The 72089-nt window shown below is 38.3% G+C and overlaps 2 long non-coding RNA genes across 3 annotated transcripts; both read left to right on the top strand.

Annotated features, from left to right (window-relative positions):
• The first annotated feature begins 21791 nt into the window (after positions 1-21791).
• Positions 21792-57590, top strand: LOC147497285 (uncharacterized). The gene is made up of 3 exons (XR_015196901.1): positions 21792-21902; positions 56894-57000; positions 57494-57590. It is a non-coding gene; the product is annotated as an uncharacterized LOC147497285 (long non-coding RNA).
• Positions 52596-53052, top strand: LOC147497286 (uncharacterized). Of its 2 annotated transcripts, none has more exons than XR_015194788.1 (3): positions 52596-52637; positions 52751-52807; positions 52897-53052. It is a non-coding gene; the product is annotated as an uncharacterized LOC147497286 (long non-coding RNA). The 2 variants fall into 2 exon arrangements; XR_015194789.1 differs by having other exon boundaries at positions 52605-52637; positions 52757-52807.
• Positions 57591-72089: the final 14499 nt, after the last annotated feature.

The following is a 72089-nucleotide window of genomic DNA, read 5'->3' as shown; positions in this document are numbered from 1 at the left end:
TGGATCTGTTGGGATCCAAGTATTTTGGCGATTCAAAAGGAGGTGGAAGGGGGACAATTTGTGCACTGTAAGGCTTCCAGCTTGCAGTTTGGTTTCAGTTTTTTGTTAACTATCGTGTATGCGAGCAATAAATACCAAGATAGGCAGATTTTGTGGGAGGAGCTTAAGGCCTTAAGTGCAAGTATCCATGGGCCTTGGTGTGTAATGGGGGACTTCAACAATGTGCTATTCTCTCATGAAAGAATAGGTGACAGAGCTATACATCCGAGAGAAACGCAACCGTTTGCCAGTTGCTTGAATGTAGTAGGTTTATTTGATCACAAAGCGTCAGGTTGTTTCTATACTTGGAATAGCGGAGGAGCAAACATAAGAAAATGGTCAAAGCTAGATAGATGCTTAGTCAATGCTGCCTGGTCAGCTCAAAACTTGGCTACAAATGTGGAAATTTTAAGCCAAGGACTATCCGACCACTGCCCCCTGGTTATGTCGTTCCTGAGTTCTGAAAGAAGTCATCCCCCGTTTAGGTTTTGTAATGTTTGGTTGCTTCATAAAGACTTCCAGGCTTCGCTAAAGGAGAGTTGGGATATACCAGAACATGGTAGCCCACCATACATGTTGACAAGGAAACTGAAAAGTTTAAAGGCAGTATTGAAAGGTTGGGCAAGATCTTTGAGCAATGATATTCAGAGGATGGTCGAAGAAGCAAGAACGCAACTCCAGTAAGTGCAAGAATTGTTACATCGGAACCCTTTGGACTGTACCCTTAGTGTTCAAAAGTTTGAGCTGCGTGCTAAGCTATGTAGATTGATTAAAATGGAGGAAGTAGACATTTATCATAAAACGGATATTGACTGGTTATGCTTCGGCGATAAGTGTAGCGCTTATTTTTTCAATGATCTAAAGGAGAAAAAATCTCGAAACTTAGTAGGGGTTATAGAAGATGCCCAAGGCACAAAAAGAGAGGGGAAGGACCAAGTAGCAACTGCCTTTCTCCAGTTTTATTCGGAGCTATTGGGAGTGCCCTCTGAAGCTTATTGTGACGCTGGGTTTCTAAACAATCTCAAAGTAAAGGAGATCGACCAGAATACAGGCACCTCTCTATGCTCCCCTATTTCAGCAGTAGAGATCAAGGAGGCTTTGTTCGATATAGAGGACCATAAATCACCAGGCCCAGACGGCTATAATGCCTGTTTTTTCAAAGAAAGCTGGGATGTTATTGAGCAGAGTTTACGAGCTATCCAAGATATATTCATGTACAGGAAAATACTCGGAGGTATAAATGCCACCTTTCTTTGCCTCATTCCAAAGATGAAAAATGCATCTTCAGTTGGCTCATTTCGACCCATAGCTTGCTGCAACAACATATATAAATGTGTGGCGAAAGTTATTACCAACAGGATGAAGACATGCATTTCTGGGCTGATCTCTAGCTCCCAATCAGCCTTCATACCGGGGAGGTATATACAAGATAATCTTCTCTTAGCTCATGAGCTCTTAAGAGGGTATTCGAGAAAGCATGGCCAGAAGCGATGTGCAATCAAGCTAGATATAAAAAAGGCGTACGACTTTGTTTCTTGGCAAGCTCTTGAAGCCATCTTGTGCCGATTCAAGTTTCCAAATTTGTTCATAGAGTGGGTAAAAATGTGTTATGAAACTCCTACATATTCAGTTATGGTGAATGGGAAGCCGGAAGGTTACTTTGAAGGAAAAAGAGGATTGCGGCAGGGTGATCCAGTTTCTCCGTATTTGTTTGTTCTTGTCATGGAAATCTTGAGTGCACTCCTCCATCAAGATTTACAGATGAACAGAATTAGTGCTCATTCGAAGTGCAGGAAGTTAGAGATATCACACCTCTGTTTTGCGGATGATGTGCTACTCTTCCGTAAAGGCAATATTGAATCTATGAAGGCCATACGGGATACTTTGAACATTTTCTCTGATGCAACAGGGCTTCATTTCAGCAATGATAAGACAACTCTTCTCACAGGCGATGAACGGGCGTAAGGGTTAGAGTTGGCGCAGCTTCAATATCTCGATGGTCGCCCACCTATCACTTACTTAGGTCTCCCTCTCACTGCAACGAGACTTGGCATAAGAGAATGTTTTCCACTAATAGAGAAGATTTAGGCTAGAATATCTAACTGGAAGAATAAGGACCTCAACAGAGCCGGGAGAGTGCAATTGGTGAAATCAGTCTTATCTTCTTTTCAAACCTACTGGGCTCAAATTTTCGTCCTTCCTAAGAATGTGATAGACAAGGTGGCAAAATTATGTAACAGGTTTATATGGGCTGGGCCAAGCATGGAAAAGAAGATGCACCATGCAAGTAGTGCGACTCTCAGACTAGATAAAGAACACGGAGGGATAGGCCTTGTCGACCCTAGAGTTTGGAATAAAGCAGCATATTGTGGACTAGTTTTTAAACTTGCACAGAGATCAGAGAGTCTATGGGTCAAATGGGCATGGCAACATCACATCAAGCAAAAACATTTTTGGACCATGAAAACTCCGAGGGATTGTTCATGGGTGTGGAGGGGCATAATGAAACATAGAGAGATATCATGGAAGTTCATCAGATACTATATTGCGAATGGAAATGGTACCAGCTTCTGGCATGACCCATGGTGTTCAGGCCTTCTTATTCTCAACAGTCAAGCCAGAGCTCTTCTAGCAAATGTAGTCCCGAGGAAGATGCCAAGGTGTCGGTGATAGTTGATGGGGGCTGGTCAAGGGTAATCACTGATCTTCAGGAGTGTGAGGTAAAGGAAAGGATTATGAACACGGAGATTAACGCCTACATCACAGAAGACCAGGTTACATGGACACCTAACAGCTCAGGAGATTTCTCTACATCATCAGCATACTCTGTCCTAAAGAATGTGAGGAGTAAAGTCAAATGGTTCAAGATAGTATGGGGGAAGTACTCAGTCCTAAAGCACTCATTCACAGTTTGGCAATTGTTCTCCAGAGCTCTTCCAACACAGAATCGACTGGTGGCGAAGAAGATTATCAGTTCTACAAAGTGTTGTTTGTGTGGAAACCATGAGGAAAGTTCGGCCCATCTGTTTTTCGATTGTTCCTACTCTAAGTTAGTCTGGGAAGAGTTCAAGAAGGCGATGGGACTACCAGCCACTGTGAGAGCATCCTATGATGAATGGTACTACTTAATGCGATTAAGCAGAGCGAATAACATGGTGTCAGAAGTGATTAGAGCCTTTACATGTGCAGCAGTGCAAGCTATATGGACTGAGCGAAACTGGAGGTTGAAGAAAAATCGTTTTAAAGCAGCTGATGAGGTAAGCCAAAAGGTCCTTAATAGTATGAAGATCTATATGGGAAAAATGCTGGAATCTGTCTAGGAAGAAGTGGGAACTAAAGTGTTATTGGCAAAGTTGGGAATCGGGGTAAAAGTTATACACAAGGAGGAAAAGTGGGGGAAATGGGAAAAGCCGGAGGTGGATATAGTGGTCCTGAACACTGATGGGTCGGTACAAGAGGGGGTGGCAGGCTATGGAGGAGTCTTGCAGGACAGCTATGGGGAAGTGATAATGGCGTACAGTGGGAGTTCTAAGAGATTATCGGTTATCTTTCAGGAGCTTCTCGCGGTCCTTAAAGGGCTGGAAGGTGCGATACAGCTGAGAATCAAACGGCTTCAAGTGCAATCGGATTCCATGCAGGGGGTCCAGATCTTAACTAAAAAAGGAAAACCACCGTGGTACTGTAGGAAATTGGTAGCACATATCCAAGCTGTGAGTATGGAGTTTGATCACTTATCATTTTTCCATATCTTCCGGGAGAGTAACCAAGTAGCTGATTACCTAGCGAAATTGAAGAGAGAAGTGTGTAATGATTTTTTGCTCTTTATTCCCCCTATGGATCGGAAAATGCATGTATTGACCATGAGGGATAAAGAAGGTATTATGTACTTGAGATCCTGATATATAAAAAGTTTGGGGACTGAGCCCCTAGTTTTTTCAAAAAAAAATAAAAATAAAATATAATCTAAATAATTATGGATCTTTCCATAAATAGTTAACACGTAATGTACCACCAAACAGAATCAAGCACCAAGACTTTCTACGACGCAACTTAGTGGAATAAGAGCGAGATCTGATGGACCTAGAACCTAATCGAGTGTGTACTATCTTCTTTTTTGAATGAAAGGGTGTCCAAGTGAATGATCGTGAAAAAAAATGGTTGTGGAAAATACTTGGAATGTGGATAAGTGTTAGAAGAAAAGGGTGGAAAGAATGATTGGAGTCTTTGAGGGATTAACTCAGGTGGATGGTGGTCGGGTGGTGCTCTAGGTATTTTTTGAGAGGGTGGATCATCACGGGCTCTTAGAAACTCATAGAATTCCTCATCTAGCTTGGTCGCATCTACATAATTATGGTATTCATCTGCATCTTTGAAAAAATCATCAATCTCGTCCAAGGAATTGAAATTATGATCTTTGTCTTCTTCTATAAGAGGGGTATCTACTAGTGTGGGGACGAGATAGTCGGAAGCACTAATGTGATATACAAAACTCTCAATAGACTTAACTTCACCATCTACAGGGAAACCTAGTTGTCCCTGCTTGAGTCTAAAAATGTTAACCTCCACAAAAAGATTTCCATAAGAAAGAGTCATTGAGCCATCCCGACAATTTATTTGGGCATTGGCGGTTGCTAAGAAAGGACGCCCTAAGATGATGGGAATATAATCATGAGCAGTTTCTGTGTCGAGAATAATGAAGTCAACTGGGTAGTAAAAATCTTGAACTTTAACGAGAATATTTTCAACTGCGCCTTTGGCATACTTAATAGAACAATCGGCTAATTGTAAAGTCATTTTGGTTAGTTGAAGTTTTGTTAGACCTAGTTGTTTATATAAATAAAAAGGGAGTAAGTTAACACTCGCCCCTAGGTCTAATAAAGCAGTTGTTATAAAGGTATCACCTAAGGTGCATTGTACAGTAGGACGACTAAGGTCCTTGTACTTAACAATTCTGTTATGTTCAGATAAAGAGGGATATTGTTCAGTTAAGAAGGCTTCGTGGGTATGTTGGTTTTCTTCTTCTTGGTACACAACTTTTTTAGAAACTTAGCGTGTCCAGGTAGACTTTTTATAGCATCTAGAAAAGGTAGGTTTATAGTCAGATTTTTAAACACTTCTCTAATCTCATCAAAATTCTCATCTTTTTTAAACACAATTAGTCTCTCGGGATATGGTGGTGTATCTCTATATTTAGCATAAGGGTCAACAATATTATTAGTCTTTGCTTTATCTTTAGCCATTTTCCATCTAGGTGTCCATATTGGAACCTCTACAGGTGTAGGGTCTTCAATTTCTATTATTGGGTCTTGTAAGGTTTTCCCTTTTGGTTGTGGTTTAACTGGTACTTCTACAGTTGTAGGGTCTTCAGTTTCTATCACTATACCATAATAGGATATTTGCAACACACACCTTTTTTGATTTGCAACGGTTATTTAGTGTAGTAAGTTTCCAACGTTAAATAAGCGTTGGTAATGTTGTAACGCGTTGCTTTATTTGGGTGAATTTCCAGAATTAATTGCTAACGCTTCAAAAGCGTTGGAGAAGTGTTACAAACTTAAAAATTTCGCGAACAGAGGGAAACCAAAAATATCGAAATATAAAACATAATTTTTTTTCTCTCTCCTCTCTCTCTCTCTCACCGCCGCATTATTTCAAAATCCCTAATTTTTGCACTCCTCAAAATCAAATTCCATATTGACCGAGTAAACAGTCAATCAAAGAAAAGAAGAAGAAGAAGAAGAAGAAGAAGAAAACAAGGAGTTTGGAAGTCCGTTTTGACACAGTCGTATTTTCTTGCAGTTTGAGATAATAATCTTTCATTTTCTTTCTAGTTACTAACTTAATTAACTAGTCCTGATTATCGACATTGCAAGAAATGGATGAATTCCGTTTTTTTCATTCCTTTCTTAGCGATATTTTGCAAGAAATGGGTTGTTTAGTTAGTTTAGTTAGTGTCTTAGAAATGGATGTTTAGCTAGTAGTTGTTTTAGTTAGTGTCCACAACCCATATTTTGTCTCAAGTTGCAGCGTCACTTGGTATCTAATTCCTCTTCTTTGATCTGGTGGTTGGTGCTTTTGTTGGCTGCCTAATTTTTCTTCTTCTCTTTCAAGTGGGACTGTGTTGTAGGAGAACGTTAGTAACAATCAGTAGATTTGTATCCACTAAAATATGCATGGCCAATTAGATTCGAATTTTCTTAAAGCATTGGTGACTAGTGAGGGATGATCGCTTGTGGATTGTGATGCAGCATAATGTGATAATTTTATGCGAGAAGTTAGATGCAATTGTAAACGAAGTCCTGTTTAGCCAACAAATAACTCTATTCGAAGTCCTGTTTAGCCAACGAAGTCCTGTTTTATGCGAGAAGTGATAATTTTATGCGAGAAGTTAGATGCAATTGGTAGTGTTTGTATCGGGCGATTACAATACCTAACTTCAGTGTAACCCAACGAACACTAATGCCTCTATTTGCATAGCAAGCAGTATTTTCAAGAGTGTTAGGTGCTTGGCCCAAATGTCCCTAAAGCGGTTTAACCTAAATAGCTAAACTCGAAATAGTTAAGTGAGAGTGACTAGGCATACCTATTCTCACCAGACACCAGTCACCAGTCATCAACTAACTTAACTTAAGAATTAGGACAAGCTTAATTTCATAGTTCAGTAATGATTCTGCTCATCTCAGCACTATCATTCTTGTATAACGTCGTTTCCTAATCACAAATTTTCTATTTGATGCAACTTCAGAGTCATTTCTTCATCTCTTGTTTTCTTGCTTTCATGTTGTTGTTGGTATCTACTGGTGGTGGTGTTTGGATTGGGATCAAATCTTCTTTTAGTTGTTGTTGGTAGTGCATTATTGTTAATGGGCCATTGTTCATACCAGTAGTGGTTATGTGTGTTTCTTCTAAGTTGTAGGAGCTGTTTTGTTTGACAAATAGAGAACTAGTCTTCAATGTGGTTTCAGATTTATCTAAACTTAGTATAGCATATATATGCCTTTAGGGTTTAAGTGGTTTTACATAAATGGACGGATTTCACCTCTACATGCATGGTGTGAAGAGAAGAAACATACTGTTCATCAAGGTCTCATGATCTTATTTATTTTTGAGAGTTTTCACACCCCCTCTTGTTTTTCAGTTTATATCATCTTGGAGTGTTGAAAGTTGTATAAAACGATTTCCAATGAGATCTAAACGTTTATGCAAAGCTGCATTTTCTTTTTCAAACAAATCTGTCCTATTCTTCCTATTTCTCTGAGTTCTCTTTCAAACTTCCTACCTACTTAGCTTTCTTTTATTGAGCACTAGAAACCTGAAACTGGGTAACTCAGACAGACGTGGGTGTGGCTAGAATGGTGTTTGATCAAATGTCTGAGAGGACTATTGTTGCATGGAATGCGATGGTTTCGGGGTATGAACAAAATGGGTTTGGGAATGAAGCACTTGAGATTTTTATCTAATGCGGAGCCTGGGTGTGGAGCCTGATTTGGCCACGATAGTTAGCTTGTTATCGGCTTCTTCTCAATTGGGAGCGTTGAGTTTAGGTAGGTGGGCTCATGATTATGTTGTCGAGAGAGGGCTGGATGTGAATGTGATTTTAGGTACTTCTTTAGTTAATATGTATGCTAGATGTGGAAATGTGGGGAAGGCGCGTGATGTTTTTAATGGAATGCCGGTAAGGAATGTGATGACTTAGGCGTCTATGATTTCTGGTTATGGGATGCATGGTTATGGTAAGGAAGCCATTGAACTTTTCATCGGATGAGAACTTGTGGGCCTCGGCCAAATGATGTTACCTTTATTGCGGTATTGTCGGCGATGTGCATCATGCGGGGTTGGTTGAAAAAGGGAGAGAAGTTCTTACGTGCATGAAGCAAATGTATGGGCTGGTGCCTTGGGGGAGCACCATGCATGGTTGATATGTTTGGTCGTCTTTGGATTTCTGAATGAAGCATTTCAAGATACATTGAGGAGTCATTTCATGGGAAGCCACCAAAGCGGCGAGTATGCACAAAGAATGCTTGGAGCATGCAAGATGCAAGAAATATGAATTAGGAGTACAAGTGGCTGAACATCTACTTACCATAGAACCTGATATTCCTGGGCATTACGTGTTGCTTTCAAATATGTATGCATTGGCTGGCAGAATGGATCGAGTTGAGGTAATTAGAAAGCTGATGAGAAGAAAAGGTTTAAAGAAGCAAGTAGGATATACCGTAATAGAGGTCGACAATGTGTCTCACATGTTTTGCCTGGGGGATACGTCCCACCCATATATGGCAGAGATCTACAAATATTTAGAAAATTTGATGTGGAAGTGTAAGCAAGAAGGTTAAATACCTGAAACAGATTCAATGATACATGACTTGGAGGAAGAAGAGAGGGAATTTGCACTTAGATTTCACAGTCTGAAGCTAGCCATAGCATTTGGTCTCATGAAGACCCGGTCGGGGACTCTACCATCGGGATCATAAAGAATCTTGAATGTGCAATGACCGTCATTCTACAATAAAATTCATCTCAACTGTTACTTGCAGGGAAATAATAGTTCGAGATAAGCATTGATTCCACCATTTCATAGAAGGATCATGTTCTGCCTGGATTCTTGGTAAATCCACTTCATCTCTAGCTAGAGAAAAGTTTGGTGTTTCAACACAAAGATGGCAGTCCTTAATGTTTTTGCATTTGTATGGGGACACCATATTAAGCTCTTGGTGGTATTGAGAAAGTAACGAAGTCTCCAACCAACAATAAGGTGCAATCTTAATCGCCAGTTTATCATCCAAATTTTGTTTGCTTGCTGCACTCGCGATGATTTGGAAAGTTCTCTTGAGCATGGGTTCCTCAACGCCTATGCAGGTCTGTTTTTTACACATTCTCAACAAGAACTTCGTACACATTTCTTTGGATGAACCATTCTTCAATCTTCTTGGAGAGACCAAGTATCGTGCAACTGGGTGTGCTTTTGTTGTGCTGCATAAGAGCTATTCTATGAAAGATCATATATATGCTAGTAGCCAGTTTGTGATGGAAATTGAGCGAGGGGACACTATTAGTGATTTACCCGATTACCACGGTGAGAAGTCCATAGCGGTGGGATACATTTGTTTAGATAGCTATGACAGTCTCTAGTTTGTTTCTTGCAAGAGCTTGCTTCATGGTTTTGAGTGTTAAAGACCTTTATGACTTAGATGATTTCTAAACTGGATATAGTATTTTGCACTGGGGTATTCACAAAAGCTGATCAATGTTGGGAGATGATAACTCGTAAAAACTCAATTAGATTACTCTAACCTTATTCTTACGGTATCAATAATTTATTTCCTACTCTCACATATATATTCATGCAATATATAGAGTACGGAATCGTTCCACTCTTAACTCTCAAGACTTAAACAAATTCAATTGAACAAACACAAAGAACAATGGTGAGAGTAATGTGTTATATGAAATATCTATTCTATGATTATACTACGGATTCAATTTATACTAACAAGATACGATAATTCAACTACAGAAATACTAACTGGACTCTATGATAAGGAATTAGGGGGATTGATTCCGCCTTAACTCTACTTAATCTACTAACCAAGAACTGTCACACTCCAAATTGAAATGCTATCGCATAACAATTGGTAAATCTAATCCCTAACTATTCATGTCAATCTCTACCAAGTAATAACTAGCATGTGAAGCATTAAACCTATTCTCATGGTGAACTAATTACTTCTAGAATTGAATAGATTATCAGGACAAATTCTAAGCTAACAAAATCAAGTTTTCTTCAAGGCTTCCTCAACCCCTCTAATGGAGGGTTAGCCTAGAGTCATTAAACTATCATTTCTCATGGAATCTAAACAAGACATAATATAAAGATTTGAACTTTACTTGTTTAAACTCAATTCGAAACTACTCATGCAATAATTGAATTAAACTAATAATGACAAATAAGTAAATCTAAGGATTTAAGCTAATAAATAAATGAAAATGAAACAAGATTATGGAGAACTAATTAACTTTATTTATCTAATGAATAGCAATAATAATAATTTAATACTAAATTTAAGGCAAGAATAAAAACTAATTAATTAATGTAAAACTAGATCTAGAACTAAGGTTTAATGGCTACTTTTCTTATCCTAACCTAATTTATTTTCTAACCTAACTATCTACCATTAACAAAGAGCTAAGCTTTGGTTTTTATATGTTCAGATCCAAAAATCGTGCATGGGCTTGGATCCATGTTTTGGGCCAGAGAATCCCAATTCTTTCAGTCCAAAAAGGCCTCTTCAGCTGCAGTTGGATTCCACAGACTTTGCGTCCTTTTATGCTCCTCTGATTGGGTCAAGGCTTAAACCATTGGAAACCTCTTTCCGAGCCGGTCGTTTTGACATAAGGTAGGCCCAATTCCGAGGTCTGAGTCCAAAGATACGGCTTTCGGAAGTTCTGCTGACTTGTGTGTTGTTTCAGCCCGTGTCGACTTTTCAGCTTTTGATCGGGCTTTAGGAAGCCTTTATCTTCTTGAATCTTGGCCTTTAATCACAGAACTCCTTAGTAACCGACCTTTTCTCCTTTATCTCACTAAAGTGGCACATTTCTGCACATAATGGACTTTGAAGCCTGAAATGCATAAAAACACGTGTCAAGATTAACTCTTTACTTATTATTCACATAATTGGTCTAAAAGTACGATTGTTAAGGGGTTAAAACTACAGTTTTGGGCTCTTATCAAACCACCCCCAAAACAGCATTTTGCTTGTCCTCAAGCAAATATGAGAAATTAGAATAAGTGACCAAAAATGGAGTTCTAACTACTACTCATTTCTCACTGAGTCGCGATTGCATTGACCATATGCAACAAGGCTTTAAACCACTAGGAATTCCCTAGTGGACGAAGTTATAGCCTCGTGAGAGTTTTTCAAAGTGAAGGTACTCACAAACTTCATCTATACTACAACAACTAAGAAATAAAACTATTGTTTCCTCATTCATGTCTCAACTATCTATACATCTCACTAGCAATTGAATAAGAATAACCAAGTCAAAACCTAAACTAATATATGCATAATAATCAATCATCTATGATACAAATATATATACTATGAGTAATACTATGAAATGCCTAGCAGGTTAGTTTTATGAAAACTTCGAATAAGCGCCCTTAAGTAGGTCCTCACAAAAATGTCAAGACAAAACCACTCTGATTTTTCCGCTCAAGTTTCGCAACTCCAGTGTGCAGTGGGCACACTTTACCTTACAAACTAAATGACAACAAGGAAGCCGGAGTCGATCAAACACATCTGCCACTTACTATCAAACTAACATATTCCTAATTGAGCTAGAGGTCTTTATTAGGTGTTATGGGGATTAGGAGATGGTTTAAGAAGGAAAGAAATAGATATTCAAAAAGGACAAGTCTGAGATAATAGAGTCTTCATATTATGTAACTAGAGAAAACCTTGTTATTTACTTTTGCTTCTACACTTTGTTTCCATCCTTAGCCATATTTTTTTTCTTTTTCTTTGGCTTTTGACTCCTTTTATTTTTTTTTTTTTTTGAGTTTTTATTTATTTCTATTTTTATTTATTTATTTTTTTTCTTTTCTTTGGATGGAAACTTCTTTTCTTTATTTTCTGAAGCAACTAACTAATTTTTGTTTACACAGGTTTTTCTCTTCTTCTTTCTTCCTCATTCTATTCTCAGACTTATTCTAAATTGGGTAGGTTGATTTATATATATTTTTTTTATTTTGTTTTGTTTTTGTAACAGGGTAAAGGAATTGTGGTTCATGGAAGGCTAAGGAAAGGCTCAGAGGGGCGACTAGCGGAAAATAATTCATAGGTTTGAATTTCTGGCTATATCGATCCAAAGAGGGCCTAAATTCTCGCTTAGGATATGGCATAGTGATCAAGCAAGTGGACGTGTGATATATCTATCCGTTTACTTCTCCCTTGTGTCATTTCTCGAATGTTTACTCATATAAGGCTTTTAGGCTATATTCTCACAGATTTGTAGAATAAGTACTCTAGCCTAGATTTCAAAAACTTACCGCTAACAATCATAGATACTCATGTAATATATTTATTGATAGATGAAAAAATTATTACCTACATATTAACCTAAGTTTCTAACAATTATTCTGATGCAAAAGCTACGTGAGACTTCTAGATTGTTAAGAGCATAGAGAAAGAAAACAATACCAATATTCCTAAGTGTATAACATAACTTATTTATTTATATTTTTGAATTTTTTAAAATTCTAACTAGAAAACAAGTGCATATTATACCTATCTATATCCTAACAGATGCCTCAATTACACGTGTTTCTATGCCCCCCCCCCCAACAAGAATCATGCTTTGTCCTCAAAGTATTGTAAATAAAGAGGGTAGGAAAAATACCATTGAAACGTGTGAAATTCAGGAACATCTGCAAAACAAAGTTAGAACGCATACTAATATAGGAAATAAAACCGACTCAACTCTATAAGAGTTCTACCCTTTATGGGGTTAACAAGAATGAAATTGCTTGGGACATAAGCGCACACTAACTGAAACTAAAAACTTACCTCCACTCCAGCGCTTTCGTCATCCTCCTCTTTTTATAAAGAAGTGAGGTTCCTTCACATCCCCGCCATGCCATTATAATTTGCCAAGCTTGCCGCCATTTATCATCTACGGATGCTAACCTGTTAAGCGCCACTTGGTCGGATGGGGTGTAAGGTGCAACCTGATGAGGTTGCATCCTCCACCCTTGCCAAGTCATTGCACGGAAAACCGGATAATACAATTGGTGGGTCTCACAATTTCGACCCCAACCCAATCCGTGAAACGGGCACAAAAAATAGGGAAGAAACATAGCATAATATGACAAACTAAAATAGGCATAAAAAGATACTTATGCCTCATGCTATGGGCTCTTGCTAAACTAGACATCAAGGTTCTGGGAAGGTCATGGCACATACGTCCCGTGGCTAAAGCAAGGAAGACGCTGCAAGTGGCATCATTCACAGAAGAAAAAACGCCATTCCCCTAAAATGTTTAGCATGATCCAAAACATAACAGTTCCTATGTTCATGGACAGGCTACCAAGGGCGATGTTATATTCGCCTTGGTCCTCGATACGGAAAATGCCTGCCCCATAAGCCTCATGCAAAAAGTCATAAGTGTAGACATGCATATTATCTACCCAATAGCATCATGGGTCTTGTATTTCAGCGGGCATGGCAAGTCCAAGAACAAATGCTAGCAAGAACCATAAACGGTTCCCAGCCTACATGTGTGATCACCTCGCGAAACCAAGCACCATAAGTAGTGCTTTGAAACAAATCTTCGAAAGACTATTCCGGTATTATTGTAGGAGATGTCATCTCAAAACTACGCTCTAGAACAGCTGCAAATCAACCGGGAACAACCCGCAAAAAACTGGAATTTTCCGTGTTCACAGAAGGCAGGGTGCGGGTGCGCTCCACTTGGGCGAAGGTCGCGCTCTGAGGTTTTTGGAGTTACAGTGTTTGGGTGCGAGTGCGCTCTGTTGATTTTCGAATTCCAGTGTTTGAGGGCGAGTCGCGCTCCTTGGCCTTGAAGTCGCGCTCTGCATAAAATATTCGACAAATGTGTAAAGCGCGAGAAGTCTCTCCCTCAGAAGCGAGGCCCGAGGTGCTGATTTGTGAAAATGGTGAAGAACAACGGGAAACGTGGGAGTGAAAGGTGAGAGATGGAAGTTAGGTGTAGTGTGGGTTGTGAGTTTAGAATGAATGAAGTTTTTATAGGTTTTGAATTGTTAAAACGAATCGGTAGGTTGCCAAAAGCTTTAAGGCAATTTCCTCGAAACAATAAAATTTCCGAACCCGAAAATGGAAACAACTCATATTCTTGATTCTATAACAACCCTAATATCTTTTATACTGGATTTAGACTAGTAACTTCTAAACTCTCTTAGATTTCATCCTACCACCACATCTAATCATAGGTATGCCAATTACGACAATATTCTCAACCTTCACTCCAAAACAAACTCTAAAATGGATGATCTTCTACAAATCATGATAGAATACATAATACCACCCCCAAACAATTCGGGAAGGTGGGATTAGCAATAAAATTCATGCATAATTTGAAAAGAACAACATTATATTAAAATTGAAATTCAAACAACATTTAACTACCAAATTCAAAGTTAACTATGGAATTTAACAACGTAACATCCTATCTACTAAAAAATAAAAAAACAACATCAAAACAACAAACAAGAAGAAACCTAGCTACCCTTCAAGGGAGGGGGGTTGGGGGTAAGAATAGGAATTTGAGTGATCAAGAATGGAAAAACCAAACACCCCACCCACCCCCAAACAAATTTTTGAAAACAGGTTTGTAAAAATTTGTTTTAAAACGTGGGTCTTTTAAAGTCGATTCCCGACTTAATGTGGGGTCATTTTACGCCGATTCCCCTAGACTGTGCACACCCCCAAACAAGCATGAAACTGGGGTGGCACAAAGTGGATGATGCGTGGTCAACTATAAACAAATAGTCGGAAGAGTTGGGGGTCTAGCCATAAAAACATGATACTAAATGCACCCTCAAATAGAATAATGTTGTATAATTGGAAGCAAACATGTAAGCAAAGGAATGAAAACTTATGCATCCTATCAAAGAACACATGCAAACCATCATATTGTAATTGTTTTAAATAGTTTGAATGACCAAAAAGATGAATTAGCGATACTTTAGGTGAAAAGGGAATGAGGTGTGGATCCTGATGTCTTTCATGAAGCTCAGATGAGGAAAAATAAGACAAACTAGGTTTCTCACTACACTCGGTCAGAGCTTGTCTCTCAATTACCGGAATGGTGTACTCATGGGATTGTGTGCTAAGCAAACACTCTTCATTGTGAGGGTTGAAAAAATTATAGATGGTCTCTGAGGCAATTGGCTCAAGGGCAAAATCGAGGTTCCTTTTAAATGGTGGGTGAATGGATGGCTTAGTTGTGGTAGATGGTTGGATTATAGGAGGTGGTAACTCAGGTGGATGGTGGTTGGTTGGTGGTTCATCGGGTGGTGGATCCTCACATGCTCTTAAGAACTCTACATCTGGCTTAGCTGAATCCACAAAGTTGTGGTTTGTGGCTTTGTCTTTAAGATTTTTCTCTATTTCTTTCCTTGTTATTTCCTCAGCTACCAAATTGAATTGAGATTCACATTGCTCTAAAGATGTAACTTCCTCGTTTTCTTGCACATTAACTTGTTCATGCCTTAGATTTGAATTGTTAATCTCCATGTCCTCACCCTCTTCCTCTAAAACACTACAAGTATCATCAATGGCCTCATTCAAATGTGTCGAGACATCATCCAGCCGAGTGCAGTTAGCAAACTCAAAGGCCTAGACATGCTTAACAGGAGGGTCCATATTACGAGAATGCCAATAGTTATCAAATTCTTCCTTCGTCACACCTTTATAAATATCTTCTAAAGTGTAATCATTATATTCATCGTCAGTGGATCGATTGGAAGTTCCTCGAGCCATCGCCAAGTTTGAGTGGTCATCCCAAACTAGTCCTAAAGAGTTGTCTACAAGAATTTCCTCATCCAGGTGGGGTGTGGAGTTAATATCATGGTTAATGGGAGGGTCTTCTAAGGTAATGGTTCATGAAATGTAGGGTAGGTGTGAACTAGGTTGACTGGGTTAGTTATGGGAATAGTGTCGATCTCTGGCATGGTAGAAATGTCTGGCGTAGGTGAACCTAGTATCTTTAGGTTCCGGTTTATTTTCTAAAGTATTATTTTGTTTTGGGCCACTATTTCATCGAATGTTGTTAGCTGAGGGGAAGCTTGGTGGTGTGGGTCTGGTTGGTATGGTGTTTGATAGTCATAGTTATTGGCATTTGAGTGACTCTGGTTGATGTCGTACTGTGATGGGTTAGGTTGAGGCTGAATGGCTGGTTGATTGTTATTGGTGGAATTACATGAATAGTTTGGATGACTAGAAAACTCTTGATTGTATGAGTCACTATAAAAATTTGAAAATTGAGAAGCCCAATGGTCAGGACTACCACAACATGAACATGGTGAAGGGTTTGCATAATTATCATATGATTGTTGGTCTACATATTGATATGCCATATAGGTTTTTCAAATATATTATAGGGCAACTAATATGCAACCACAACTCTAAGCATACATTTCTAGATAGGCGTGTGGTATTTATTTTTATGAAAAACAAGCCTGATTATATTAGAATTAAAACTCCTCTGACAGAAGAGGCGGGGAGTGGAAGAAGGAGTACCTGAATGCCTCCTTGCTACGCGTTTGAATAGTGTCTTGTATACGCGATCTCAGTGTATTTAACAAGTTAGAAACACTGAGTAACTTGAAGACATAAAAATTTGCATTTACCTATGAAAATTGGGCTGTTCACACTGAATTTTCCCTTGAGGGTGCGAGTGCCCTCTGTTTTGTCGAATGTCCAGTGTTTTGGGCGCGGTCGCGCTCGGTTTGGGCGCGGGTCGCGCTCCAGGGTTTTCAAGGTTTAGGCCTTTTATCATACTTCAAAAAATCTGAAATTTTTACAGTAATTTTCTAAGACGTCTATCAAGTAGCCTGTAAAATTTCAGATCAATCGGAGTTGTGAAAGTCCCTCTACTGCTCCCCAAAGTTTGCGAAACGGTTTTCGGACACAATACAAACAACCGAATGGTTAACCCTTCAAAGCAAATCCAAAAATTTCCAAATTTTTACTAAAGACTCCTGACAGATCCTAATTGTTCCTGTAAAAAATTTAGAGCAATTGGAGTTGTACAACCTCTCCTTATTGGCTGGTGTTCCAGATATTAAGTGTTTGCAACACTGCAGAAACACACTGGAAACACTCTACTATTTAGGAGGTCAAAACAAATAAAAACTCATCAAATTTTTACTACAAACTCCTTAGTTAGGATAAATACTCCTGTAAAAATTATAGAAGTTTTAGAACTCCCTAAGTAATCTTACTCGTCTGTTTTTCAAGAACATACGGTGTGAAAACTGAAATGCAGCACTGTAAAGATCGTATTTTTTTCACAAGGTAAAACAACTTTGAAAAATCTGAAAATATTCCAATAAATCAACAACACATTAAATAATATGTATGAAAATTTTCAGAATTTTCGAAAATTTAGAAATACCTTCACAGCAGTGTTTTTCTCTGTGAATCCAAGAGCCCCTATGCCTGAAACAAAGAACGGTTCCGAAAAATTCAAGAAACAAGAATGAAAAATTAAAAGGGTGGGTGGGTAGAGAATGGGGGATTGCCCCTTGGATTCAAGCAATTGAATTCTTGTCTTGAACGAGATTAAGATGGCAGCGGCGCCATTTGATAACAGTTATTTTACGTATTCTAACTATCTATGCGTAAACACAAATAATTAAAATACGTAAATACGTGTTTATATCAATATTCCTACTCTCAATAATGAAGTAATATCAGAGAGTCAGGATTCGTTCCACTTTTAAACCTTCAAGACTTAAATAAAATTCAACTACTCGACACAAGGAACAATGGTGAGAGTAATGTGTTATATGAAATATCTATTCTATGATTATACTACGGATTCAATTTATACTAACAAGATACGATAATTCAACTACAGAAATACTAACTGGACTCTATGATAAGGAATTAGGGGGATTGATTCCGCCTTAACTCTACTTAATCTACTAACCAAGAACTGTCGCACTCCAAATTGAAATGTTATCGCATAACAATTGGTAAATCTAATCCCTAACTATTCATGGCAATCTCTACCAAGTAATAACTAGCATGTGAAGCATTAAACCCATTCTCATGGTAAACTAATTACTTCTAGAATTGAATAGATTATCAGGACAAATTCTAAGCTAACAAAATCAAGTTTTCTTCAAGGCTTCCTCAACCCCTCTAATGGAGGGTTAGCCTAGAGTCATTAAACTATCATTTCTCATGGAATCTAAACAAGACATAATATAAAGATTTGAACTTTACTTGTTTAAACTCAATTCGAAACTACTCATGCAATAATTGAATTAAACTAATAATGACAAATAAGTAAATCTAAGGATTTAAGCTAATAAATAAATGAAAATGAAACTAGATTATGGAGAACTAATTAACTTTATTTATCTAATGAATAGCAATAATAATAATTTAATACTAAATTTAAGGCAAGAATAAAAACTAATTAATTAATGTAAAACTAGATCTAGAACTAAAGTTTAATGGCTACTTTTCTTATCCTAACCTAATTTATTTTCTAACCTAACTATCTACCATTAACAAAGAGCTAAGCTTTGGTTTTTATATGTTCAGATCCAAAAATCGTGCATGGGCTTGGATCCATGTTTTGGGCCAGAGAATCCCAATTCTTTCAGTCCAAAAAGGCCTCTTCAGCTGCAGTTGGCTTCCACAGACTTTTCGTCCACTTATACTCTCTAATTGGGTCAAGGCTTAGACCATTGGAAAGCTCTTTCCGAGCCGGTCATTTTGACATAAGGTAGGCCCAATTCCGAGGTCTGAGTCCAAAGATACGGCTTTCGGAAGTTCTCACGACTTGTGTGTCGCTTTCTTTTCCGTGTCGACTTTTCAGCTTTTGACCGGGCTTTAAGAAGGCTTTATCTTCTTGAATCTTGGCCTTTAATCATGGAACTCCTTAGTAACCGACCTTTTCTCCTTTATCTCACTAAAGTGGCACATTTCTGCACATAATGGACTTTGAAGCCTGAAATGCATCAAAACACGTAATCAGTATTAACTCTTACTTATTATTCACATAATTGGTCTAAAAGTACGATTGTTAAGGGGTTAAAACTACAGTTTTGGGCTCTTATCAGGAGACGTGGTGGTATGAGGAACAGAACCACCTGTGAACAACCAGTTTCTAGAGGAATCTTTCAGCGATCATGCTAGATCTCCGCTTCTTCCTTAGTATGGGAGAGTCTACCACCTTGGGATTGCTCATGGAAGCACCAAAGATTGTTGTTTACCCGCTACACGGGATTTATGTGGTTGTGGTTGTCGGATTTATAAAGTGGTATATTCGATCGGAAAATTTTGATTCAAAGTAGCACAACTACTACCAAATTGTTCAATTACTTGTCATTGTGTTCAACATAGTGGTGATTGTTATCGCTGTTGACTTTACTAAGTTAAAATCTATCGATCTTTTCTCGGTCGTCTTGCATTCGCTAGCTATCAGATGGTGGGAGACTCAAGGCCCTTGCTAGATTTTATGATATAGTGTTTGGAGTGATGGTTATGGCCTCGGTGGCATTTCTATCTCCGATGCCTGGGTTAGAGTTGATGCAGACTAGGACCTCTTTAATGAAAGCATTTAGCTAGGGACTCCACATATCTCGTATACTGTTAAGCAAAAGAACTAACACTATTCGAGGTAATTCCTCATTCACTGACTTTGAACCCTTGATATTTGAGGTTCTTGACTACTTTTTTTTTCTTATGCTGACCTGTGACTCGGTACGTAATGGTACGAGCCTTTTGCAAGATGTAAGAATGACACAACGAACTTGTGCACTATAGCTTGTTATGATGGTATGATGGCTAGATGGTTTATAAGAATGTTATATTATGAAAGTTTTTTTGTTTTTTCCAGGTTGAAGAGATAACAACCCCGTTTTTAACTCTGCCAGTGCAAAGTAATGAAAGTCTTTGCACTGCCGGTCCTAAGCCCTGATAAAGGAGGAGGGAGAGTGGTGGACAGCTTCTCTGCAGGTTTATGCTACGCTTGTTGATGTCCATCGGTAGGATAGCAACAATTGTTCTTCAGAAGTGGAGCCGATAAGGTATCCGAACACCTGTAATTGTGTGATCTAAATAAATCTCGTGTGTTAACAATTACTCATTGATGAACATCCTCTGCTTTCATTTCAGTTTATTGAGGAGGCCGAGCCGAAGTTTGCATGATGCGATTATGATAGTCGGAAGGGCTCTTAAGAACTCCATCAGAAATAAACAAAGAGCCCCCAACAGCTAGAGTTATCAACTCTAAGGATCTCGAGTATGTACTTCCTTTATTGCAACTACATGAATTCCACTTGATATACTTTTCATATCTTTCTTTCTGCTTCATATCTCAGTGAGTTTGCCCATTATATACAGTTAAAGCGTGGACCACAAACCGGGCAGATTTGTCAGACTATTGATGGTTTAAAGTGCAAAGATGGCTATATGTATAAGAAAGTATCTATTGAGTCACTAGGTTATGTGGATGTAGTGCCATCAACTGATGAGTGGTTGATGGTTAGTGTTCCTTTTCATGAAAACTTAATATATTTGCGCAAAATTATGTAGATCGTTTTTTTACTACGTGATTCACTACCGTGGCTCCAATTCATGTCGGTAGCCAAATCGATCAAAGGGGAAATGTGAGTTTTCTCAGAAATGTGGTTTTGTATGATTTCAAATTTCATGAAGCAAGTCAAATTTTAATAAACGGCTATGCACTCAATGATAAATATGTTATTGCACTCATCAAAAGTATGGTTCAAGTTTTAACTTTCCTCGTGTATTCTATTTTTTCAGGATTATAGTGAAATGGCCCTAGCCTATAGGCCATCTCATGCAGATGCAACCTATAACTTCAAGTACGGTGTGAGAGTAGTGTAGGTGACCTCTTTTTCTAGTAGCCAGATTCGTTGTAAATCTAATTTTGTGCACACTCTTTAACATTGCTAAAAATTGGAAATGTAGGGTGGTGGTAGATCTTCTGCGAGGGAAACCATTGGTAGAGTTGCAGCTGGTGCTATTGCAAAGATTATTCTTAGAGCATATCTTTGGAACAGGTAGGTTTCTTATGTTTTAATTGCACGCTAATGTTCATACACCAATATTTTTCCTTTTTGGATGATTTCTAATTAAAATTTAGCTTGAATTAAGTCAGTAGGCTATGGAAGCTTGTCATTCAGTTTATACTAGTAGTAGTTGTGGGAAAGTTGATAAGGAGGATTCATGCTTTTAGAGAGTTATCGTAAAACATCCCGGACAGGCTACTACTTTTTGAGGCATATTAAGGAAGGGGGTTGATATTGGCGTCGAAAAGACGAGGAGGCTTTACTTTTGTTTAGTGGTGGGAGACTAGGAAAGATGTTGGTCCTAGAAGTGAGGCTCGAGTTAGTGGGTCATTCTTTGAAAAGAAGACTGGTTTGGTGAGTTTGTTATTGTTTTTTGAGTTGTTTGATTATTACTTGTTAGAACGATATAAGTGCTCTCCACAATTTTCATTGCACCATCCGAGATGCAATGCAATGAAAATTACTTTTTGTACTTGAAATCTTGAATATGACACGCAAGACACCACAGATATGATCATCTGTAATTACCTTTATTTACATGTATTTAACATACTTGTGAGACCATCTCACATAGTGCTTGGGCTAACAACTCCCAAAGATGACAACATTCCTTGCTAGACGGATCTGAGCTTCTTCTACCTATAATTGTTATGACCATACGTCCTCCAGGAATTACTTCTTCAGAACGTGAGTTCAAGAATAGCGTGAAAAACTTTTTAGCTGTATCTCTAGATGTAGGAAACTTATACCCATGAATATGGATTTTCAAAGTCCTCTAAACTATTTTCAGGTTGATTGGAATGTTTGAACTCATGTGGCCTTATCTGGACAAGGTGTGTGCTAAAGCTTATAAAATTATTAATCATGCAAGTGTCTTCTAATACTCTTTTTGATGGGTTAATTGTTGACGCTTGTTGTTTAGGCCATCCAAGCAAGACTGCAAAGAATATTGCAAAGCCCATTATAGCTGAGCAAATTCCAAAATATAAAATTGATTCAGTGGAGTTTGAAGAACTTACTTTGGGCTGCCTGCCTCCAACTTTTCAAGGTTAGTGATGCTACTCTTTAATTGGTAGTTTTTGCTGATAAATCATCTTATTTGTATTGGGTTTACAGTAGGTCATCGTGAATGCTAGTTTGGGCTCTCAAATTAGAGTGTCGATTGAATTAGAATATGGGTTGAATTAGGAGTAAATACCATAAGAGCGTGCACTACCTTAAGATATTGTAAAACCACCAAAACCACAGCCCCAAGAAGAGCTTTTGGAAATATCCGGCTTGGATTTTGTACCTCCCCTGCCAATGTACTTGCTTTATCCTAGTAATTTAAGTTCCAAAACAAACTATTAAAGTATCCCCTCCAATCCACCTTACTGAAATCAACAACTAGCCATTTTTTAGGCTTTATTCAAGGAATTGAAAGAAGTCCCATTACTAAAAATGGCAAAAGCGAGAAGGCGGCAAGGGAAACAGCTATAAACCTAACAATATTGAGTCCTCTGTAATTCAAATATGTCAAAGACACAATAAGTCCCAACAAAGCTGGAATTTGAGCAATCAACCGGTTGAAAATTGGGAAAAAACGTTTCAAGTAATCCAGAAACAAAATGGGGTAAAGTGCATTATCCAGAACTCAACTAAACCACTTCCAGAATCCTTCCTGAAAACCCCAAAAGGGCCCAAACGCTGCTGAAATTCAGAGAACATACCCGCCATTTTCGGATAGCTTGTAAAGAGTTCAGCTGTAACTAAGGGCTTCGGAACACTCCAAAGTAGAGGAAAAATTAAAAACCAAGCAAGGATAAAAGGGGACCCCTCTTGCCTTGATCAATCTTCAACCCCAAAAGGTCCTCCGGAGACTTCATAGAAGATAAGAGCAATAAGGGGTAAAAGTGTTAGTTTTGGATTTGCTTTCATAATGGCTTCCCCGGGCGTCGGTTCCATTCAGTTCTTCTTCACCCACGAAACAAAACCTCCAAATCAACTAGTATAGCGCAACACGGTGAGGATGGACCGTGGGTTCTGCGATATCGTAGAGGAAAAGTGTAACGCCAACATCGCCTTCCGTGATTTGTTACAAACGAAAAGCTAATGAAAGCCTACAAATGGTAGTATTAAGGTCTTATCAAGTCCACCGCGATGTAGGGGGTACATCAATTGGTGATGCCCACAACAAAACCACATTACAAATGCACCAAGATTTTAAAAAGTGGAGTATCTTATCTTGTTGTTAGACTTCATCATCCAATTTAGTCATTACTAATCTTAAACTCCATTTATATGCCTGTTGATGAAATACTAGTTACTTACTTTTCTTTATCCTAATGCTTTATGATAAGAGCCCAAAACTATAGTTTTAACCCTGTAACAGTCATACTTTTAGACCAATTATGTGAGTAATAATTAAGAGTTAACACTGATTACGTGTTTTTATGCATTTCAGGTTTCAAAGTCCATTATATGCAGAACTGTGCCACTTTAGCGAGATAAAGGAGCTAAGGTCGGTTACTAAGGAGTTCCGTGATTAAAGGCCAAGATTCAAGAAGACAAAGCCTTTCTAAAGCCCGGTCAAAAGCTGAAAAGTCGACGCGGGCAGAAACAGCACATAAGTCAGCAGAACTTCCAAAGGTCGTATCTTTGGACTCAGACCTCGGAATGAGGCCTACCTTATGTCAAAACGACCGTCTCGGAAAGAGCTTTCCAATGGTCCAAGCCTTGACCCAATCAGATGAGCAGAAGTGGACGACCTAATTATTGTTGGTTACCATTTCTTCGTTGTTAATTAGAATTTAATCAATGTTTAATTAGATTAGTAAATTTCGAATCTTGATAATATGTTTAGTTTAGATTCATATGGAAATGATTGCGGAATGATTCAAGGCTAAAACCTCCATTAGAGGGGTTGATGAAGTCTTGATGAAAACTTAGTGGTATAGTGTAGAAGCATTGTAGAGTCTATTCCAATCTAGAAGGTCGTGATTCGCCATGAGAATGGGTGGACGACCTCACATGCTAGTTAGTACTCGGTAGAAATCACATGAACACTAGGGATTAGAACTCGAATTTCTTGCCGTAAGAATGTAAGAATCGAGATACAAGAATCTATGCTAGGCTATTAAGTTGGATTCGAGGTGGATTCAATTCCCCTCTAATCCTTTATCTAGATTCAAAACAATCATATTTCCATAGCATTCGTAGTTAGATTCAACATAATCAATTTCATATAGGTATCGTAGTATACACACCTTCACAATCATATTTCCATAGCATTCGTAGTTAGATTCAACATAATCAATTTCATATAGGTATCGTAGTATACACACCTTCGTAAAGCTCTCATTGACTTAAAGACCGATTAATTAGATTAGAAAACAATTCCATGCTAGAGCACTAGGAGTGGAACGGACTTCCTACTCCACTATATCTCATAAGATTGAGAGTAGAGAAAACTTTGATAAACATAGGATCATAAGATAGTTTTAGTTTACTTACGTTTTGAGTTTCATCGTTCATTTCGTAGGTAGACTATTCAAATTTTATCAATTATCAAATGGCGCCGCTGCCATCTTAGTTGCACTTTAGCATTGTTTTCATAGTAGAATTAGTCATTTTTAAGTACCATTAAACCCGCCCACCCTTGTTTGATTCATACTGTGGTTATCCGTTCAGCGTTGAAAAAGTTCCGACAAATTTACACCGAAATCGCGACCGGCTGTAAGTGAGCGCGCTCCGCCTCTATAGTTCGACCACGAGCGACGACCACCACACCACCGGCGTGACCCGCCCTATTTTATTGGACCATGAGTGCGACCACCCACCGAACCGCGACCACGCTAAGTCATCGAACAAGGCGCTCATCTGCTACCTATCCGAAAGCACACCGCCTCCGAAAAAATTTCCGGATTTCTACAACAAAACAAGACGCTATTCATAAAGCCGAAGCAAGGACACTATCGTATTCTTTTCTTCCATACCTCACATCTCCGTTAGAGGCTCATACTAATATATCAAGATTGTTTGGATTGTTTTCGTGTTTAGACTTAGACTTGCATGAGATTAAGGTCCGGTCGAGAAAAACACCGAACGTAATTAACCGGCCAACAAACAAACATATCAAGTATACCAATCACTACACCTCTAACTACTATCCCACCAACCATACCTCGACATAATTGAAGAAAGAGAGACTCCTCTTCTTCGACTTCTACAAAGCTTTGAGCGATAGCCCTAAATCTTGCATCGCTTCTAGCGGACCCAAAGGGGATTTTTGAATCCCCAAACATATTTAATTTGTTACCCGCTTTCCATGGTTTAGGCCATGAAAACCTTACCAACACACGTCGTAGGATTGAACAAGTTCTTACAACATTCCATCATCCTACGGTTGGTGCGGAACAAATTAAACCGAGGGTATTTCCCTTCACCTTAGCCGATAAGGCAAAGATCTTGGTTAACCGCCCAAGCCTAACTCGTGGACTCGTTGGCTAAACTTGTTCAACTATTTATGGAACATTTTACCCACCCCTAAAGACGGATGAGATGCTTTCCAAAATTCATTTTTCCCGTAATCCTCACGATCATTTTCGAGGCTTGAATCGTTCACCGATCCGCTTATAGAGTGTCCACACCATAACCTAGCAAAAGACACGCTAGTTCGTGCCTTTTTCAAAGGACTTCAACATCACCATAAAGAAGTCCTTGACATAATGAATGGGGTAGTTTCCTAAGTAAAGGAGCCTCGAGGCTTACAAATTTTTAGAAGAACAAACTAAACGCAATAACAATGGGGAGGATGATATCCCCCGCCTCGCTAGTTCTTCTTCAACAACAGTTAAAGCCACGGTATGTTTGAGATGAAACCCGATCCAGAACTTAAAAATTTAATCGAATCACTAACTAAAAAGGTTGAGGCTATTTCTATTCAACAAAAGCCTATCCCCGTCATGAATGTCAACTCCAACCCATGTAATTTCTGTTTGAGTCCTGAGCACCCTGACTCCTATTGTCCTCTCGCCTATGAACAACAACAAGTAGAGCAAGATAATGTTTGCTCCATTAATAACTATCCTATTCCTAATGCCCCATGGAGACAACATCCCAACTTTAGTTGGCGAAACAATCAACAAGTTACACCTCCAAGGTTTAATAACCAAAATGTTAGGCAAGCAAACAACTATAATCAAGCTCCACCTAGGCAAGGACAGGGACAAGGTCAAGGAAATTATAATAATTATAACAACCAAGCGCAACCACGACAAGGTGTAGCACAAGGTCAGAGTAATTATAATAGTTATAATACCAATAGAGGTATCGTTCCGGTTAACAATAGTAACTATCAAAACCCACCCATAAATAATCAACGTGAGATAGTTCCAGTCGCACCACCTGTGACTACTACACCTACACAACCGGACCGTATCGACGCCTTTATACAGGTTACCCAACAACTTTTCCAATCAATGACTCAATCAAATCAACAGATCTTACAATCCATAAATCAGGGCATACAACAATTAGCCCAAGAGAAAGCCCAACCAAAAGGCGTGTTTCCAGGACAAGCTATACCAAATCCTAAAACAACAAACACGCCTTTCCTTTGAGGTAAACGGTAATACTAGTACGGAAAACAATAATAGTAGGTGACTTTGAATGCCATCACCACTCTCCGCTCGGAAGAGTGGTTGATAACAAAGTAACTATGCCTATAGTTACCCCATCAGTACTCCCTACACCGGATATCGAACTAGATACCGAAATAGAAACTGAAGAGCTTACCACAGTAGAGGTACAAGTTAAACCACAACCTAAGAAACAGAAAGCCAAGGTAACACATCAAGTTGAGCCATACGCTAAATATAGAGCAAAACAACCATTCCCTCAGAAGTTAGCCATGCTAACCAGGGATACAAACTTTGAGGAGATTAGGAACGTTTTCAAGAATCTAACGATAAACCTTCCTTTTCTCGAAGCTATTAAAAAGCTACCTAATCACGCTAAGTTTCTTAAAGAGTTGTGCACTACTAGGCGTAAGACCAACATACCTAAAGACGCTTTTCTAACCTAACAATTCCCAACTTTATCCGAAAAATAATGGAATTGTTAAGTACAAGGACCCCGGTCGCCCCATAAAATGCACCCTAGGAGATTCCCACACGGCGACCGTTATTATTAGACCTAGGGGCGAAAGTGTTAACTTACTCCCATATTATTTGTATAAACAAATAGTTCTACAGAAATGCAACCTACAAAAATAACGCTTGCAATTAGCGCATGACAAAATAATTAAGTATCCTAAGGGTGTAGTGGAAAACGTGTTTGTTAAGGTTCGTGGATTTTTACTATCCCGCTGATTTTGTTATCCTCGATACAATGTAAGTCGCCACGACTCGCACCGATCATCTTAGGGCTCCCTTAGCAACCGCCAACGCCTTTATAAATTACGCTGATGGTAAGATGTCCTTATCTTTTGGCCATCTTACGGTTGAGGTAAATGTTTTAAAATGATGAAACAATTACCGATCCGTCTATAGATGGGGAGGTTAGCATGATCGAGAGCTTAGCTCAAGATTATTTTAACAACACGTTTCCTGAAAATAATATGTACAAATTCCTTTCTTTTGGAAAGTCAGATTTTTTAAATGACTCCTACTTAGAGGAAGTCAACACCATCCTTGAGTCCACCCCAATTGTAGACACTTCGGTTGCTCCACATATTGAGTATGAAGACTTGCTACCTAAGCAAGTATTCATTATGCAAAATGAGGACCCCGACGAAACATCTATTGATTTTCCTTCCACCCCAGTGCTTAAACCCCTTCCCCCAGAGTTAAAATATATTCAACTCGATCCGGATGGTAGTCATCCGGTAATTATATCTTCTCTGTTATCTAAGAATGAAGAGACAAGTTTAATCCGGGTGATTAAGGAACATCGGTCTGCAATCGGTTGGTCCCTAGCCGACATTAAGGGAATTGACCCTAATATTTGCACTCACGCTATCCATTTGGAGGATAACGCGAAGACTTCTCACGAACCTCAGCGTCGCTTGAACCCAGCCATGAAAGAGGTAGTTAGGGAAGAAGTCTTACGATTACTTCGATCGCGGTATCATATACCCCATCTCGATATAGAATGGGGGTAAGCCCCATTCATGTAGTTCCTAAGAAATCGGGGGTTACCATGGTACGTACCGGGAAAGGTCACTATGTTGTCACACAAGGCCCTATGAAATGGAGGATCTATATTGATTACAGACGTTTAAATGCAATGACACGAAAGGATCACTTTCCCTTACCTTTTATAGATCAAATGCTCGAACGCCTAGCTGGTCACGCTTTTTATTGTTTTCTGGATGGCTACTCAGGATATTTTCAGATTATTATTGATATTGATGACCAAGAAAAGACTACCTTCACATGTCCCTTTGGAACGTATGCCTATAAACGAATGCCTTTTGGCCTTTGTAATGCTCCCCGAACCTTCCAAATGTGTATGCTTCATATATTTAGTGACATGGTAGAGCTTTTATGGAAGTTTTCATGGATGATTTTTCTATCTATGGAGACTCCTTCACGACCGCTTGTCTAACCTATCTAAGGTTTTGACACGGTGTGAAGAAAAGAGCCTCTTTTAAACCGGGAAAAGTGTCATTTCATGGTTAAAAAGGGCATAGTACTAGGTCACATTGTATCTAGTGATGGCATCAAAGTAGATAAGGCCAAACTAGATAAGATAGCGACTCTACCTAAAACCACGGATTGTCCGGTGATATTAGAGCCTTTCTAGGCCATGCAGGTTTTATAGGCGATTTATTAAAGACTTCTCGAAAATAGCTAGGCCTTTAACTAATCTGCTTTTGAAAGATGCAATCTTTGATTTTAATTTTAACCGTAAGCGTGCTTTTGAAACTTTAAAAGCCGCCTCTAACCTCTCGCACCAATTATACAGCCTCCCGATTGGTCTAAACCTTTCGAACTCATGTGTGATGCTAGTGACTATGCAGTTGGTGCGATCTTGGGACAAAAACTAGATAATAAGTCCACTGTTATTTATTACGCTTAGTAAAACATTAAACGATGCTCAACGGAATTATTCAACTACCGAAAAGAATTCTTAGCCGTCATTTATGCTTTAGATAAGTTTCGATCCTTATTTGGTTGGTTCTAAAACCTTAGTTTACACACTGGACCATGCAAACCTTAAAGTACCTTCTTGCGAAGAAGGATGCTAAGCGTAGATTAATCCGATGGATCCTTCTCCTGCAAGAGTTCACATTAGAAATAAAGGACAAAAAGAGGGGTCGAAAACGTGGTTGCCGACCACCTATCTAGACTCACAAACGACGATCGATCGATTAAGAGTCCATACCGGACTCTTTTCCGATGAGCATCCAGATGCCATTTTTTCAAACCATGGTATCTTTGACATTGTAAATTATCTAGCGGCTGATGTTATGCCTTATAATTGGTCAAGAAATGAACGTAAGAAGTTTTGGCCGAGTTAAGTTATACTACTGGGATGAGCCCTACCTTTTTAAGTATTGTCTTCGATCGATTATTAAATGCGTTGTATTCCCCAATTGGGAATACAATGAAGTTCTACCGCTCTGCCATGACAAAGAGTGTGGTGGCCATTTTAGTGGGATGAAAACAGCCGCTAAAGTTCTTCAATGTGGATTTTATTGGCCTACCCTTTTAAGGATGCCCAAGTGCATTGCAAGAGCGTGTATTCGTTGCCAACAACTTGGGCTTAATCACGGCGTAATATGATGCCATTAAATCCAATCTTGATAGTAGAAATTTTTGACGTTTGGGGCATTGATTTCATGGGTCCTTTCCCAGTTTCCCACGGTTTCATTTATAGTCCAGTTGCCGTGGACTACGTGTCTAAATGGATAGAGGCCCTAGCTTGCCGTAGCAATGACCATAAGACCGTTATATTTTTTATTAAAGAATATATTTTCTGTCGGTTTGGCATTCCTAAAGCCATCATTAGTGATGGTGGGACACATTTCTGCAACAGAGTTGTTGCATCCCTAGTGAAAAAGTATGGAGTTACACACAAAGTAGCAACTCCTTATCATCCACAAACTAGCGGACAAGTAGAAGTTTCTAATAGGGAAATCAAAAAGATTTTAGAAACAACTATAAACCCTGATAGGAAAGACTGGTCAAAGCGTCTATCGGATGCCTTATGGGCGTATAGAACTGCTTTCAAAACTCCTATAGGTATGTCTCCTTTTAGACTTGTATTTGGGAAACCATGTCATTTGCCCGTTGAATTAGAGCACCGTGCTCTGTGGGCTATAAAAAGCCTTAACTTCAATATTGATGAGGCAGGTGTCAAACGCAAGTTGCAATTGAATGAGCTTGAAGAAATCCGTAGCGATTCGTGCGATCTCGCTGGGATTATAAAGCTAACATGAAACGTGTTCATGATAAGCATATCTTGCGCAAAGAGTTTGTGGTCGATCAAAAGGTTTTGCTTTATAACTCCCGTCTACATGTTTTCCCAGGCAAACTAAAAACCCGTTGGTCCGCCCCTTCGTTATCAAGTCACCCCTTACGGGGCAATCACCTTGGTAAATCCAAATGACAACAAAGCACCTTTCAACTTAATGGTCAACGGTTAAAACATTTTCACGCATTCGCCCCCCCGATGTAGAAGAAGTCCTTTTACAGGACCACAATCTATGAGGATCGACCTTGTCATTTGGTGTACTTCCTTTCACTCCCATATAGTGGTAAGTGCACCATTCAGGTAACCGGCCCTCTCTATGGAGTGTGTGGTCTGTAAGTACCGGATCCTAAGTCCACGGTTAACATAATTCACGCCGACTTTTGCATGTTTTCTCGGTTTTGAGTCATGTTCCTCTATGGGGTGAATTATGTATTTATTGTTTTTCGTGTTTCTTATAATAAACTTATAAAAAATAAAAAAAAATAAAAATAAAAACTCTAAAATCATAGAAATAGCAATCCAACAAGTCTTGGGAATCTGACTTTAGACAACCCACGTTTTAAACAAATTTTTTGTTAAAAATTTGTTGTTAAAAATTTTTTGTTAAAAATTTGTTTGGGGTTGGGCAGTCGATATTTCCATCTGGATTGCTCGAACTTTCCATTTGTGTTGCTTAGGCCTATTACTTGTAGTTCAATTGGGTTGACGTAATCTAAACTTAGATTTCCTTCGTTCGCATAACTGACGTCACACACGCACTTTGAGGCATTCTTCCACCCTCTTATACGTCACCCATGGTTGGAATTGAATATTTTATGGATCATTGGATTGGAAATTCTCTACTGATCATTTCCATAACTCATTCGCCAAAATCGGGCCAGTAACGAAGCGGCAAATTGAATTTGAAGTTGCGCGAAAAATCGAAAAATTTCGGAATTCACATTGGGCTTGGGCCCAAACCGGGCGCACGACTGTGCGTCTCCTTCCTTCCCAGAAAAAAAGCACGATTTCTTTCTTTCTAGTTCAATACCACCGGTTACCTATTTTAAATCAAACCTGGAAAACCAAAATAAAAAAAATAGAGAGAGAGAAGGAAACCTAACTAAACATATACCAAGAAAATCAAATCCACCTAAAATCTTCTCTAAACCACCGCCACCACCGCCACCTACGTTGTTTTTAGTTGTTTTCTTCAAACTCGCCTCCCCCACAGTCTACAAAACCATTAGTTGTCTAACAAAACTTCAATGGCGCTACGACGTAGAATTTTGCCGGAACGCGCGTTTGTTTACGACAGTTTCGTGCCATTTTATGACGCGGAGATGATAAAGAGGCATTGGAACGGACTGTGGTACTCGACTGAGGAGTTCTATCACTATGATTTGGTAGAACAGTTTTATAAAAAGCGAGAATTGGAAGGGGATAGGATTTTCATAAAGTTAGGAGGAACAAGGAGGGAAGTAACGGCGGTTGTTGGCCGAATCATAGAAATTACGGCTTTGAAAGCAACTCGGTAACGACAATTCGGAATCCCAAAGATACCGGAGTTCCCGCTTTGATGAAGGATACTTGTCCGAGGGTGAATACAATCGACATCTCATTCGTCCGCCACCACCACGAAACCAATCAACCGGGTCAGAGCTCAGTGGATTGGTAGGAACGTCCTCGGGAAAGACAAAGTCAGTGATATCGGCCTGCAATGTCTGCACGTTCTCTGGATTTTGCAAACAAAGAAGTATAATTTCTGCATCATTGATTTAATGTTTAATGTGATTCGAGGAGTGGGGAAGAGCTTGGCGCCTCTTCCCGTATTGATCACTAAGATCATGCTCTCCTTTAGAGCTCTCGCAAGATCTACTCCTATTAAGATCAAATTGCATTCTAATGCAAGTATCTATACGGATTGCATCCAAGAGACTTGGCCGTTGTCTGAAGAAAAAATGGTTGAGTCAGAGGATGAAAGGGAAGATATGACATGTCTGGATGAAGATGCATTAGATAATTCTAATTCTAATTTAGAACGCATGCAAGTGTTGCAAACTGCCTTGTGGTGCGTTTATGGTATTTGTGGAAATATCCGAGATAGACAGATTGTAGTTCAAAAGAAGCAAGGGAACCTTCGAGAGCAGATTTGAAATGCTCGAAGGGGTTCCGACGATATCTTGTCTAACATGGAGACTATCCACCGTAATCAACAAACCCAAGATTACTTTCGAACCGAGATGGAAGCCCAACGCTTTGTTCGAATAGAGATGCTACGACGCATGCCACCCGTGGAGGACTCTGTTTCAGCCGAGTCCGGCCGTGCATGAGCGTCGCCAAAAGACCGAATGGTTCAAGCCAATCTCCATCCCAGGCCCATCATCATCATTAACTAGGTGTTCACCCCCAGTTGGAGTTCACTGTTATTTCCTAATTTCATTTTATTAGTTGAATTCTAATTCAGTAGTTAAATTTAAATAGTAATGTGTTTATTTAATGTTGTTTGGATTTAAATTTTATTTCTAATATAATTGGTTATTTTCGAGTAATGCTTGTTTTATCATTAATCCCACCTTCCCGACTTGTTTGGGGGTGGAAATATTTATACCAAGCATAAGTCGTTATATGATCATCTGCTGTTAAGTTGTCTTGGAGGAAAGGTTGATAATTTGGCCGATATCGGCATATCTATGATTTGTTTGTTGCTAGCATGAAATCTAGGAGAGCTTAGAAGTTACTATTCTAAATCCAGTATGAAAGATACCAGGATTTTTAGAAAATCATGGAAATGGTTTGTTTCCGTTTTCTGTTTTGGAATTTTCCTATTTCCGGAAATTGCCTTCAAACAAATTTGGGAACTTCCCGATTCGTTTTGGTAGCTCAGAACCTATTTAAACTCCTTTCTTTCTACACTAACAAACCACACTACATCCCACTATCATCCCGCACCTTCCACTCCAAGTTTTTCTTTCTTTTTGCTCTAAACTCCGGGTTCAGCACTTATGAGCTCGCCTGCGCCCTTTCCATTTTCGAAAAATTTTGTCAGAGCGCGACCCGCGCCCAAAACACTGTAAAAGCATTAACACACGAGCGCAACCGCGCCTTATGTGAGCGCACCCCCGCCCTGCCTTCTGTTAACGCGGAAAATTCCAATTTTCAGACGGTCATTCCAGGATTTTTGTGGAGCTATTCAAAGAGTTATTGTGATGACATCTCCTATAGTCATACCTGAACAGTCCTTCAAAGATGTGTTGGGCACCGGTGACCTATGGACATTGGTTCCGGCTAAAGAATCCTGCATTAGGATGGTGTCATCTACCGGTAAGTGATGACGATTCATATTCACCACAACCATCGCTTATTTCTACGACCATGTTAAATTCTATTATAACGGGGATGGAGAACAAGAATTCTCTGTCAGAGTCGAAGACCGACACATCAATTCGATAAAAATGTGGTCGCTCTAGTTTCGTGGATTACCAATACCTGATCTTGTTCACACATGGGCGATATGACCGATAATGCATATCTTTATGATTATACATATTTCCATGAGTATTATGGGGAGGGTATTTCGAGTAATGGACCGGGGCTATATAACATTGCCCTTGGTAGCCTTTCCCTAAACATAGGCACCACCATGTTATTCATCCCGATGAATATTTTGGGGAATGGCGCTTCATTTCTGCAAACAAGATCTGGCTGGTGACATTTTCCTCGCTTTAGGCGAGGGCGTCGCCGATATGACATTCCCCGACTATTAGTCGCTAGTCTTAAGAGAGCCCAAACCATGAGGCGTAAGTATCTTCTTATGCCTGTTAGTTAGTAAGCCGCATCATGCGTAGTTTGTTTACATGTATTTTGTGCACAATTCACAGATTGGAAAGGGTTGAAGTCATGAGACCCACCAATCGGGTGGTTCGCTTCGTTCGCGAATAATGACTTGGCGGGATGGCGGTGCAGCCTCATTTGGTTGCCCCGCACATCCCATCGACATGATAACACTTAACAGGTTAGCATTAGTAGATGATAACTGGCGGCAAGCTTGGAAAATTACAATGGACCGGGCGGGGATGCGAAGGAACCTCGCCTCAATCGACGAGGAAGAGGATGCTTAAACAGAGATAAGGTAAGTTTTAGTTTTGTTAGTGTCCGCTTATGTTCCAAGCAATTTAATTCGGTTAACCCCATAATGGGTGGAACTCTTATAGAGTTCATACGACTTTTATTCCTATATTAGTACGTTCTAACTTTATTTTGCAGATGTTCCTGAATTTCACACATTTCAATGGTATTTTACCTACCCTCTTTATTTACAATACTTTGAGGACAAAACATGATTCTTGTTTGGGGGCATAGAAACACGTGTAATTAAGGCATCTGTTAGGATATAGATATGTATAATATGCATTTGTTTTCTAGTTAAAGTTTCAAAAAAATTCAAAAATTTTCAAAAATATAAATAAATAAGTTAGGCTATACACTTAGGAATATTGGTATTGTTTTCTTTCTTTATGCTCTTAACGATCTAGAAGTCTCACGTAGTTTTTGCATCAGAATAATTGTTAGAAACTTGGGTTAATATGTAGGTAATAATCTTTGCATCTATCTATAAATATATTACATGAGTATCTATGATTGTTAGCAGTAAGTTTCTGAAATCTAGGCTAGAGTACTTATTCTACAAATACTGTGAGAATATAGCCTAAAGCCTATATGAGCGAAACATTTGAGAAATGGCACAAGGGAGAAGTAAAATCCGGATAGAGAAATCACACGTCCACTTGCTTGATCACTAAACCATATCCTAAGCGAGAATTTAGGCCCTCTTTGGATCGATATAGCCAGAAATTCAAACCTATGAATTATTTTCCGCTAGTCGCCCCTCTAAGCCTTTCTTTAGCCTTTCATAAACCACAAATCCTTTACCCTATTACAAAAACAAACAAAATAAAAAAAAAAAATCAACCTACCCAATCTAGAATAAGTCTGAGAATAGAATGAGGAAGAAAGATGAATAGAAAAACCGGTGTAAACAAAAGTTAGTTAATTGCTTCAGAAAATAAAGAAAAGAAGTTCCCATCCAAAGAAAAGAAAAATAAAAATAGAAATAAAATAACAACTCCAAAAAAATAGAATAAAAGGAGTCAAAAGCCAAAGAAAAAGAAAAAAAAATATGGCTAAGGATGGAAACAAAGTATAGAAGCAAAAGTAAATAATAATATTTTCTCTAAGTTACATAATATGAAGACTCTACTATCTCAGACTTGTCCTTTTGAATATCCATTTCCTTCCTTCTTAAACCATCTCCTAATCCCCGCAACACCTAATAAAGACCTCTAGCTCAATTAGGAATAGGTTAGTGTGATAGTAAGTGGCAGATGTATTTGATCGACTCCGGCTTCCTTGTTATCATTGAGATTGTAAGGTAAAGTGTGCCCACTGCACACTGGAGTAGCGAAACGTGAGCGGAAAAATCAGAGTGGTTTTTGTATTGACATTTATGTGAGGACCTACTTAATGACGCTATTCCGAGTTTCAGAAACGAACCTGCTAGACATTTCATAGTATTACTCATTGTATATATATTTGTATCATAGATGATTGATTATTATGCATATTGATAAGAGCCCAAAACTGTAGTTTTAACCCCTTAGCAGTCATACTTTTAGACCAATTATGTGAGTAATAAGTAAGAGTTAATACTGATTACGTGTTTTTATGTATTTCAGGCTTCAAAGTCAATTATGTGCAGGAATGTGCCACTTTGATGAGATAAAGGAGCAATGGTTGGTTACTAAGGAGTTCGGTGATTAAAGGCCAAGATTCAAGAAGACGAAGCCTTTGTAAAGCCTGGTCAAAAGATGAAAATTCAAAGTCCACGCAGGCAGAAACAGTGCACAAAGATAGCAGAACTTCCGAAGACCATATCTTTCGACTCAGACCTTGGAATTGGGCCTACCTTATGTCAAAACAACCGGCTCGGAAAGAGCTTTCCAATGGACCAAGCCTTCACCCAATCAGAGGAGTAGAAGTGGACGAAAAGTCTACTGAAGCCAACTGCAGCTGAAGAGGCCTTTTTGGACTGAAAGAATTGGGTTTTGGGCCTGATTCTCTGGCCCAAAACATGGCTCCAAGCCCATGCACGATTTTTGGATCTGGATGTATAAAAACAAAGCTTAGCTCTTTGTTAATGGTAGCTAGTTAGACCTAAATTAAGATATAGAATTCTAGATCTAGTTTTATTAATTAATTAAGTTTTAGTTCCATTTCAATTCCTGTTTTAGATTAAATTCTTGAATCATTGTTCTTGATTGATTAGATAAATAAAATAGTTAGTTTGTCAATTTCGAATTTGGTTATTTCCATTCTAGATCTAATTTCAATTCTTGTTCTTATTTCATTCCAGCCATTAAATTAGATTCATTATTGTTAGATTAAGTAAATTTCGAATCTTGATATTATGTTTAGTTATAATAATATGGGAAATGTTAGTTTGATGAATCAAGGCTAAAACCTCCATTAGAGGGGTTGATGAAGCCTTGATGAAAACTTAGTGGTTAGTATAGAATTGGTTGTAGAATCTATTCCACTTTAGAAGGTCGTGTTTCGCCATGAGAATGGGTGGACGACCTCACATGCTACTTAGTATCCGGTAGGAATGCCATGAACACTAGGGATTAGAACTCGAAATTCTCGCCGTAAGAACGTGAGAATTGAGATACAACATTCTACGCTAGGTCGTTAAGTTGGATTCGAGGTGGATTCAATTCCCCTCTATTTTATTTATCTAGATTCAAACAATCGTATTTCCGTAGCTTTCGTAGATTAACTTTAGTTTATATTTTATCTTGTTATTTATTATATCTCGTTATTTAAATTAACCCGTCTTGTTAGCATAACATTTCGTAAAGCTCTCATTGACTTAAGACTGATTTCTTAGACTTAGAAAACAATCCATGCTAGGGAACTAGGAGTGGAACGAACTTCCTACTCCACTTAGTGCAATTCGCATCGAGAGTAGAAGCTTTGATAATTGAGACTCGTAAGATCAGTTTTAGTTTACTTACGTTTTGAATTCATCGTTCATTTCGTAGGTAAACTATTCATTTTACATTTATCAAATGGCGCCGCTGCCATCTTAGTTGCACTTTAGCATTGTTCTCATAGTAGAAGTAGTCATTTTTAAGTCCCATTAAACCCACCCACCCTTGTTTGTTTCATACTGTGGTTGCCCATTTCAGCTTTGACAAATTCGAGAAAAATACACGGAGGCGCCACGCCTAAGAGAGCGACCAGCGCTAAGTTACTGGAATTTCATCTACCACTGAAGCCGCCATACATACCAAGCGCGACCCGCTAAAACACCGAACTCGACTTTTACACCGAAGCGACTTCAGCATCGAAGCGCGCGCCAGCCTTTAGCTGAAATTTCGGATTTCCACAGTTTGATTCAACTTCGAGTTGTCAAGTTTTTAAGTGTTCTAATCTCTTATATACATTGAACACGCCGCATACAAGACGCTATTCATAAGCGAAGCAAGGACGCCATCGTATTCCTTTCTTCCATACCTCGCATTTCCGCTAGAGGTTTTCTACTAGTATATCGTAATTGTTTGGAGTGTTGCATGTTTAGTTAAGCTCAACTTAGTCTTGCATGAGATTAAGGTCCGGTCGAACAAAACAACAAACGTAATTACACGGCAACAAACAAGTCTATCTAGTATACCACACACTACACCTCTAGCTACTATTTCACACACACCACCGACATAATGGGGAAGAAAGAGAGACTCCTCTCTCCGACTTTTTACAAAGCCTTGAAAGTGATAGCCCTAAATCGTGCATCGCTCTAGCAGACCCAATGGGGGATTTTTCAATCCCCCAAACATATTTAATTTGTTACCCGCTTTTCATGGGTTAGACCATGAAAAACCTTACCAAAGATTACGCGTAGGATTGAACAAGTCCTTACAACATTCCGTCATCCTACGGTAGGTGCGAACAAAGTAAACCGAGGGTATTCCCTTTCACATTAGCCGATAAGGCGCGCTTTGGTTAACTGCCCAAGCCTAATTACGTGGGACTCGTGGGCTAAACTTGTTCAAATTGTTTATGGAACATTTTTACCCACCCCTAAAGACGGATGAGATGCTTTCCAAGATTCATTTTTTCGACGAATCCTCATGAATCATTTTCTCGAGGCATGGAATCGCTTCACCGATCTCCTTATAGAGTGTCCACATCATAATTTAGCGAAAGACACGTTAGTTCGCGGCCTTTTCAAAGGTCTTCTACACCACCATAAAGAAGTCCTTGACATAATGAATGGGGTAGTTTCCTAAGTAAAGGAGCCCCGAGGCTTACAAATTTTTAGAAGACCAAACTAAACGGAATAATAATTGGGGGTAGTGATGATATCCCCCGCCAGCCTAGTTTCTTCTTCAATAAATAGGCACGGTATGTTTGAGAAGAAACCCGATCCGTAACTTAAAAATTTACTCAATCTCTAACTAAAAAGTAGAGGCTATTTCGCTCAACAAAAGCCTATCCCCGCATGAATGTAAACTCCAACCCATGTAATTTCTGTTTGAGTCCGAGCACCGGACGATTATTGTCCTCTAGCTTATGAACAACAACCACCGAACAAGATAATGTTTACTCTATTAATAACTATCCTATTCCTAACTGAGACAACATCCCAACTTCAGGTGGAGAAATAATCAACAAGTAACACCTCCGTGGTACAATAATCAAAACGTTAGGCAAGCAAACAATTATAACCAAGCTCCACCTAGGCAAGGACAAGGACAAGGACAAGGTCAAGGGAATTATAATAATTATAACAACCAAAGCGCAACCACCACACAAGGTCAAGCACAAGGTCGGAATAATTATAATAATTATAATACCAATAGAGGTATCGTTCGGTTAATAATAATAACTATCACAACCCACCCATAAATAATCAACGAAAGATAGTTCCAAATGCACCACCCGTGACTACTACACCTACACAAACGGATCGTGATCGACGCCTTTATACAAGTTACCCAACAACTTTTCCGATTATGACTCAATCAAACCAACAGATTTTACAATCCATAAATCGGGGCATACAACAGTTAGCCCAAGCTTAAAGCCCAACCAAAAGGCGTGTTTCCGGACAAGCGATACCAAACCCTAAAATAGCAAACACAACCTTTGAGGTAAACGGTAATTCTAGTACGGAAACTACAATCGTAGGTGACCTAAATGCCATCACCACTCTCCGTTCTGGAAGAGTGGTTGAGAACAAAGTAACTACGCCTATAGTTACCACATCGATTATTCCTACACCGATATCGAACTAGATACCGCAAATAGAAACTGAGGAGCCTACCACGGTAGAGGTACCAGTTAAATCACAACCAAATAAACCGAAAGCCAAGGTTACACAGCAAGTAGAGCCATATGAGAAATATAGAGCTAAACCACCGCTTCCCTCAAAAATTAGCCATGCTAACCGGGGATACAAACTTTGAGGAAATTAGGAACGCTTTCAAGAATCTAACGATAAACCTTCCTTTTCTCGGCTATTAAAAGCTACCTAACCACGCTAAGTTTCTTAAAGAGTTGTGCACTACTAGGCGTAAGACCAACATACCTAAAGACGCTTTTAACTGAGCAGGTTCCCAACTTTATCCGAAAATAATGGAATTGTTAAGTACAAGGACCCCGGTCGCCCCCCTCAGAAAATGCACCTTAGGAGATTCCCACACGCGGCGACGCCTTTATTAGACACGGGGCGAAAAGTGTTAACTTACTCCCCGTGATTACTTGTATAAACAAATAGGTCTACAGGAAATGCAACCTACAAAAATAACGCTGCAATTAGCGGACGTGTCAATTAAGTATCCTAAAGGTGTAGTGGAAAACGTGCTTGTTAAGGTTCGAGGATTTCTACTATCCTGCTGATTTTGTTATCCTCGATACGTAAGTCGCTAATGACTCTGTGACCGATCATCTTAGGGCGCCCTTCTTGGCAACCGCCAATGCGCTTTATAAATTGTCGCGATGGAAAGATGTCCTTATCTTTTGGCCATCTTTTCGTTGAGGTAAATGTTTTAAAATGATGAAACAGCTTACCGATTTGTCCCAGATGGGGAGGTTAGCATGATCGAGAGTTTAGCTCAAGATTATTTTAACAACACGTTTCCTGAAAACGATATGTACAAATTCCTTTCTTTTGGAACTTCAGATTTTGTAAATGACTCCTACTTAGAGGAAGTCAACACCATCCTGGAGTCCACACCAATTGTAGACCCGTCGGTTGCTCCATATACTGATTACGAAGACTTGCTACCTAAGCAAGTCTTCATTATGCAAGATAAGGACACTTATGAAACATCAACGGACATTCCGTCCACACCAGTGCTTAAACCTCTTCCCTCGGAGTTAAAATATATTCAACTTGATCCGGATGGTAGTCACCCGATAATTATATCTTCTCTGTTAACTAAGGATGAAGAGACATGTTTAATAAGGGTGATTAGGGAACATCGGTCTGCGATTGGTTGGTCCCTAGCCGACATTAAGGGGAATTGACCCTAATGTTTGCACTCATCGTTATCTATTTGGAGGATAACGCCAAGACTTCTCGCGAACCTCGGCCGCTTGAACCCCGCCATGAAAGAGGTGGTTAGGGAAGAAGTCTTGCGATTACTCGATCGGGTATTATATACCCAATCTCCGATAGCGAATGGGTAAGTCCCATTCATGTAGTTCCTAAGAAATCGGGAGTTACCATGGTAATGAACGGGAAGGGTGACTATGTTGTCACTCAAGGTCCTATGAAATGGAGAATCAGATTGATTCATGACGCGTTTAAATGCTATGACACGAAAAGGATCACTTTCCCTTACCATTTATAGATCGATGCTAGAACATCTAGCTGGTCATGCCTTTTATTGTTTTCTGGATGGCTACTCCGCTATTTTCAGATTATTATTGATATTGATGACCAAGAAAAGACAACCTTCACATGTCCCTTCGAACATATGCCTATAAAACGAATGCCTTTTGGCCTTTGTAATGCCCCCGTACCTTCCAAATGATGTATGCTTCATATATTTAGTGACATGGTAGAGCTTTATGGAAGTGTTCATGGATGATTTTTCTATCTATGGAGACTCCTTTTACGTAATGCTTGTCTAACCCGTCTTAAGGTCTTGACACGGTGTGAAGAAAAGAGCCTCGTTTTAAATTGGGAAAAGTGTCAATTCATTGTCAAAAAGGGCATAGTACTAGGTCATATTGTATCTAGTGATGGCATCGAAGTAGATAAAGCTTAACTAGATAAGATAGCGACCCTACCTAAACCATGGACTGTCCGTGAGATTAGAGCCTTTCTAGGCCATGCAGGGTTTTTATAGGCGTTTCATTAAAGATTTTTCAAAATAGCTAGGCCTTTAACTAACCTGCTTTTGAAGGATGCAATCTTTGATTTTAATTTTAACTGTAAACAGGCTTTTGAAACCTTAAAACCATACAACCACTCGCACCTATTATACAGCCTCCCCGATTGGTCTAAACCTTTCGAACTCATGTGTGATGCTAGTGACTATGCAGTTGGTGCCGTCTTGGGACGAAACTAGATAATAAGTCCACATTATTTATTATGCTAGTAAAACATTAAACGACGCCAACGGAATTATACAACTACTGAAAAAGAATTTTAGCTGTCATTTATGCTTTAGATAAGTTTCGGCCCTTATTTGGTTGGTTCTAAAACTTTAGTTTACACGGACCATGCAGCTCCTTAGGTACCTTCTTGCAAAGAAGGATGCTAAGCGAGATTAATCCGATGGATTCTTCTCCTACAAGAGTTCACATTAGAAATAAAGGACAAAAAGAGGGGTCGAAAACGTGAGTTGCCGACCACTTATCTAGACTTACAAATGACGATAGTAGTGATTCGAGTCCATATCCGACTCTTTTCCCCGATGAGCATCGTATGCTATTTTTCATCACCATGGTATCGCGGACATCGTAAATTATTTAGCGCTGATGTTATGCCTTATAATTGGTCAAGAAATGAACGTAAGAAGTTCTTGGCCGAGTCAAGTTATACTCTTGGGATGAGCCCTACCTTTTAAGTATTGTGCGGATCGATTATTCGTCGTTGCATTCCCCAGTGGGAATATAATGAAGTTCTATCGTTTTGCCATGACAAAGAGTGTGGTGGCCACTTTAGTGGAATGAAAACAGCCGCTAAAGTTCTTCAATGTGGATTTTATTGGCCTACCCTTTTTAAGGATGCCCAAGTGCATTGCAAGACGGTATTCGTTGCCAACAACTTGGGCTTAATCACCTAAGCGTAATATGATGCCATTAAATCCAATCTTGATAGTAGAAATTTTTGATGTTTGGGGTATTGATTTCATGGGCCCTGTCCCTGTTTCCCACGGTTATATTTATATTCTAGTTGCCGTGGACTACGTGTCTAAATGGATAGAGGCCCTAGCTTGCCGTAGCAATGACCATAAGACCGTTGTATTTTTATTAAAGAATATATTTTCTCGTCGGTTTGGCATTCCTAAAGCCATCATTAGTGATGGTGGAACACATTTTGCAACAGAGTTGTTGCATCCCTAGTGAAAAAGTATGGAGTTACACACAAAGTAGCAACTCCTTATCATCCACAAACTAGCGGACAAGTAGAAGTTTCTAATAGGGAAATCAAAAAGATTTTAGAAACAACAAAACCCCGATAGGAAAGACCGGTCAAAGCGCCTATCGGATGCCTTATGGGCGATAGAACTGCTTTCAAAACTCCTATAGGTATGTCTCCCTTTAGACTTGTATTTGGGAAACCATGTCATTTGCCGGATTGAATTAGAGCACCGTGCTCTCGTGGGCTATAAAAAGCCTTAACTTCAATATTGATGAGGCGGTGTCAAACGCAGTTACAATTAAATGAGCTTGAAGAAATCCGTAGCGATTCTTACGATCTCGCGAAGGATTATAAAGCTAACATGAAACGTGTTCATGATAAGCATATCTTGCGCAAAGAGTTTGTGGTCGGACAAAAGGTTTTGCTTTACAACTCCCGTCTACATATTTTCCCGTGGAAACTAAAACCAGTTGGTCTGGTCCTTTTCTGGTTACTGAAGTCACCCCTTACGGGGCAATTACCTTGGTAAATCCCAAGGACAACAGTACCTTTCAAGTTAACGGTCAATGATTAAAACATTTTCACGAACTTCTGTCCCCTGATATAGAGGAAGTCCTTTTACAGGACCCTATATATGAGGAATGACCCTTGTCATTGGTGTACTTCCTTTCACTTCCATTTAATGGTAAGTGCACCATTAAGGTAACCGGGCCCTCCCTATGGAGTGTGTGGCTGTAAGTACCGGATCCTAAGTCCACGGTTCACATAGTTCACGTTTTCCACTCTTGCATGTTTTTCTCGGATTTTTTGAGTCATGTTTCTCTATGGTGTGAATTATGTCTTTATTGCTTATTGTTTTTCCTTCTAAAAATTAAAAAAAAAAAAAAAATAATAATAATAATAATAATAATAATTGTTTTTTCATTTTTAGGTATAGATATATATCTAAACCCAGAGAACTAGCAATCCAACAAGTCTTGGGAATCTGACTTTAAACGACCCATGTTAAAACAAATTTTGTGTTTAAAAATTTGTTTGGGGGTGGGAAATCAGTCTTTCCATCCGGATTGCTCGAACTTTCTATTTGTGTTGCTTAGGTCCATTAGTATAGTTCATTGGGGGGTTGACGCCATCTAATTTAGTGTTCATTCGTTAAGCATAACTTACGCCATGCACGCACTTCGAGGCGTTTTCCACTATCTTATATGTCACCCACAGTCGGAATACAGTAGTTTATGGATCATTGGATTGGAAATTCTCTCTTGATCATTTCCATACCTCATTCGCAAAAATCGGACCGATAACGAAGCGAGAAATTTAGTTTGAAGTTGCGCTAAAAATCGAATTTAAAGTCGAAAAATCGAATTGGGCTTTGGGCCAACTTCGCCAAGACTTACACAGCCTATCATCCTCCAAAAATTATCGCGACTTCATCTTCTCAAACCGCCCTTCACTAACTAATTAAACCCTAGCAACCAAAAATAAATAAATAAATAAATAAATAAAATAAAAATAAAAATAGAATACATCAAAATAGAAAGACCACCCACGCCCTTTGTGAAACACCAACACAATCTCCAACCGTTTCCACAAAGAAAACACCCACCAATTCAAGTCTTCAAACCACCACCGCCACCACCGTTGTGTTTAGTTGGTTTTCATCAAACTTGCATCCACCACCATCTACAAACCCCAAATCAGTTCAAACTTCAATGGCGCTACGACGAAGAATGTTGCCGGAGCACGCGTTTGAGGCCGACCATTTCGCACCATTTTACGACGCCAATATGATTAAGAGGGATTGGAACAGACTGTGGTATTCGACAGAGGAGTTCTATCACTACGATTTGGTAGAACAGTTTTATAAGAAACGAGAATTGGAGGGAAATAGGATTTTCATTAGGATAGCAGGAACGAGGAGGGAAGTAACGAGACAGTTGTTGGCTGAGCTATTAGGAATCACGCCTGTAACCAACCTAGATATGACCATTCAGAATCCCAAAGATAATTTGGAGTTCCAGCTTTGATGAAAGATATGGTCATAGAGGGTGAATACAATACGATATCTCATTGCGTTAGACGACCAGAAACCAATCAACCGGGTCAGAAGCTCGGTGGATTGGTAGGAACGCCCCTGAAAGACAAAGTCAGCGACATCGGACTTCGTTCGTGACGCTCTCTGGAATGAGTGTAATTTCGCATCCTCGATTTAATTTTGAATGTGATTAGAGGAGTGGGAAAGAGCATGGCGCCTCTTCCCGTATTGATCACTAAGATTATGCTCTCATTTAGAGCTATCGCTAAATCTGCTCCTATTAAGATCAAATTGCATTCTAATGCAAGTATTTATAAGGAATGCATCCAAGAGACTTGGCCGTTGTCTACAGAGAATGAAGTTGAGTCGGATAATGAAGGGGAAGATATGACATGGTTGGTTGAGGATAATTTCGATAGTCATACTTCTAATTTAGAACGAATGATAATACTGCAAACTGGGTTGCGATGCGGTTATCGTATCTGTGAAGATATCCGACATAGACAAATTGTACTTCGAAATAAGCAAACGAACTTTCAGACGAGAGTTGAAATGCTCGAAAGGGGTCAGGAAGATATCTTGTCTAACTTGGAGATTATCCACCAGAATCACCAAGCCCAGTATGCAGTACTCAAGACTGAGATGGAAACACAGCGCTTGTTCAGGATAGAGATGCTACGACGCATGCCACTCGTGGATGAGTCTGTCTCAGCTGAGTCTGAGAGGCATGAGCATCGTCGCCGCAGGCCAGATGGCTCAAGCCATTCTTCACCATAGAACCAGTCTCCATCCCAGGGACCATCTTCTTCACACGCCTAGGTGTTCACCATCAGTTGTGTCCTGTTATTTCATTGTTTTTTTTTATTATTTTGTTAGTGGAATTTTATTTCAGTAGTTAGATTTGAATATTAAGTTGTTTGTTTTCGATTGCTTGGATTTCATATTATTTTAATATAATTTATTTTGATCATCTTTCGTAAGGTTGTCTTGGAGTCAAAGTTGAAAATTAGGCCGATATCGGCATATCTATGATTTTTTTGTAGTGGTAGCATGATATGTAGTAGAGTTTAGAAGTTACTATTCTAAACCAAGTTTAAAAGATACCGTGGTTGTTAGGAAATCAAAACTATGGTTAGTTTCCGTTTTCGGGTTTGGCGTTTTCTATTTCGAAATTGCCTTAAAAACAATTTGGCAACTTGCCGATTCGCTTTGGAAACCCGTAACCTATTTAAACATCCATCAATCTACACTCACAACCCATACTACACCCCACAATCATCTCTCACCTTTCGCTCCAAGCTTTTTCTGCTTGTTTTTCTTGTAAACACTCAAGTTTTCAAGATTTACGAAAGCCACTGCGCTACTATACACCGCCATAAATTTTTTTCGAGCGGCCGCCCGCTTCAAGCAGAGCGCGACTCGCCCTACAACACTGTAAATCAAAAACCCACGAGCGACTTCGCTAAAGCAGAGCGACCACCGCGCCAAACACTGTAATTCCAAAACCTACGAAAGCGACTCGCTACTATAATGAAGCGCAAGACGCCCTCCTCCCGTAAGCAATGTGAAATTCCAATTTTTGAGGTTTCTTCCAGGTTTTCGAGCTGTTCTACAGAGTAGTTTTGAGATGACACCTCTTATAGTGATTCCCCGAACAGTCATTTGAAGACTTGATGGGAACCGATACCTATGGAGCATCGTTCACGAGCGGATCGCGGCGATTAGGATGGCGCATCTTCCGGTGAGTGATGACGATTCTTTTTTCACCTAAGCTAACTGAATTCTTCTATAATAATATTACTTTTTTGTACCCAAGAAGGAGAACAAAAATTTTCCCTTGCTATTGATGGCACGACTATGGAATTCAAGAAACAATTGATAGCTTTGGTTTCGGGTTGCCATTACCCCACCACTATGCACACGGGGGATATATGACGATAACTCATACCTATATGAATATGCCTATTTCCATGAGTATTATGGGGAGGGGTGTTTTTAATCATGGACCAAGACCAATATAACATCGCCTCGAAAGGTAGCCTATCGCTGAATGTAGGCACAAACCATGTTGTTCATCATGATGAACATTCTAGGGAACGGCAGTTTATTTCGCCAATAATACCCGGGTGACGTTTTCCTTGCTTTAGCTTTACGCCGACGGCGACATCGAAGTTTTATGACATTACCTTGAATTCTCTTATGCCCTGCCTTGGTTTGTTGGGAAAGGGTCGGGAACCATGAGACCCACCAATCGTGTGGTAAGATCATTCCGAGCCATGACTTGGCGGGATGGCAGGTGCAACCACATTTGGTTGCCCCTTACACCCCATCGGACCAAGTAACACTAGAGAGGTTAGCACTAGTTGATGATACACGGCGGAAGGCGTGGCAAGTTGTTATGGCATGGCAGGATCGCGAAAAGAACCTCATATAGAAGAGGAGGATGACGAGTAAATCTTTGGGGTGCGGGTAAGTTTTAGTTAAGTTAGTGTCCGCTTATGTCCCAAGCAATTTCATTCTGTTAACCCCATAATGGGTGGAACTCTTATAGAGTTCGTCGGTTATTTTATATTACTATATTTTTGTATGTTTTAACCTTGTTTTGCGATGTTCCCCGAATTTCACGCTTCAATGGTATTTTTCCTACCATCTTTATTTAAATGCTTTGAGGACAAAGCATGCTTCTTGTTTGGGGGCATAGAAACACGTGTAATTAAGACATCCTGTTAGGATATAGATATGTATAATATGCGCTTGTTTTCTAGTTAAAATTTCAAAAATTCAAAAATATAAATAAATAAGTTATGCTATACACTTAGGAATATTGGTATTGTTTCTTTCTCCATGCTCTTAACAATCTAGAAGTCTCAATGCACTTGCATCAAAATAATTGTTAGAAACTTAGGTTAATATATAGGTAATAATCTTTACATCTATCTATAAATATATTACATGAGTATCTATGATTGTTAGCGAGAAGTTTCTCAAATCTAGGCTAGAGTACTTATTCTACAAATCCTGTGAGAATATAGCCTAAAGCCTTATATGAGCCAAACATTTGAGAAATGACACAAGGGAAAAGTAAAATCTGATAGAGAAATCACACGTCCACTTGCTTGATCACTAAACCATATCCTAAGCTAGAATTTAGGCCCTTTTTGGATCGATATAGCTAGAAATTCTGACCTAAGTATATTTTTAAGCTTAGTCCCTAATCGAGCCTTTCATTAGCCCTTTCATAAACCACAAATTCTTTTTACCCCATTACAAAAACAGAACAAAATAAAAAGAAAATCAACCTACCCAATTTAGAATAAGTCTGAGAATAGAATGATGAAGAAAGAAGAAGAGAAAAACCTGTGTAAACAACAATTAGTTAGTTGCTTCAGAAAATAAAGAAAAGAAGTTTCCATCCAAAGAAAAGAAAAATAAAAATAGAAATAAAATAAAAACTCCAAAAATAGAATAAAGGGAGTCAAAAGCCAAAGAAAAGAAAAAGAAAAATATGGCTAAGGATGGAAACAAAGTATAGAAGCAAAAGGAAATAACAAGGTTTTCTCTAAGTTACATAATATGAAGACTCTATTATCTTAGACTTGTCCTTTTGAATATCCATTTCCTTCCTTCTTAAACCATCTCCTAATCCCCGCAATACCTAATAAAGACCTCTAGCTCAATTAGGAATAGGTTAGTGTGATAGTAAGTGGCATGTGTTTTGATTGACTCCGCTTCCTTTGTTGTCATTGAGATTGTAAGGTAAAGTGTGCCCACTGCACCCTGGAGCAGCGAAACTTGAGTGGAAAAATCAGAGTGGTTTTTGCCTTGACATTTATGTGAGGACCTACTTAAGGACGCTATTCCGAGTTTTCAGAAAAGGACCTGCTATTACATTTCATAGTATTACTCATTATTATATGTTTATTTTAGATGATTGATTATTATGCATATATTAGCTTAGGGTTCTGACTGGGTTATTCTTATGTATTTGCTAGTGAGATGTATAGATAGTTGAGACATGAAGGAGAAAACAATAGTTTTATTTCTTAGTCGTTGTAGTATAGATGAAGTTTGTGAGTACCTTCACTGGAAAACTCTCACGAGGCTATAACTCGTCCACTAGGGAATTCCTAGTGGTTTAAGGCCTTGTTGCATATGGTCAATGCAATCGCACTCAGCGAGACGAGAGTAGATAGAACTCCATTTTTGGTCACTTATGCTAATTTCTCATATTTGCTTGAGGACAAGCAAAATGCTGTTTGGGGGTGGTTGATAAGAGCCCAAAACTGTAGTTTTAACCCCTTAGCAGTCATACTTTTAGACCAATTATGTGAGTAATAAGTAAGAGTTAATACTGATTACGTGTTTTTATGTATTTCAGGCTTCAAAGTCAATTATGTGCAGGAATGTGCCACTTTGATGAGATAAAGGAGCAATGGTTGGTTACTAAGGAGTTCGGTGATTAAAGGCCAAGATTCAAGAAGACGAAGCCTTTGTAAAGCCTGGTCAAAAGATGAAAATTCAAAGTCCACGCAAAATAAAAACAATGCACAAAGACAAAGAGAACTTCCGAAGACCATATCTTTGGACTCAGACCTTGGAATTGGGCCTACCTTATGTCAAAACGACCGGCTCAGGAAGAGCTTTCCAATGGACCAAGCCTTGACCCAATCAGAGGAGTAGAAGTGGACGAAAAGTCTGCTGAAGCCAACTGTAGCTGAAGAGGCCTTTTTGGACTGAAAGAATTGGGTTTTGGGCCTGATTCTCTGGCCCAAAACATGGCTCCAAGCCCATGCACGATTTTTGGATCTGGATGTATAAAAACAAAGCTTAGCTCTTTGTTAATGGTAGCTAGTTAGACCTAAATTAAGATATAGAATTCTAGATCTAGTTTTATTAATTAATTAAGTTTTAGTTCCATTTCAATTCCTGTTTTAGATTAAATTCTTGAATCATTGTTCTTGATTGATTAGATAAATAAAATAGTTAGTTTGTCAATTTCGAATTTGGTTATTTCCATTCTAGATCTAATTTCAATTCTTGTTCTTATTTCATTCCAGCCATTAAATTAGATTCATTATTGTTAGATTAAGTAAATTTCGAATCTTGATATTATGTTTAGTTATAATAATATGGGAAATGTTAGTTTGATGAATCAAGGCTAAAACCTCCATTAGAGGGGTTGATGAAGCCTTGATGAAAACTTAGTGGTTAGTATAGAATTGGTTGTAGAATCTATTCCACTCTAGAAGGTCGTGTTTCGCCATGAGAATGGGTGGACGACCTCACATGCTAGTTAGTATCCGGTAGGAATCACTACACCAGAATGGTCAATTCCTAACAGACCATTTTTTTCATTTCTAACGGATATAACTGTTACCAATTTACTTACGGATATATCCGTTACTCCTTAAGTTTTTGTTCAGATATATCCCAATTTATTTTTTGACCCAACTTTTAATATATTTTACCGATAAAAAAGAAAAAATCGAGAAAAAAAAAATAAAACAAAAGCCTAAAAAGCCAAAAATCAAAAGAAAGTATAAGTCTAACTATCTCGCCTCTTCACTCTCCCTTCCCATTACCCATTTCAACTCTACCAAACTCGTAGAAACAATCTCCATTACCCATTTCAACTCCACGCCAGCTTCACAACTACTCCGGGTTTTCGTGCACGTTTTTTTTTTTTTTACTTATATGAACATTGGGTGGTGAATATTGGGCTTGTTCTTTTTGGTATTTGGAAGATTAACATACTGATTCCGATATATGTCCCGTGATTTCACTAACTCGATTCAATCGTTGTTGGATTCGATTTCGATCTTTCCGTGGAGACTTGTTCTCTGGTGTTACTTAGGTGAGTTTTATTTTATTGCTTTTTAATAAAGATTTCATTTTTATTGTTTTATTTGATTTTTATTGTAATTAGTTATTATTTAGCTTTGATTCTTGAATACAATCGATTAATTGCCTCCCCAGTTGTTACAATAGTGAAAAAATAATTAAGAAACACACAAGCTATTGAATTTTATCTGCAATGCCCAATATATTTTTATTTTTCGATTTGTTATTGGTGCATTTTGGATTGAAGGGAAACAATAATGTTAACACGAGACATTCAAATTTTGTCGTTATCTCACCATCCGTTGGCTAAAAATTATTTTTGTAGATTGTTGTTTTGGGTGCATTTTCCAAACTTTGATTATATTTCTTTTTCTAATGATAATAATAGTAAAAATAGTAGGGGAAAAGGACTCAAACATCAAAAGAAGAAGCTCCACAGTTTTTTTTTAAGAAAGGCGATAGTACTCCTGCTTCAAGTAATGTATCTTCTGGTAGAGTTCAACCCATAATTGTCAAAGATACCATTAAGAAGGAATTGCTAGATGAAGAGAAACCACTAAAACTAGAACCCCGTGGATCAAGGAAGCTCGATGAGAGTGTTTTTGCTTCCGAATTTGGCTTGCAAGGTAGCAATAAGGATCGCGTTCGGATAATGGTATTTGCTTCAAGATTCAAAGTTTGTGAAAAAAGCGTAAAGAAATCGGGAAGGTTACCAAAGAAAACAAAGAGATGTTCTCGGGATGTCTTTGAATCCTACAAACGGGAAGTTAGAGCCGAGGCGAAAAAGATTGGTACCTTACCAAATGGTAATGTGCCCCGACACGCGTCGCGCTCGAAAGTACCCAATGGATTTAGATACTAAACCCCTCGCACTTGTAAGTTCCGATAGTAGTGTGAAGGTGCCTTTGTGCACCGACCCCATTCTTCATGGTCCTTTTCCTAGGTACCATGATGATGTAAAATTAGTTAGTAAAGATGATGACGAAAACTCTTCTGGGTGCACCCAACCTAGCACCGTGACTTTGAAGACTTTTAGGGCACCACCCACGTATTGGTGACCGCAAGATACTGAAGTCGTTGGCATCCGGATCTTTGAAAGTTGCCCCGAAATTGAAAGATGGGGATCTTTTTAATAGTGGTAAGCTTCTTTCTGGTTTATTTATATCAGGTATCCCGCCCGTTGAGTTGGTATTTTGTTAAATCTTAATTCAATGATCACATTTTAATTGGGGGTTCTCTTATTTTATAGATGGGGACATGAAGCCTGTTTTCCTTGAAGGAAAACTTGTTACACACGCCAAAAGGTCTCAAAGGAGCTATCCTTTTAAGAAAAGGAGGCTATATGAGCAAAGCTCGGTGTCCACATCCTACGAGGGATCGAGAGTGAAGGAAATTCTAGTTCATTCAAGAAGGTCAAGGATAATGAACTCTATTTTGGAGGAACAAAGAAATGGAGGTCTATATTTGACCATGTTATTAGCTTTGTTTAACTGTTTCGCCTTTGTGCAATGTTTTTCTTCAAGATCATTGTTTGTTTTGCAAAGAATGGAGTATGATTATGTTCACCGACCAATCGGTCAAAACAACCAAAGAAGATGATCTGTTTCCCTTTGTAATTTATCTCCTAAAAATTTCATTTTTCGGATCGACTAATGAATGCTCCTTTGTAATCTTTTGTTTACACCTTCCAACTATAGGGTCTCGTCACCGAGAAACACGCTTTTACTTCTCAAATACAAAATGAAATAATGTCTAAAATAGAGGAAGCCGCCAAACCTCTTGGTTTTAATGTGCACAAGAATAATTACAAGGTAAAACGCTGCATCTTAATATGGTATATTGATAAGGACGCTCCACAAGTTATGATTAAGCATTTTTAGCAAAATTATTTGATTAACTTGGCAATATGCCAACCATATTGCAGATGAAGTTGAAAGGTGACAAGACTGGAAGAAAGGGCCATCTTTCTGTCGCCACAGAGGTACAAAATGATTCCTTGAGCAATATGAACTATGTTCTTATCTGTGGGCTGTTGCTATAACATGGTATTTACTACCTTTTCTTTTCTAGGTTTCAGTTACAATTGATGGTTGTCAAGAAAAGATTCTGCCCTTTTCTGGTCGATCGGGATTGTATATCGAGGGTTCAGTTTCTCCACCGATTTCTGGTGTTGATATAAGAGTTGTAACTGCAGATAATAGTGGCGACGCTCCTCTGCAGAAAGGTGAATTAGTCTTTGAAACGCATAACCGAACCGGATGGTTTCTTTATTGGTGGGCCTCTATATGATGATGATGCTGATTCACGAGATTGAGGCTTCAAAGGTTTGAAATCTAAATGATTTGATTTTCTTGATAATATATTACCGGGCTGCTTGCAAATCTTTTTCCAAACCTTGAACCATTTGTATTGCATTGACAACCCATATGTTTCGATACCTCATATTTAAATTGGACACACAGATCTAAGCCGAGTCCTAGTAGTGTTGATGTAGTATGGGGACTTGGAAGTATGCATCCGTTCATCTCTTGCCTTGATTTTATCTATGATGTTGGCCAGTTGACATGCTATTTTTCGGATAGCGATTTTGTACACTTGTAGGTGACTAGGTGCAAGTCAGAAATTAGCTAGTTTCAGTTTTTGCCTTTCACTTTCCATTTTATATTGTTTAAAGTGATAATCGATGCATTTTGTCTTTCAATGAGGTGATGTTAAATAGTTATTGTGGTGGGCCTCTAGATAAAGAACGTTGTTCTAATTTTGTGCTTAATTGTTTGCAGCTCGGGTTATCATTTAAAATCAATTGGATCAAGTTCCTTTTCTTGTCGGCTTAGTCAAATTGCCATATGTATATACCCTAGAGAAGAATCTTGAGTTATTTCCTTCTATTCATCACTAAGTGGTGAAGATGGCTATAGATGAGAACTTGTGCTTTGGGTTCTCTATCTTTTGGTGCCCTCTTTCTTATATCTGTATTCTTGGGGTCCAAAGATTTTCTATTGTTAAGATTGTGTTGTGTTAGACCTTGGTCATACATGGGCCCCCGATACACGCTGGTACCTATAGCATCGAGAAAGAATCACCACTCTTGAAGCTTTTCGATCTCTCAGAGAATTCGAAGAAGCGTCGATGGCGAAGGAGAGGGTCCAGTAATCAATTTGCTTCTCCATAGTCTCCTGGACTTAGTACATTCATGTCCACCACTCTGAAGGCTTTGGGAGCTCCTTTCTCTGCCCAGCCTCGGTGAAAATTTTGTACTCATCATATCATTGTATATAAGTATGAGAAGTCAGTCACATAGTTCTGCTTCTACTCATCTGACATTATTTGACCAAATTTGTATTGGATATTATTTGACCCAGGATTTTTTTTTTTTTATTTAGTGGCTACAGTTTACTAACGGATATATCCGTTACAAATAATAGTTAGTAAACAAGTGACCACATCCATTACTAACGGTTATATCCGTGAGAAACAAATTATTTTCCCGCTAGAAACTGAAGCGCGCCAAACTTGACTAACACTTATATCCGTTACAAATGACAAATTTAATCGGGTCACGAGTTGTTGGCTATCCGTTACAAATAATTTTAGTAACGGATATAACCGTTACTAATATTATTAATCAGTAACGGTTATATCCGTTACTAAAGTTGGCCTAAGTGAGAGTGACGCCCCAGAACTAACGGATATAACCGTTAGTAAAAATATTAGTAACAGATATAACCGTTAGTAAATGTCTTTTCTGGTGTAGTGAATGCCATGAACACTAGGGATTAGAACTCGAAATTCTCGCCGTAAGAACGTGAGAATTGAGATACAACATTCTACGCTAGGTCGTTAAGTTGGATTCGAGTTGGATTCAATTCCCCTCTAATTTATTTATCTAGATTCAAACAATCGTATTTCCGTAGCTTTCGTAGATTAACTTTAGTTTATATTTTATCTTGTTATTTATTATATCTCGTTATTTAAATTAACGCGTCTTGTTAGCATAACATTTCGTAAAGCTCTCATTGACTTAAAACTGATTTCTTAGACTTAGAAAACAATCCATGCTAGGGAACTAGGAGTGGAACGAACTTCCTACTCCACTTAGTGCAATTCGCATCGAGAGTAGAAGCTTTGATAATTGAGACTCGTAAGATCAGTTTTAGTTTACTTACATTTTGAATTCATCGTTCATTTTGTAGGTAAACTATTCATTTTACATTTATCACATATATTAGTTTAGGTTTCGACATGATTATTCTGTATTCATTGCTAGTGAGATGTATAGATAATTGAGACATAAATAAGGAAACAATAGTTTTATTTCTTAGTCGTTGTAGTATAGTTGAAGTTTGTGAGTACGTTCACTGGAAAACTCTCACGAGGCTATAACTCATCCACTAGGGAATTCCTAGTGGTTTAAGGCCTTGTTGCATGTGGTCAATGCAATCGCGACTCAAATAAACGAGTAGATAGAACTCCATTTTTGGTCACTTATTCTAATTTCTCATCTTTGCTTGAGGACAAGCAAAATGTTGTTTGGGGTGGTTTGATAAGAGCCCAAAACTGTAGTTTTAACCCTGTAACAGTCATACTTTTAGACCAATTATGTGAGTAATAATTAAGAGTTAACACTGATTACTTGTTTTTATGCATTTCAGGTTTCAAAGTCCATTATGTGCAAAAATGTGCCACTTTAGCGAGATAAAGGAGCTAAGGTCGGTTACTAAGGAGTTCCGTGATTAAAGGCCATGATTCAAGAAGACAAGGCCTTTCTAAAGCCCGGTCAAAAGCTGAAAAGTCGACGCGGGCTGAAATAGCACACAAGTCAGCAGAACTTCCGAAGGCCGTATCTTTGGACTCAGACCTAAGAATGGGGCCTATCTTATGTCAAAACGACTGGCTCGGAAAGAGCTTTCCAATGGTTCAAGCCTTGACCCAATCAGAGGAGCAGAAGTGGACGAAAAGTCTGTTGAAGCTAACTGTAGCTGAAGAGGCCTTTTTGGACTGAAAATATTGGGTTTTGGGCCTGATTCTCTGGCCCAAAACATGGCTCCAAGCCCATGCACGATTTTTGGATCTGGACATATAAAAACAAAAGCTTAGCTATTTGTTAATGGTAGATAGTTAGACCTAGAAATAGATTAGATTAGTAGCCTCCATTAATGAATTCTAGATCTAGTTTTTCATGTAGATTAATTAAGTTTAGTTCTATTTTCAATTCTTGTTTTAGATTAAGTCTTTGAATCATTGTTCTTGATTGATTAGATAAATAAAATAGTTATTTTCTCAATTTCGAATTGTGTTATTTCAATCTATTAGATCTAGTTTTAATTATTGTTGGTTACCATTTCTTCGTTGTTAATTAGAATTTAATCATTGTTTAATTAGATTAGTAAATTTCGAATCTTGATAATATGTTTAGTTTAGATTCATATGGAAATGATTGCAGAATGATTCAAGGCTAAAACCTCCATTAGAGGGGTTGATGAAGCCTTGATGAAAACTTAGTGGTATAGTGTAGAAGCATTGTAGAGTCTATTCCAATCTAGAAGGTCGTGATTCACCATGAGAATGGGTGGACGACCTCACATGCTAGTTAGTACTCGGTAGAAATCCCATGAACAGTAGGGATTAGAACTCGAATTTCTTGCCGTAAGAACGTAAGAATCGAGATACAAGAATCTATGCTAGGCTATTAAGTTGGATTCGAGGTGGATTCAATTCCCCTCTAATCCTTTATCTAGATTCAAAACAATCATATTTCCATAGCATTCGTAGTTAGATTCAACATAATCAATTTCATATAGGTATCGTAGTATACACACCTTCGTAAAGCTCTCATTGACTTAAAGACCGATTAATTAGATTAGAAAACAATTCCATGCTAGAGCACTAGGAGTGGAACGAACTTCCTACTCCACTATATCTCATAGGATTGAGAGTAGGGAAAACTTTGATAAACATAGGATCATAAGATAGTTTTAGTTTACTTACGTTTTGAGTTTCATCGTTCATTTCGTAGGTAGACTATTCAAATTTTATCAATTATCACTTTATAAATTTCATTCCATAGGTTTGGGATACAAGGCAATGTACTTGTTGCAATTCTTTTGACGCCCATGAAGAGTACATTTCTGATATGACTTATGCGGCGGATTCATTGAAACTTTTGGGAACGAGGTAGATCTTTTTTCTTTCATATTTATGATATTACGTCGTTCTTTTATGCAACTCTGGCTTGCGTATATGTTTCTTATTGATGAATGGATAAATTGATTCATGATGACAAGGGCAATGCTACTATTTCTAATGATGGTGCTACTATTATGAAACTTCTTGATGTTGTTCATCCTGCTGCTAAGATTCTTGTCGATATTGCCAAGTCTCAAGAATCTGAGGTATACAATAGAAAACAAATTTACTAATTTTAGTGATTGGCTGACTAAAAGAGTGAAATTTTTATGCTAAAGTTTATATTTATCTTAGAGTGGGTTATGATGGTTGCATTACTACAACATTTAACAACTTATACTTTAGAGAAGATAATGACCATTAACAAGGACATTGTCTCAGAAAAAGTTAAGAGGGTATCATTAATAATTGTATTGGTTAGGTTTTAGGGATAAATTTGGAATTCACTTGTAATTTTAATAACCGGATTTATTGTCTACAGGTGGGTGATGGAACCACTAGAGTAGTTCTTTTTGCGGAAGAGTTTTTAAAGGAGGCCAAACTTTTCATTAAGGATGGTGTCCACTCAAAGTCTTATAATGTAGTTTTCGAAATGCTTCTTCCATTTAAGTAAGGAATTTGGATCTTTTGGTTTGATTGGATGGATATGTTCATGAGAAATTGTTCTAGAAGCCATGAGTTTGCTACTTGTATTTCAGGCAATTAGGAAAATTAAGGAACTTGTTGCAAGTATAGAGGGGAAAAGTATGGAAGAAAAGAAGAGTTTGTTGGCAAAGTGTGCTGCTACCACACTCTCTTCAAAGTTTTTTTTTTATAGGAAAGACCTCACTCTCTTCAAATCTGATTGGTGGTGAAAAAGAATTTTTAACATCTATGGTTGTGGACTCAGTTATTTCAATTGGCAACTATAATACATTGTTTATTGTAGGTTTAGTTGGTCTCGCTACAAAATATGAGAATTTTTTTTTTATTAGCAACCCATCAGCGACGGTTTATAACCGTTACAAATGAATTTTAAATTATTTTTTTTTAAATTAACTAACAACTTTGCAACGGTTACAAACCGTTGGTAAAAATTTTAACAAATTACCAACGCTTAAAAAGCGTTTGTGAAATAAAAAACCGTTGCAAAGGTTTTAAATATGTGTACGAAATAATTATAATAAGCGTTGGAAAGTTCTGTTTGCAACGCTTAATAAGCATTGGAAATTTCTGTTTGCAACTCTTTTTAAGCGTTGCAAATATTTCCAACACTTTACCCACGCCATATTTGCAACGCTTAAAAAGAGTTGCGAAAATTGTTAGCAACGCTTTTTTGTCGTTTCAAATAGCCTGTTATGGTGTAGTGTATTATAGTATTTGGTATGGTATCATTTTTAGTTTGCGGGTGATCTTTAGGCATAGTCACTTGGTTATCAACTACTCGCCCTGAACGAAGGGTAGTGACTACCTATAGGTCCCCTAGGGTAATATTACCATTACACTGAATACTTTTTATTTCGAAGGCGGTGTTTGTTGACTTAGGATTCGGCACTGCTTGACCTAGAAACATGCCTGTTTGGTTATTATTTTGGTTAGGAGACATGTCAATAACCTTTTGGCACAAAGACTGCATCATTTGCATCGTTTGTTTCATCATATTAGAGTTTTGATCATGCTGATCTTTCAGCAAGTTGGAGTTTTGTTGCATAATTTGATTTTGTTTTTCCAACAAGGTCACTACTACTACTTCTGTAGATGGTTGAACTGGAATTAAGCCTTGTTGAGCGTTCGTGTCTTGATGTTGATAGTTCTGGGTCATGGGCACTAAACCTCTATTCCGGTTACCTAAGTTCCCTTGTCCTTGATGTTGAGTTAACTGGATGAAGTGTGATGGTTGTGGTGGTGGTTGTGCATAGACAAGAGGACAATAGAAGTCGGAATGCTCAAGACTAAAATACACATTACAACGAGTTGATTTAATGTTCTTGACTGGAGTGGGTTGTTGTTGAATAAAGAGAGCATCTACATTTTTAGTGAGGGCATCGATAAGAGTTTTAAGCTTGGAATCAGGTTTATCCTCAAAAGAAGAAGTGGAGCGGGAAGAGTCGTTACCTCCCCAATTGTTGTTCCTCTTAGATTGATCTTCTAAGAATTTATAAGCCTCCAAGGCTCCTCTACTAAGAAAACTACCCCTAGTTATGATATCTAGAACATCTTTATGATAATGTGAAAGCCCCTTGAAGAAAGCACAAACAAGCTTGCCTTTTACAAGGTTATGATATGGACATTCTATGAGAAGATCAATGAAACGGTTCCAGGCCTCTGAAAAGGATTCATGATGGTTCTGGTGGAAGCAATGAATCTTTTGAAGCATTTCATCGGTCTCTAGTGGTGGGTAAAACTGTTCCATGAACAATTGAACAAGATTAACCTATGAGTCCATAGAGTTTGGCGTTTGGGTAATTAACCAAGACGTCGCCTTGTCGGCTAGGGTGAATGGAAACACCCTAAGTTTAACTTGATCCAGACTTATGTTAGGATAATGGAATGTAGTAAGAACTTGTTCTATCCTACGCATATGCTAGTAAGGCTTCTCGTGTGCTAAACCATGGAAAACCGGTAACAAGTTAAATATATATGGGGAATTCGAAAATCCCCTACTAGGTCTGCAAGAACGATGCACGACTTAGGGCCATCGTTTAGTGCTTTATAAAAATCAGAGAAAGGTGTCTCTGGTTCTTTAGCCATTGATGCAAGTCTAGTGTGTGAAATTCTAGATAGGTTTGTGATATTGCGTTTACAAAAAAAAACAAGCCTGATTACACTAGAATTGAAACTCCTCTGACAGAAGAGGCGAGGAGTACCTGAATGCCTCCTTGTTACGCTTATGAATAATGTCTTGTATATGCTAGCTCAGTGTATTTAATAGGTTAGAAACACTGAATAACTTGAAGAAATAGAAATTTGGACTAACCTGTGAAAATCGGCCTGCTCAAGAGAGGGCTCGGGTCGCGCTCAGGTTCAACTTGAGTTCCAGGCGCTTCAGCGTAGGGGGCGCTCGAAATTTTCCTTGATAGGGCGCAGGTCGCGCTCAGGTTCAACTCGAGTTCCAGGCGCTTTAGCGTAGGGCACGCTCAAACTTAGCCTTAGATGGGCGCGGGACGCGCTCAGGCTTTTCCGGGGAAATATTTTGTTTCTGAACCAGACAATCACGGTTAGAACAAAACAAGGGTGGGTGGGTTGAGAATGGGGGATTGCCCCTTGGATTCAAGCAATTGAATTCTTGTCCTGAAAGAGTTTAAGATGGCAGTGGTGCCATTTGATAATAGCAAATTTACGTAAACTAACTATCTATGCGTAAACACAAATAATCAATCACATAAATAAGTGCTTAGATCAATATTCCTACTCTCAATTCATTATGCAATATAATAAGAGTACGGATTCGTTCCACTCATAAACCATCAAGATATAAATAGAATTTAACTAATCAAACAAAAGGAACAATAATGAGAGTAATGATTTGAATAAGAAATTAACTATTATGATGATACTACAAATTTATACTAAATTAATTAACAATATAATGATGTGAATCAAAGATAGAGAATGTTAGAGAGAGAATTAAATCTACTTTTCAATTCCTAGAAGTGTTAGAATAGATTGTTAAGAAACCCCTAATCTTTATATTCTCACTAAAACGTTAAATATAAATCTTAGATTTTTATGATCCCTAATTCAATTATACCATCTCTAGTCATAATCAAATTAGCATGAGAGGAAGGTTTGTTTTCCATTCTCATGGCAAAACTTACAATTCTCTAGTTTAGATTTTTCTCTTCTTATCTCTAAGTCAAGAAAAATCCAAACTTTAAACCTTAATCAACAAATCTATGCTAAACAAATCAAGTCCTCTCAAAGCTTCATTAACCTCCCTCTAATGGGAGTTTAACTTTGATTCATTAGACTATCATTTCCAACACAAGAATAATCAAAACAAGTTATTATTGAATAACTAATTAACTTTCTTAATCTAATTTATCAATAGTCTAAGATTCAAAATGGATTACAACTGAAAATTCAAACTAATCTAGAACTAAAATTATGAATACTAATTATCAATTTAAAACAACTAAATCTATGAATGCAAGATTGAATTTGAAATTAAAGATTGAAATATAAACTAAGTATTTATTTCTAAGATTCAAAACTTGTTCTAACAACTAATAGAATTGACAACTAATTAGATTAATCTATATAAACTAATTTAATGAATTAAAACTAAGTATTTGGATCATTTACTAATTCAAACTAACTAGAAAACTAATTGACTAAGTAAAAAAACTAAGTTTAAAACTATCCTTTTGATATAGATCTATCTATCCTTAAGAGCTAATTCTTTGTTTGTTAAATTGAGGAGACTAGATCCACAAAATCGTGCATGGGCTGAGGAGCCTGTTTTGGCTCGGAAAATCGAGCCCAAAACCTCAGTACTTTAGTTCACAAAGGGCTTTTCAGTTAGATATGACTTCAACAGCCTTTTCTTCCACTTTTTCTCCTCTGATTGGGTTAAGGCTGGTACCTTTGGAAAGCACTTTCCAAGACGGTCATTTTTACATAAGGTAGGCCCAATTCCGAGGTCTGAGTCCAAAGATACGACATTCGAAAGTTATGCTAACTTCTGTGTGCTATTTCTGCCTGCGTTAACTTTGACTTTTCAAATTTGACCGGGCATTAAAAAGGCTATTTCTCCTTGAATCTTGACCTTTTATCATAGAACTTCTTAGCAACCAACCCTTGCTCCTTTATCTCGCAAAAGGGGCGCATTTCTACACATATTTGACTCCAATGCCTGAAATACATAAGAACACGATAACAGTACTAACTCTTACTTATTACTCACATAATTGGTTACAAGTGATATTGTTAAAGGGGTTAACACCACAGTTTTGGGCTCTTATCATTTTGGTATTCCTAAAGCCATCATTAGTGATGGTGAAACACATTTTTGCAACAGAGTTGTTGCATCCCTAGTTAAAAAGTACGGAGTTACCCATAAAGTGGCAACTCCTTATCATCCATAAACTAGTGGCCAAGTAGAAGTTTCTAATAGGGAAATAAAAAAAATCTTAGAAATAACTATAAATCCTGATAGGAAAGATTGGTCTAAGCGTCTAACAGATGCCTTATGGGTGTATATGACTGCTTTTAAAACTCCTATAGGTATGTCTCCCTTTAGACTTGTATTTGGGAAACCTTCTCACTTGCCCGTTGAATTGGAGCACCGTTCTATGTGGGCTATAGAAAGCCTTAACTTTAATTTTGATGAGGCGGGTGTCAAGCGCAAATTGTAATTAAATGAGCTTGAAGAAATCCGTAGCGATTCTTATGATCTTGCAAAGGATTATAAAGCTAACATGAAACGTGTTCATGATAAGCAAATCTTGTGCAAAGAGTTTGTGGTTGGTTAAAAGGTCTTGCTTTACAACTCCCGTCTGCATATTTTCTCTGGGAAATTAAAAAACCGTTGGTGTGGTCCTTTTCTGGTTACTGAAATCACCCCTTACGGGGAAATTACCTTGGTAAATCCCAAGGACAACAATATCTTTCAACTCAATGGCCAACAGTTAAAACATTTTCACGAGTTAATGTTCCCTGATGTGGAGGAAGTTCTTTTACAGGCCCTGTCTATGAGGACTGACCTTTGTTGTTTGGTGTACTTCCTTTCACTACCATACATTGGTAAGTGCACTATTCAGGTAACTGGACCCTCCTATTGGAGTGTGTGGTTGTAAGTACCGGATCCTAAGTCCACATTTAACATAATTCACGCTTTCCTCTCTCGCATGTTTTCTAGTTTTTTTACTCATGTTTATCTATGGAGTGAATTACGTCTTTACTACTTATTTGCTTTCCTTATATTAATCCGTATTCACAAAAAGTAAAAAATATTAAAACCATAAAAATAGTAATCTAGGAAGTCTCTGGAATCTGATTTTAAAAGACCCACGTTTAAAACAAATTTTCTAAACTTTGTTCTATAAAATTTGTTTGGGGGGGGGTGTTGGTCTTTCCATTCTTGATTGCTCAATTTTCTTTTTTTTTTCTTATGCCGTTAAATCGTATTTCGATTTGGGTTGACATTATCTATGAATTTAGATTTCATTTGTTAGCATAACTTACGTCATTCACGCACTTTGAGACATTTTCCACATTTTTATATGTCAACCACGGTTAGAATAGAGTATTTTATGAATCATTAGATTGGAAATTCTCTCTTGATCGTTTTCATATCTCATTCGCAAAAATTGGACCGGTAACGAGTCGAGAATTTCAATTTTAATTTTGCGCGCATAGGGACAAAATGGGTATTTCCGAATGTGTTTGGGTTTGGGCCCAAGTCCACAGTAAAACCCAAGAATGCATCGCGTTCTTCTTCTTCCTCCTGCCTCTAGGTTCCATTAACGAACCAAACCCTAAGAAAAAAAAAAGAAAAATAAAACCACCACCGATTCTTCTCCACTCAAATCAACCCACCCACACCAAATTTTGCCCCCTCCAGTTCACTTCTCTCTCCAACAATTCAAAAAAAATAAAAAAAATCAAATTTTCGGCAAAATCAAACGACCACTCAAACCAAAGTTTGATTTCTTGTTTCAACACCTCTCCTCCACCTTACCCTAAACCCAATTTCTATTTTAAATATCAATGGCCCAAAAACGCAAAATCCTCTCGGAACAATTTTTCAAATCAGACCATTTTGCACCATTTTACGATGACAAGATGAAGCATAGGAGTTGGCAAAAGTTGTGGTATACGGAGGATGATTTTTACCATGAATATTTGGTTTTGAATTTTTACAAGAAATGGGAAATCGAGGGTAGGATGATTTTTGTGAAGGTGAATGGTGTGAAAAGAGAAGTGTGTGCTTCGATGTTGACTCATGTTCTGAGAATTTAGCCAAACCGCCACCTTGTAGCCACCGTGCAGGAATCCCAGTATAGGGGGGGGGTAGAGGCGTTGATAAGAGAGATTGTTTTGGAGGGATAGTACAATGCAAAATCGCATTGCGTCTGACAGTCGTCTCTGAGAACCAACCAGCTGGCTGTAGCTCAGTGGGTTAGTAAGAATATCATTAGGAAAGAGAAGTTCAGTGACATCAGTCTGAACTGTCTGCACATACTCTGGGTATTACAACAAAAGAGGTATGATTTTTGTATAATCGACTTCTTGTTAACTATGATTAGAGGAGTCGGAGCAAGTACCGCACCCTTCTCTGTTCTGATTACTAAGATCATGATGTCTTTTGGTGAGAAACCAAAAACTGAGTGGACTATGTTGAAGTTGCATGCAAATGCAATTGTTTATACGGAATGTATTTAGAAGGTGTGGAGATTGCTTGGAGATAGGGTTGTGGAAAATGTTAATTCGGAGGAGGAGCATGTTTTGATGCCAATGCCTTGGAGAAGTGTAATTCTGATATGGAACGCATGTCAGTGCTGCATCATGGTTTGCGTTCCCTGAACCATAATTGTGAAGACTTAAGGAATAGGCAGGTTGTCATTCATGATGAAAACGTTAAGCTGACTAAGACTGTGGAGACAAACGCCAAGCCCGAGGATGAGCGTTGGGTAGAGATGAAAGCATTTATGGAGGCACATTGCAGTTTCAAGTGGAAGTTCTACAGCGTATGCCACCCCACGAGGGTTCTTCTTTAGATGAGTCTGTGAGGCATGAGCGTCGTCGCAGAAGGACGAATGACTCTGGCCCATCTTCATTTCATGGCCCTTCCTCGCCTCAAGGCGAGTAGTGTAGTTGTTTTAGATTTAGGAAATTTCTCGATTTTTCGTAGAATTTTATTTCAAGTTGTTTAGTTTATTAATTAGATTTGGATTATATAATCATTTCCGAATAATTGATTGTTAGTTGAATTTTTTATTTAATTTGGTTTTTGTCTAAGCATGCGATGAATTTTCCATGAATCCCACCTTCCCGAATTGTTTGGGGGTTGTATTATTATTTTTCTCATTGTTTTTATCTTATGCACCGTTTTAGAAGTTAAATCTTGCAGATCGTGGAAATATGAGTTGTTGGGAATGTTGCTAATATTGGTGTGGCTAAGGTCATATATTGTTGTGGTGATGGAATTTCAATTAATAGAATTAGGAAGTTGCTATTTTGAAATCAACCAAAAAGCTATTGGTTCGTATTTAGAATATGCACCTAACTTGTTTCCGTTTTAGTTTTTAGTATATTCTGTTTCCAGCAATTGCCTTAATAATTTTGGCAACTTGTGGATGTTGGTTTTAGAAACTTAACCTCTATAAATACTTGATTCACTCTACACTTACAAACCACACCTCTTACCTTGCACTCTCACCTTTCTCTTAGTTTTTCACTATAGAACACTCAAGGTATACGGTGCACCCCGCGCCCTACACAGGCTAATTCGGAGTGCACCCTGCGCTGAAGCGCATAGCCCTCGAGCAAGACAAGAGTGTGCCTTGCGCCCTTCATAGGCAAAATCCGAGCGCACCCCGCACTGAAGTGCCTAGACCTCGAGCAAGGCAAGAGCTCACCCCGCGCCCTTCACAGGCCAATTTTGAGCACACCCCGCGCCCTGCCCTTCATAGCCACATAAATTTCTGATTTTTTGTGAGTTTCTCCATGGTTGTTTGCAGCACTTCTAGAGAGTATTTGTGATGATGACACCACCTCATATCATACCAAAGCAGTCTTTTCAAGATTTGTTCCGAAGTAACACCTATGGAGGATGGTTTCGTGATAGAATCGTTCAGTCAAAATGGACAAATCTACTGGTAGGTTGATGACTCTTATTCACCTCAACTTACTGAATATTTTTATAATAATTCAAAGTTTTTTTGTCGACCAGATGGAGAACAAATGTTTTCTGTCATAGTTAATGGTACGACTATGGATTTCAGTATGTTTTTGGTCGCTTTTGTTATGGGACTGCCTATGCCTGTTCCTACAAACTCATGGGGATATCTGATGATATGATAATATGAAGCACAATTAAACTGTTACGTACTAACTATAATCAACTCTATTAGAGTAAACATGACAGGCAAAGGGTGGCAAAAAGATTTGAAATGAAATACCAAAATACGCCACCCCCAAACAAAATTTGAAAACTCTTTTTAAGTTTGAAAATTTTTGTGGCTTATACTCCATTAAGGTGGTATTTTACAAAAAAATTGGGTCTTTAAAAGTCAGATTCCCTAGACAGTGCACACCTCCAAACAAGTAAGAAACTGGGGTGGCACAAAATGGATGATGCGTGGTTAACTATAAACTAATAGTCGAAAGAGTTAGGGTTCTAGCCATAAAAACATGATACTAAAAGCACCCCCAAACATAATGAAGTTATATAATTGGAAGCAAACATGTACAAGAATGAATGAAAACTTATGCAACCCATCAAAGAACATATGCAAACCATCATGTTGTAGCTGTTTTAAAGAGTTAGAATGACCTAAAAGCTGAATTAGTGATACTTTAGGTGAGAAAGGAATGAAGTATGGATCCTGATGTCTTTTATGAGGAAAAATAAGACAAACTAGGTTTCTCACTACACTCGGTCAATGCTTGGCTCTCAACTATAGGAATGGTGTACTCATGGGATTGTGTGCTAGGCAAACGCTCTTCCCCGTGAGGATTGAAAAAATTATAGAGGGTCTCCGAGGCAATTGGCTCAAGTGTAAATTCTAGGTTCCTTTGAAATGGTGGAGGAATGGATAGCTTAGTTATGATAGATGGTTGGATTTCAGGAGCTTGTAACTAAGGTGGAAGGTGGTTGGTTGGGGTGGGATCCTCACACGTTCTTAAGAAATCATAGAATTATCCATCTAGCTTAGCTTAATCTATAAAGTTGTGGTTCATGGCTTTATCTTTAAGATTTTCATCTATTTCTTCCATTGTTATGTCCTCAGCTGCCAAACTAAATTGAGATTCACATCGCGATAAAGAAGTTACTTCCTTTAATTCCTACACATTATCTTGTTCATGCCTTAGATTAGAATTTTTGATTTATATTTTCTCACACTCGTCGTCTAAAACAATATAAGTTTCCTCAATGGCATCATGGTCCTTTGAAACAAGTCCTACAGAGTCATCTTCAAAAATTTCCTCATCCAGGTAGTGTGTGGAGTTAATATAATGGTTAATGAGAGGGTCATGGGAAGGTAATGGTTCATGAAATTCAGGGTAGGTCTTAACTAGGTCGAATGGTTTGGTTATGGGAATAGGTTATTCTATTGATGTGTCGATCTTTAGCAAGGTTGAAAGTTTTGTGTTGGGTGAAGGGATCATGGAAATTATTTGGGCTAGATTCTGAAGCATAGTTTTGGTTTTGGCATTTTGTTCTCTAAACGTTTTTCCATTGTTGGCTAATTGTTAGGAAATTTGGTCTGGGAAGGGTGGCGAGCTAGATGGGTGGGTGATTTCTCGCATGGTGGAAGGGTTTGGCGTAGGTAAGGTTAGCATCAATCTTGTCCATTCTAGGTTCTGAAGTATTATTTTGTTTTGGGCCATTATTTTATCAAATGTTATTAGCGAAGGGGAAGTTTGGTGGTGTGGTTCTGGTTGGTACAGTGTTTGATAGTCATAGTTATTAGCGTTTGAGTAACTTTGGTTGATTTCGTACTGTGCTGGGTTAGGTTGAGGTTGAATACATATGGGACATGAATGGGTGGTGTGGTATGGATCTGAACAAATTGTGCACGGAAATGTATTTGGTTCGTTGTACATACTCATCACGGAACTAGAAGTAGACGACACTGGTTGACTCCATGTATAGTTTGGATGACTAGAAAACTTTTGATTGTACTGGTTACTATGAAAATTTGAAAATTGAAGCTAATAATTATTATTATATTCTATAGTAGGTCCAAACTCTTGGTATGATGGGCAATGAGAAGCCCAATGGTAAGGACTACCACAGCATGAACATGATGAAGGGTTTGCATAATAAGCACATGATTGTTTGTCTACATATTGATATGCCATATTGGTTTTAAAAATATATTCTAGGACAATTAATATACAAATAGAACTACAACTATAAATTTCTTGGTAGGTGTGTGGTATTGCGTTTACAAAATAATACAAGCCTGATTATAATAGAATTAAAACTCCTCTGACAGAAGAGGCGAGGAGTGGAAGAAAGAGTACCTGAATGCCTCCTTGCTATGTTTATGAATAGCGTCTTGTATACGCAAGCTCAGTGTATTTAACAAGTTAGAAACACTGAATAACTTGAAAGAGGGCGCAGGGTGCTCTCAGAAATTACATAAGAAGGGCGTGGGGTGCGCTCTTGTCTAACTCGAGTTCCAAGCATTTTAGTGCAAGGGGCGCTCAGAATTTTCCTGTGAAGGGCGCAGGTCGCGCTCGTGCCTGAGGCGATGTCTAGTGAGTTGAGCGCGGGGGGTGCTCATAATTTGCCTGACACAGGCGCAAGTCGCGCTTTTGCCTATGGCAATGTCCAGTAAGTTTAACATGCTCCAAAAAATTTGAAATTTTTACAGTAGTTTGCGAAGACGTCTATCAAGTAGCCTGTATAATTTTAGATCAATCGGATATATGAAAGTCCTTCTACTGTCCTTCAAAGTTTGTGAAATAGTTTTCGGACACAATACAAATAACCGGGTTAACCAATCAAAACAGAGCCAAAGATCGACAAAATATTACTGGAGACTCCTGATAGATCCTACGTGTTCTTGTAAAATATTTAGAGCAATTGGAGTTCTACAAACTCTCCTTATTGGCTGGTGTTCCAGAAATTAAGCATTTGCAAAACTGCAGAAACACACTGAAAACAATCGACTAGTTAGGTAGTCAAAACAAATCAAAAACTTATCCAATGTTTACTCAAACTCTTGAATTATGATAGATACTCCTGTAAAAAATTTAATTTTTTTGGAACTGCCTAAGTAACCCTACTCATCTGTTTTTCAAGAACTTACGGTTTGAAAACTGAAATGCAGCATTATAAAGATCGTATTAGTTCACTAGGTAAAACAACTAGGAAAAATCTGAAAATATTACAGTAAATCAATAACACCTTAACAATTACGCCTGTAAATTTTCAGAATTTTAAAAAATTTACAAATACCTTTACTGCAGTGTTTTCCTCTGTGATTCCGCAGCCCATATGCCTAAAATAGTGAACAGTATCGAACGTACAAGAAATAAGAATGAAAAATTAAAAGGGTGGGTGGGTTGAGAATGGGGGATTGCCCCTTGGATTCAAGCAATTGAATTCTTGTCTTGAAAGAGTTTAAGATGGCAGCGGCGCCATTTGATAATAACAAATTTACGTGGACTAACTATCTATGCGTAAACACAATTAATCAATCCACATAAACAAGTTCTTACATTAATATTTCTACTCTCAATTTATTATGCAATATATAAAGAGTACGGATTCGTTTTACTCATAAACTATCAATATATAAATAGAATTCAACTAATCAAACAAAAAGAACAATGATGAGAGTAATTATAATAATATGAAAATAATAATTTTAATAAGCTAAAACAGTGTTTATAATGATGAAAAGAATAATTAGAGAGGGAAAATTCCACCATGCAATTCGATTGGCTATTAGTTAGTTATCGAATTGAATATTAATCCCTAGTGAATACCAAGTCCTCTCGAATCAAGGTTCCACTAGCATGAGAGTTTAGCTCCACCACAAATCTTTTTGATGGTGGCTCTAAACTCTAGTTCATCATTATGAGGTTTATCTCTAAACACTCATAATAATGAATTTGAAATTCTATTATAAATAACAACTATTCTAACAAGCAATCATCTTCACATGGCTTTTTTAACAACCTCTAATGGAGGTTTTAGCCTTGCTTCATTGGATGAACAACATCAAAACAATAAGATGAAGACATTAAATTAAAGAGACAAGAATTGAATATTAAACTAAGGGTTTTTATTGAAGGATTTAATGGAGGCTACAAACTAAATTATTCTAACCTAAACTAAATTACAAAGAGAGAGAGAGAGAGAGAGAGAGAGAGAGAGAGAACCCTAAACTATACTAAACTAAAGTGGGAGTAGCCAATCTTTGTTTTAGCCTTAACCCTCTTTATATGGGAGAGGGTTAGGTTACAATTTCGTGCATGGGCTTTTAGGTCAGCTTATGGACCCATAAATCAAGTCCATATCCCAATTGGTTAAATCCAAAACTTCTAATTTTGGTTGTATTACTGTAGCACATGTTTTCACTGACTTATTCTACTCTGATCGAGTAAAGGTCTAGACCATTGGAAAGAGCTTTCTGAGCTAGTCATTTTGATATAAAATAGGCCTAATTCTGAGGCCTGAGTCCAAAGATATGGCCTTTTGAAGTTCTGTTGACTTTTCTTCAGCTCTCTAATCCGGTTTGACTTTCACTTAACTATGTTGACTTGGGTTTTTTTAATCCTTTTAGCACCTAATTAGTAACGAATTGACATTTATTCAACTCTGAAGCCTGAAATACTCAAAAACATGTAATTAGTGATAAACCTATATTATTAATAACATAATTGGCTAAATAGAAATACTATTAAAGGGTTTAAACTACAGTGTTGGGCTCTTATCAGTCCTTATACTTTATTATACCATTGGATTCAGTGATAGAAGGAAATTGTTCTTTGAGGAATGCTTATTGAGGAACATGCATTCGCCTTTTGGTAGTGCACATGTCTTTAAGAAACTTAGCATGTCATGGCAAATGTTTAAGAGCATCGAGAAATGGAAGATTTATTGTTAAATTTTTGAAGGTTTCTCGAATTTCCTCAAAATTTTCATCCGGTTTGTTCTTGGTTAATCGTGCTGGAAATGATGCTTTTGGTCTGTATCTTTCAAACGGATCAACTTGCTCTTTGTCCTTAAGCTGGGATTGAGACTTAGTAAGGTATGTTGCTTCAGTCTGCTCCTCGGCAGATGAAGGTACATGTTCTGTCTCAACTTCAAAAGGTTGAACTTTTGGCATACGGATTTGATTGTCAATAGTTCTACCATAATGAAGAGTGGTGACTACGTTCACCTCACCCTGATTTGGATTACTAATACCTTGAGTATTGCTATATTCAAAGGCTGTGTTTGTAGGCTTAGGGTTTGGTACCGCTTGGCCAGGAAACACGCCTTTCTGAGTTTTATCTTGCAATAACATCTGAAGCGATTGTTGAATTAATGTCAGGATTTGAGATTGTTGATTCATGGAAGTTAGAAAATTGTCGTTGAGTTTATAAACTGGAGATTGCATAGGTGGTGTTGCTGGAATAAGATCACGGTAGGTGTTGATGGGTTGTTGCTGTGAGAAATTTTGATCGACGTGCACAAGACTACAGTTGAAATTGGAAGTAGAATTACTCGGGAACTGGGCTTGTCCTTGCTGGAATTGCTGATTATATCCTTCCTGATATGATTTGAAGTTTGGAGGTGGCCTAACTGGTCGATTAGGGAAACCTAGAGGTCTTTGTTGTTGGTTGTTACGCCAAGAAAAATTTGGATGTTGTCGCCACGGTGCGCTAGGTATGTTGAAGGTACAAACTTCTTCAGGTTGATACGGTGTGGATTCATAAAGCAACGGACAATAGAGTTCAGTATGGTTTAGGCTCTGACAAAGATAATATGGGGAACTGACTGACGTTCATGACTTGTTGTGGTTTTGTATCTTTCACTTGCACGGAAAGAGCATCTACCTTCTTGGTCAGGGACTCAATCAAAGTTTTTAATTCTGGATCAGGTTTGACTTCAAACATAGATGTGCCTTTTAGAGGAGTGACGTGCAATGAGCGAGAAGAATCAGTTCTTCCCCAAGAGGTACTTCGTGATGCTTGCTTTTCAAGGAATTTGAATGCTTCATTAGCACCTTTATCCAAGAAATTACCACCATTCATGATATTGAGCATTTCTTGTTGATGATCGGAAAGACCGTTAAAGAAGGAACGAACGAGAACACTGTTTCAGCAGTAAACTGCTTCCACACAACGAGAGCAATGGTAAAGAACACACTAAGAAACAGAGGAATTTGATGTTGGGGGAGATGAAACTGAACCAAATAATGGCTGCC

Source organism: Coptis chinensis, chromosome 5 (assembly GCF_015680905.1).
Source record: "Coptis chinensis isolate HL-2020 chromosome 5, ASM1568090v1, whole genome shotgun sequence".
Classification (NCBI taxonomy): domain Eukaryota; kingdom Viridiplantae; phylum Streptophyta; class Magnoliopsida; order Ranunculales; family Ranunculaceae; genus Coptis; species Coptis chinensis.
This window is presented reverse-complemented; position numbering and strand designations above follow the sequence as displayed.